Source organism: Dufourea novaeangliae, unplaced genomic scaffold (genome assembly GCF_001272555.1).
Source record: "Dufourea novaeangliae isolate 0120121106 unplaced genomic scaffold, ASM127255v1 scaffold347, whole genome shotgun sequence".
NCBI lineage: Eukaryota > Metazoa > Arthropoda > Insecta > Hymenoptera > Halictidae > Dufourea > Dufourea novaeangliae.
This window is the reverse complement of record NW_015374222.1, coordinates 39113-108682: the sequence shown is the minus strand read 5'-3', so window position 1 is coordinate 108682 and position 69570 is coordinate 39113. Positions and strand designations below refer to the sequence as shown.

General features: G+C 45.0%; 6 protein-coding genes across 17 annotated transcripts; 2 read left to right on the top strand and 4 right to left on the bottom strand.

Annotated features, from left to right (window-relative positions):
• Positions 1-21221: 21221 nt before the first annotated feature.
• Positions 21222-22147, top strand: LOC107192381 (peroxisome biogenesis factor 2). The gene has a single exon (XM_015581611.1). The coding sequence runs from the start codon at positions 21254-21256 to the stop codon at positions 22145-22147; it is 894 nt and encodes a 297-aa protein (XP_015437097.1). The 5' UTR covers positions 21222-21253.
• A 3199-nt stretch (positions 22148-25346) lies between these two features.
• On the bottom strand, positions 25347-40363 carry LOC107192386 (protein bicaudal C homolog 1). 4 transcript variants are annotated; one of them, XM_015581620.1, is made up of 15 exons: positions 40172-40363; positions 38671-38937; positions 37821-37864; positions 34425-34494; positions 30353-30432; positions 28715-28930; positions 28402-28641; positions 28100-28318; positions 27527-27827; positions 27067-27450; positions 26878-26979; positions 26555-26802; positions 26152-26443; positions 25917-26036; positions 25347-25721 (listed from the first exon to the last, which is right to left on the bottom strand). In XM_015581620.1, the coding sequence occupies exons 2-15, from the start codon at positions 38888-38890 to the stop codon at positions 25603-25605; spliced, it is 2655 nt and encodes an 884-aa protein (XP_015437106.1). In that variant the 5' UTR covers positions 38891-38937; positions 40172-40363; the 3' UTR covers positions 25347-25602. The 4 variants fall into 4 exon arrangements, with proteins under 4 accessions (XP_015437106.1, XP_015437105.1, XP_015437107.1 ...); XM_015581619.1 differs by lacking the exon at positions 40172-40363 and adding an exon at positions 39236-39405; XM_015581621.1 differs by lacking the exons at positions 25917-26036; positions 40172-40363 and adding an exon at positions 39236-39405.
• A 939-nt stretch (positions 40364-41302) lies between these two features.
• LOC107192389 (methyltransferase-like protein 14 homolog) lies at positions 41303-43726 on the top strand. 2 transcript variants are annotated; one of them, XM_015581630.1, is made up of 6 exons: positions 41303-41635; positions 41737-41913; positions 41993-42310; positions 42369-42751; positions 42846-43024; positions 43220-43726. In XM_015581630.1, the coding sequence occupies exons 1-6, from the start codon at positions 41579-41581 to the stop codon at positions 43390-43392; spliced, it is 1287 nt and encodes a 428-aa protein (XP_015437116.1). In that variant the 5' UTR covers positions 41303-41578; the 3' UTR covers positions 43393-43726. The 2 variants fall into 2 exon arrangements, with proteins under 2 accessions (XP_015437116.1, XP_015437117.1); XM_015581631.1 differs by having other exon boundaries at positions 42846-43136; positions 43220-43285.
• Positions 43727-44340: 614 nt separating this feature from the next.
• On the bottom strand, positions 44341-56304 carry LOC107192388 (phosphatidylinositol 3,4,5-trisphosphate 3-phosphatase and dual-specificity protein phosphatase PTEN). 6 transcript variants are annotated; one of them, XM_015581626.1, is made up of 10 exons: positions 56171-56304; positions 54509-54644; positions 53835-54051; positions 53640-53769; positions 53284-53562; positions 53058-53203; positions 52806-52969; positions 52446-52727; positions 52154-52340; positions 44341-44735 (listed from the first exon to the last, which is right to left on the bottom strand). In XM_015581626.1, the coding sequence occupies exons 1-10, from the start codon at positions 56215-56217 to the stop codon at positions 44716-44718; spliced, it is 1608 nt and encodes a 535-aa protein (XP_015437112.1). In that variant the 5' UTR covers positions 56218-56304; the 3' UTR covers positions 44341-44715. The 6 variants fall into 6 exon arrangements, with proteins under 6 accessions (XP_015437112.1, XP_015437109.1, XP_015437110.1 ...); XM_015581623.1 differs by lacking the exon at positions 44341-44735 and having other exon boundaries at positions 51942-52340; XM_015581624.1 differs by lacking the exon at positions 44341-44735 and having other exon boundaries at positions 51942-52340; positions 53835-54027.
• Positions 56305-57481: 1177 nt separating this feature from the next.
• On the bottom strand, positions 57482-60054 carry LOC107192382 (ATPase family AAA domain-containing protein 1-B). 3 transcript variants are annotated; one of them, XM_015581615.1, is made up of 7 exons: positions 59767-60047; positions 59391-59633; positions 59125-59326; positions 58838-59034; positions 58534-58712; positions 58347-58459; positions 57482-57510 (listed from the first exon to the last, which is right to left on the bottom strand). In XM_015581615.1, exons 1-7 carry the CDS (start codon positions 59920-59922, stop codon positions 57497-57499), a joined length of 1104 nt encoding a protein of 367 aa, XP_015437101.1. In that variant the 5' UTR covers positions 59923-60047; the 3' UTR covers positions 57482-57496. The 3 variants fall into 3 exon arrangements, with proteins under 3 accessions (XP_015437101.1, XP_015437100.1, XP_015437098.1); XM_015581614.1 differs by lacking the exon at positions 57482-57510 and having other exon boundaries at positions 58301-58459; positions 59767-59951; positions 60033-60054; XM_015581612.1 differs by lacking the exon at positions 57482-57510 and having other exon boundaries at positions 58301-58459.
• Positions 60055-60970: 916 nt separating this feature from the next.
• Positions 60971-62015, bottom strand: LOC107192384. Its single transcript, XM_015581617.1, has 3 exons — positions 61888-62015; positions 61428-61613; positions 60971-61272 (listed from the first exon to the last, which is right to left on the bottom strand). The coding sequence occupies exons 1-3, from the start codon at positions 61937-61939 to the stop codon at positions 61058-61060; spliced, it is 453 nt and encodes a 150-aa protein (XP_015437103.1). The 5' UTR covers positions 61940-62015; the 3' UTR covers positions 60971-61057.
• Between the last annotated feature and the right edge of the window lie 7555 nt (positions 62016-69570).

Here is a 69570-nt window from a genome sequence, read left to right as displayed (position 1 = left end):
GTCGCGTGAAACGCTACCAGCATTCTTCTGTGCTTTACTAACAATTAGACTGTAGGTATACGTACGCGTATGTATTCGATATTATGTATAAAAGAACCAAGAATAAAATTTCTTTGCACAATTCGTACACAACAGCTTCTGTCTCTGATCCCGTTTATCACATTTGCGAAACAATTTTTTTTATCGGGTCTGCCCAGTCTTTCGAACACCCGAGTTTCGAGGATTTTGTAATTACGATTTTCTTTTTCTGTTTTGTGTTTTCCAGTTAGGGGATGTTTGTCGAATTTGGATCTTCGCTTAAGTTGGGCTATTACTGTAATTTGTCATGTGTAAGCAATTTGCTGTGTATGATAGTGGTGATTCTATTAAATAACTTATTATATAAGAAACGAAGATTTTCTATCATACGGCATAAATTGCTTACACATGACAAGTTACATTATCCGACCTGGACGATGGTCAAAATTCGACAATCTTCCCCTGTATGTTACCCTAATTTTTATTATTTGTTCGATTTCTATTTTATATTAACGTATTTACATTTCTTTTTCTCTTCTATTCTAATAGGAATTATCCCGTGAGTTAAATAAACAAATAAACAGTTTACAATTCCTCGAATACCACGTCGCGTATCCAGCGAGACCTAATCGCGTCTTCTATTACAACGCCGCTGATTAGGATGTTGCTTCCAGGCTCGATCGGTTCGTCGTAACTCGACAGGAAGCAAACAGTAAACTGTTCATACATAATTTCTAATCGTCGTCCTCGAAATTCGAAAAACGGAAATATGCTACTCCATTGTCCTCACCTTCGCTACCACTTCCACCCCCACCCCCAGGACAATACTTCGCCCCCGTCGAAACCTGGAGAACAATTCACCGACAGCTTCCACCTCTTTTGTATTTTCTTCTGTGTCTGAACAGGCGTTGAAACATAGTTCTTGGATACCATTTCACTTTTCGCTTAGCATCACGGCGTGTATTCGGCAGCGAGAGCCGCTTGTCGACGCCACAGTGGAACACTTGTTTCGCGTATCGTTTGAAAACCGTTCCAGCTTCGCTAGGCCTCGCGTACTCGCTGAATGGAACACATCGAAAGCTTCAAAAGCCTAGACGGCCCAAGAACAGAAAGTACATACACCAGATACCAACGGGATGGCTCTCTGGTTTCTTGGAGAGTGGAAACGTGTGGCTGAAGTAAGGCGAACGAAAGTCACGGATACGCAAAGTGGGGTGATGGTGCGTTTCACTGAAACGCCCGTCGACACCGAATGGTAGTCTTGGATCTCGAAATAGGTCCTACATCGGGTTCTGGCAAAACTTTTAATTGCCGCTGTTGGTCGGATCCCGCGTTAATTAAGCCGAGAGTCGAGAGTTACGGTCGGCCGCGTTAAATTGCGTTTCAAGATTATTTCGAATTTCCTCGATGTTCACCCTTCGAGCCGGGAAAGGACCTCTGCGGTTTTCGGTTTCCCATCCGGACGACAAATCAACCGTGCCCACTGGTAACACGCGGCGCCCGTTACGGAACCGGTTAGTCGCGTTCACGGTTAAATTAACTCGACGAATGATTTAGCATTGCAAACTGTTTATTGTGATCGGCTTCGCATCGTTGAAATAACAAAAATGAAAGAAATGCGTCGCGTAAATACACTTCTTTTCATCTCACTCCAGTCGTGCAATCTTTTTTTTACATCGAATAAATAAATAAATTCGATAAATTGAACTTAACCCTTTGGCTTTATAACATCGAGTCAGACACGTGATGACGATTTCAAACTGAAATTCTGCGAATTGTGTTCTGTGAAATTGTTTCAAGTTAAATTCTGTTTTATTGGTATTAACATTTAAGATTTAGAGTAAATAATACACTTGAGCTAAGAATAAAATTCCTTTTGTATCTAGGAAATTATTAACGATAAAGTAATGCTTAAAAGTACAGCCGTCAACAAAATCGTAAGGCAAGAGTTTAATTGAGAACTGAAGAAAAATATCAGATTTTTATAATATAGATATCTGTATCGATCGCCATATTTTACATGCTAAGGAAAACACCCGAAGAACGGCAACTCCAGGGATTCCGATTGTGCAGCAAGAGCCAAATCGATCCGCGACACAAGACGTTTCTCCTTCGGTTCTGAATGATATCTGTGTGTACGTATGTTGTCCGTCCATCCGGTTGGCGCTCGATGACACTCGATTTCCCAGCGTTACTTCGTCCCCGCCAGTCCAAACGATACATTTTCGAGCGGTTGACATTAGAAGCCGTTCTATCGAGAAATACGTCACGTACACCTTGTCGCGATTGCGCCCGCGATCAACCCCGGAAATAACAAAGCTTTCTATTTCCCAAGCATCTTCGACGTTTCCTCGATTATTAGAACCACCCTGTGCATAAGACTCCATTCTCCGATGCACTTGCACGATATTTTCGACGCACTGAAGAACTACCTTCCTTCTGTTATCCTTATCAATCTCCGTGATCCTTATTGCACGTAATTACCGAAAAGCTTGCAACGAAATTCTGAAGCCAATAATATTTTTCCCAGGCGCGTATGACCATTAATTTATGAAATATTTAATGTTCAGTCCCAAGGAGCCTTCGAACACTCAGGATTTACTGTACACAGGTGTATACGAACCGGAAAAAAAAGAGTAGGTACGTTAAAGGAAATAGACGGAGGGAGGGGGGAATAAATAACAAGCATTCTCTCTGTGTGATTTTCTCTCGAAGGGACAGCGCAATTAATTTCGTTCGAAGCAGACGGTCGCGGCGATAACGGGCGGAACGAAATTCGGCCGGTATAACGAAGGGTGGGTCCGTCCGTACGAATCCTGTGGGTGCGCGTCCGCAAACAAAAGCCGGTTTAACGCGATTGTCCTCGGGGATACACAGAGGTCGAGTTCGACCAAGCTCGGGACCGATCTTCGATGCCGAGTAATTAATCGAATGAGCTTGGCCCGATGGAATCCAATTCGACGTCTACTTGACGTTGCTCCTTCCTTCCTTCCTTCCTTCCATCCACCCCGACCCTGTTTCGCGTTCCGGTGCTACGCCAACCCTCGTCGGAACCATCCTCCCACCCTTCTTTTCGCACGAACCATCGACTAACTAACCTTCGACCGAATTTACTGTACAATTACCCGTTTGGATAAACGATTGCCCAAGCAGTCGCCGAAATACACCACTCGTCGCGACAAAGAAACACGGTGGTTGTATTGAGCCTTGCTCGTCAATTCTAAATAAATAATAATAATATATAATTCAATAATGTACATAATAGCTTATCATGAAAATCTTACCACGTCATAAGTATTGTAATTATTCATTGTACTGGGCCTTGCCCGTCAATTCTAAATAAATAATAAGTAATAATAATTATTCCGTCTGCGCGCATAATAAGAGACGCACGCACGCGCACACACACCGCTAAGTTCCGCACGTCCCTGCCGATGCTCGATGAATATTCATTGGCCGAAATAGCAAGCGTGAGGCAAATTCATTGGAAGGGACACGCGACGTTACCGTTCTCCTACATTAATCGACGCTGCCTTAATTCTTCCGTTCGTCTCCGCGACACTTTCGTGAATTACCGCGCTCTAATTTCCTCGACGAAGGTTTATAGGAACAAGGAGATCCCTCGATTTCATCTTCTCGCGACGAATAACGATACCACTTCAACTCCCTTTCTTCGAACTGAATGTGCACAATGTACAGGGCTCGTAAACCGTTGAATATTGTTCGAGAATACACGAGATTCGTTTTTTTCTAATTCACTTTTTCTTTCTGTTACGTAATCACTCTTCTAGCCGGTTACAAAGCGTAAAAAGCATCGCGATTGTTCGAAAAGAGCGAAAGAGTCTCGTCGGTGACACGGAAAACTGGTGAAAAGAGATTTTACCGGGAGTCTTTGTGGAAAATTAATCGAAAAACAAAACGAGCGTCACGCGTCTACGTCGACCAATCGACTGACTGTATCCCATTTTCGTTCGTTCGTTAGCGATCGCTAATTATCGTGTTTGTATGGGAAGACAAAAACACGGTGGTGGTGCCTTCTATCAGAAATTTCTGTCGCAGTGCCGACTACGTGAAACGAATAACGCCGAAGATTTCCAACAATTCTCGACGATTCGTAATAATCGTAATACGAAATTACAGGACGAACACGCCAAAAGCATGCCGAACACTTTTGGCACTTCCGATATGTGTTCGAGACAGGGCACGGAAAAACCCAACTGCTGTGGTGACGCGACATATTCGGCCAGGAAGTGGGACAATAGTCCGAGTACATTTTACCGGAGAGATAAAGAAGAGCCTTTTAACCACCGATTTACCCAAAAACCTTCTGAAATGCATTCCGTTCTCGACAACCGGTCGCCCCCTGGTTCACGTTCTTTCCGTTGCTTAATTTCAACCGCTCTAAATCGCGGATCGTATCGACGCGATTTATTGCCACAATTTATTGCGATTTCAATCGTCCCCTCTATATTCTATCTCCCACCATTCGCTATTTTCTCTCCCTAACACTCGATACTTTTCCTAGCGAAACGACACAGGGCAATGAATTGCAAGGGGGGGGGGGGGGGGGGGGACGCAGCTGTGGTTCCTGTCGATACAGAAAGAAGCATCGTTTGATATAAACTAACGATACCTCGTTCGTCTTGCAAATGTATCCTCCATCAAACTATCAAGCTTCTCACCTGGGAATTACACACAGGGAACACGTAAACTGTCCCTCGCAACGAGCATACCATAGGGAGGCTAGCCAGGTGAGAATCGATTATTTCTTGCGTCGTTTTCTGTTCCGATTCGCAGAGAAAATGAACGATTTTAATTACCTTTTATACGGAGGGATATCATCGAAGAGTCGGTATGGTACACCGATACCCGAGCGACCACCGCGAGTCTGACAAACAAATCCAGTACAGTTACGTACCTGAAACAATACAAGTACGTTCCTCGGTTAGAAGAAGCGACGGATATCCAATCGCGCATTTAGAATATGAATTTCTTCGAAAACCGTATTTAAATACGGTGTAATTTACAATGTCGCGGGCGTCGTTGGATCGTTCGATCGACCGATCGATCGCGAGGAAGCAAAGTGCCGGGCGAGAGAAAAAGGTGGACCAGCGCTATATTCTTTTTTTTTTTATTTTATTTTTATTTTTTTAGACCATACGAAGTTGAGGCAAGTAAAACGAGAGGGAGCGACTTTACAAAAATTTCAGCATGGAAAGAGAAAGAAAATGAGGGTGAGGTACGGGGGTGGGGTACAGGGGATGGAATGGGGGTCCTAGAGAACGGTTCCACCATAAATCAAACGACCCTCTTCAATTTCGCGAAGGTAACGGTACGGCTACGCTCCTCCCCCGAGTCCAAGTGTTTCCCGGTTTTTTTTCACAGAACGGTCTTGGTCCTGCCCGGAGAGGGGGTTGGTTCCTAAATCGGTGCGCTGCAGCCCCGACGATGGATCGATAAAGGTGGCTGTCCCGAGCCAAGCAGACATTACCCGAATTCCGTGAATACCCCTTGGCTCTCCTCGAGTCGCGCTTCACTCTCGATTAAATTAACCGACGATTATGCGGGAATACGTTCTCCGATAAATGGAACGAGCCTGGAGATCGGCACGCGAGACGAGAACGACAACGATCGTATTCGCGGATAGCTGGAATAATAAAAAGTTTTTGCAAAGAGGAGGGGGATGCGATGATAAAGAACGCAGACTGGATGTACGTCTATCGCCGGTAATGCACGTGTACAAGCATACACTATAATCGTGCAAAACAGCTATCTGAGTGTAGCTGTGCAGATATCCCGTCCACTCGAATGCGCGCGACCGCGAGCTTTGGCCTCCGGTTATCTCGTTACGAATCTACCGACTATTTCCAGGGAACGAAGAGAATTAATGTTATAATACGAGGCCACCATTCACGGAAGCGTACGGCTTTATATTATTTCTATTCCACGCCCATTACTCGATTATACAGCGGTAATGTGGTCTCCGCGCTTTAGGAAATACATAGGTACAACAAATTGAAATATAACAACGCAGAATACTTCGTCTGATAGCATGTAAATCGGGTCGATCTATGCATCCTTTCAATCACGATTACAATTAGATAATGCAGACATTCGATATAAATAAGCTTGAAACCAGAAGAGTTCCAGAGGATCTCTGTTTTCTACGCAAAATTACTAACGGTCGAACAAACAATTTCGATACTCATGCCCGACCAGTTCGACATTCCCTACTTTTTAGACCTTCACCACACTCATCTAGATCTAACAATAGCCCACCGAATGAACAGAATTTATACGCAAGCGAACAATTATATCTGGAAGTAAAACGCACCAAATTGTAAGCTACTTATTCATATATACTCTTCACATATGTGTCTTTGTAGACCTGTCACTTGTGTAATGTTTGCATAATTCACCTGGCTTTTGTCCCGCGGAACTAATTATTATTATTATTGTATTCCTGTCACACGATTCCCACGAGAAAGTGAGAGCAAAGGCCGTCTACCGATTTTACAGTTCTCCGACTGGGGGCGGCATACGTGAAAACCGTTTAAATTACCCAGTTAATCCCATGTCATTGTCCAACGAGAGATCTTACGTTTGAATCATCGAACTATCTCTCTCTGTTCGTGCAGCCCCTCGTCACATAAATCAACATCGTCGACGCGTCTATTAATCTGGATTATACGTCGACGAAGTAAAGGTGCGTCGAGTCGTGAATCGATTCGTTCGCTAACGCGTGCACGATCTTCTTCGATCTATTCGCCCCTGTCGTCAAACCACTGTTCGGAACGCTGAAAAATCGATTCGTCTTTTCAGGTCGTAGACAACCGCGAACGGAAAACTCGATCGTGAAAGCCGATCTCTCGTCTACGTGCGGTGTGTCGCGTTATCGTGGAATTCTCGTCCTGGTTCGTTATCGATACACTATACGTGTATACGATGACCAGAAACACGCAAACCACACTTAAATCGATTCTACCAGTCGCGAAATTTGAGTTGGTTTCGCTTTCACAGGTGGTCGGTAGAACAATTCAGGACCAGCCACCTCGCACTGGTCGAACGCGACAAGATCGATACCGTCCGGTTCACCGAGTAAAAAATGCACGTTAATACTTCGCACGCCGAACCGATCAGGTTCGAAACGATTTATCGCGAATCTTTTTGTTCCGATAAAGGGGGACGTGTTTTTGGTTTCGAAATATTTCGCGACGACAGATCCTTCTATCACGAAGAATATCCATCGCAATCTTTACATGAATTCGTTGTTTTCTTTTATTTATTTATTATTTTATATATTCCATGGCGAACAATCTCTCCAGAGAGGAAATGGACGGTGGATTAAACCAAGCGACAAAACGGATTTACGATTACCTAAATAAACTTTGGATAAAGCTTCAGACTCTCGAATAAAAATAAAAAACAAATTTACACTTCAAACCACGGAGGACAGTTTCAGTCGAAAAAAGCCAGTGGTTCGATCCTGGCTAATGACATTTTAACGTTATCGATATTCACGCCAGAAACGAATACGAAGTGGAAACGGGCCATACAAGTGATTCAGTCGGGGATATCTCAATCCGTGCGTGATCCGTAAACTACGACGTGCATCGAGGCTCGTTCTAACATCACGGACTATAAAAGCTATCGCTCGAGGTAATAACTACCGCAAACTCTGTGCGTCGACATCCTTGCGAAACGTGGCAGACTGACGTGTCTCGTTCAGAATTATTTCTCCCAAACGAAAGAGAAACAATCGAATTCTGTGCAAAAGCGAACCCCCGGTCCCTTGTCACGCGGATTCATAGGTAACGATCGATGAGGTGCGCGAAAAGGCCGAAGGAAAAGCGTCCGCGAGAGGACGCGTAACAGTGAAATACGGGTCGCGGTTAGATTATTAAATTTAATACGGCCAATTACTCCGAGCGAACGCGTCAACCGCGAAAGCTAATAGTCGTCGGACGATGGAGTCGTAAGGACCTCGGAACGCACTCTATATATCCCGTGTACAGCCCCGCCGGTTCTAACGACGCCGTTAAATCAACCAGGCGAGTCATTATTAACCGCCGACAGATCTAACGGTCGAGCAGTAGACGAGGCTATGCACCGAGAATACGCGACGAACCAGCGAAAGTGCGTTCTCCGGATTCGCAGCTACGACAGTTACACTTAGTAATGCTTATTGCTCGACCGTCACCTATCATTTCACCTTCGGTCCATCCGCCTGTTTCTTTACGATGCGTACCAGAGTCACGGTGGAAAAAGGAAAAACCAGGGGGTTCTTGACGAAAAGCAGACAAGAAATTACCGTAACCGAGACGCGAACAACTCTGATGAAACGTATACCCCCGAGGGGGAGGCCAGGAGTGGGGTGGTCGTCGGAAAATCGATAGCCAAGTATGTGTGTTAGAATTATTTGAGGCGGGTGGCCCCGTTCCCGGCCCTCGCTCCCACAACACCAAGCTTTCCTCCAGTCGAAGCGCGTTCGAGCGACTTCGCTTGAAAAAGGGCATTCCGCGCAACTGGACAGAGAGCCAGGCGAAACCCCCGGCTCGATTAACCTCGGGGTTCGGATATCCCAACGCGGCAGAAATACCTTCGTGTCGCGTGCGTCTTTCCCTCGAACCTTGTACCGCGAAACGATCCACGGAGATTTTAAGGTTTTAACGGAGTCCGACGAATCGGTCTACGTGGGTACCTATACATAGGTGTATCTCGCTCTTTACGATTCGATTCACGTCGGAGAAAAAGAGGACAGAAAGGGACGGGACTCTGAGTATACGATTTAAATACTTAACCTTTGTGTGGGCAACATAAATGGTCACGGTTATTGAACAATCGGAGTACCCCAAACATCCTATTCTGACAGATCGGATACACATGATAATTATACTTTCGTACTATTCCGAAAATCTTTGTTTTCCTTTCCTATAATATACTAAGTACTGTTTTAGACAAGGTCATAAAACATTGTGAAACGAAATACAGAAATGGCTACCTGGGTACCCGGTTACCCACACAAGGGTTAAATCAGACCCCGACGCAACCGGATACCAACGATAAGACTTCCGAGGATATTCTAGCGGTGGAGGTTCGCGATTCAATCGGACCCTTTAACACTAGAACTACCAGCATTGAATGTATACTAAATTAAATTGTATAATACAATAATATATATATAGAATATATAAGACAATCTAGCATAATATACCCTAAAATAAAATCTGTAATAAATCAATAGCAAACATAAATTCCGTCAAAAGCACTATTGTAATTCCAGTAATGGGAAAATAGTAAATTTGTAATCCGTAATTTTGACGGATTTGGTAGTTCTAGTATTAAAGTGTGATATTTTCGCGTTGACTAACATCGTTTCACTAATCGCGCGAAGAAGGAAACGAAGCGAATTAGGTCGCTCGATCTCGGAAGCATCGACAAGTCAATTGAACGCGGTTAACGCACTCTGAATATTTCTGGCAACGGAACCACTCGTCGTCGTCCTACCTCGTAAATATCGATCCTAGTTTCCCTCGTAGAAGCGACATTCGTGTCGCGATTAGGAGGTAGCTGCAAGCGGCAACAGCAAACAACACAAACAGCAGCAACGACGACGTTGTCCGGCTAACGAAGAGAGAAAAGCCAAGGACGGAAATGGGGAAACACGCGGACGGCTGAACTTGAACCTCGGAGCTTTTCCTCTCTCTCTCTCTCTCCCCGACGACGACGCTTTCGACGTTTCGATCGAAACACGTGGTCGTCACACGGTCGCACACGACCGACACCTCCGGGATACCGAACACTTGTCGATCACCAGAGATAAACGGTGCACACGTAAGTATATACGGGTATCACAGGATCAACCACCCGCAGCACCAAACATTACACCGAAGAAAGGGGACGCACCTGTTCGCACCTGTTTACACCTGGTTACGCGGCTTCGCCCACTGGGTCACCGGATCGCGAATCGCCAAAGACCCCTTTCGGAAAGTATGCACTCGAAACGTCCCGTGTATCGAGAAAGCATATACTCGTTGTGTCTAGCCAAGGGAACCGATAAACCGGTTCACCGATCCCAAAAGGCTCTCCGCCACGTCCCGATGGAACTCCACGAACTACGACGATATCGATGAAGGATATTGAGAGAACAACGGTGTTTATAGAGGTTGGAGAAAGCAAGGAACGATGCACGCCGGTGGGAAGTGAAAAACAAACAAAAAATGACGGAGAAGAACGAGCCGAGTGGACGAAGCCGAGCGTCGCGAGACGCGTCGTAACGATTCGATCCGTAGCGCACCCCCGAGAAACAAACGAAAAGACACGACGCGCGTCGAGTGCCACGCACGACTGATCAACCACAGGGAAGTTCGGGGCTGGCGCTTGCGCGACCCGACCTTCCCCCACTAGTCACCCATCAATCGCTTTTCTCCTCTTTTCCTACCCATGCGCGCGTTACCTCCTCCACCTTTTCCCCTCCGACCCGCCGCCGGCACCCGACTACACGTTTCTTTCTCTTCAGCTCCCTACTCCGATCTCGTCCTCGCTCGCGGTCGACGCACCCCCACCATCCCGGCCAACCACCCCTCCGAGGAGACCAGATCGGACCATCTCCGGACGATTCGCGATACTCTACTGGCCGGCAGAATACTCGCTCGAACCGTCGCGTCAACTCCGTTTTACGAGCGTGCTCTTCTTCCTCTTTGACTGTTTATCTCGTTGATTTTCGATTCCGCGATTTTCCACCCCTTACAGCCGTACGTTGTCGTTCAACTCGAACGGGATGTCCACGAGCCACGCGTTTAAGACGCTCCGAAACGATTCTTTACGGAGTACGTTACGAAATCGCGGAAAGATATCCGTTGAACTCTCCTTAGTATGTATGTAGCCTTATCAATTGCACACGTGTTTCGTGGGATCGAACGCGTCTGTCTACTTTCATCAAGAAACATACTCCGAATGTCGATCGTTCCGAAATCGTCTATCCGTGATCGTGCGACGAACCGGGGCGTCTCGGTTAAAGCGTGTTTAACATTCCGAGATTACGATCGAAGCCCGAGAAAGAACCGATCCCCGGTTATAAGGAAAACCAACAACGAAATACCAAAACGAATACGTTACATGCATTCCTGTAGAATTACGCATTGATAAAAATACCCGAATAACCTATAGACAATTCGCGTACCAAGATCCTCTTTCTGGAAATCGGGTGTTGGCGCGTCGTCGGCGAAGATGAATTTTCGTTGTTCCGAAATGTAAATCGTTCGACGATCGAAAAACAGCTGATCGACCACCGTAACTATAGGACAGCAGAAACGGAATAATTAACGGTATAAAATTCCTTTTCGAGCACCAGAAGAGTCAGTCGAATGTCGATAAGGACCTGCTCGTTGTACAAACGATTCGAGCATGCTCTGCGCGAGAATCGGATGAAATAGGTTAAAAGCCTTGCCCCTCTCGAGCCAACCGAGAGACATCGAACGCCCACAACTTGTTCTCACGATCATTAAACCAAATGAAATTTCCTACTTTTACGAAAGGAAACTCGCTTCCTCGCTTCTCTGTTCGACTCTTTCTCCGTACTTTCGACTCGACCGAGGCGTTCCTTTTCCCGAGCCTCGAAATTTCTCGTTAGTCGGACGGCCGAGAATCAGCCGTGGTATAATTGGCACGTCCCCTGTTCGGGGGCCCGACGTTTTCGATGGAACACTAGCATACGCCCGTCGAATTAGCGAGTTAAACTCTCGTCAAACTGAAAATTACGCTCGACGTACGTGACAACGACGCACGCTCCTGTACAGCTACTCTCCCGTTATAATCCTCCCTTGCTACTGTTCAAATATTCGTCGCACCCGGACCATTAATGTGGACTGCCCCGACGTTTGAACGACGCTTCGCTATCTTAAGAAGTAAAATCTAAAGAAAACGTCGAGGCACATCGGAGACCTAGAACTCTTAACATCCCCGAGATTTGCCCGTTTAAAACGGAGAACCTTGACGGTTTACGCTCCGCGACAGGATCCACCTTCCACCCAGTGGAGGGTCGCGACGAGTTATTAGCAATTCGAGTCATGCATCAGGCATTTCGTTAATTAATAAACCCTCCGGAGACGTTCCAGCCTTAATCCCAGCTCGCGTACTCTCTCCGCGTAATGATTGAATCTCATTGCCACTTAATTATACTCGGTAAGATTCGTTATAAATTCGACACGGTTGGGATTGAGAAAAATTCTGCAGACGAACGAGTAGGACACATTTCACGAATTTATCCAAATACAATTCGAAAATAGGAGTAACCGTAGTGGTAAAAAAAAAATGGTAAACGAAGGGGGGAGGGTTGAAAAGAAACATAGGGAAATCGGAGGTCCGAGAGAGAAAGTAGAGGGAAGGGGTCGAAATCGATAAAGCAAGATGGCGGCATACAGTACCGCAGAGTACCGCAGCCTAGCTACCACGAGATTATCCTCCGCTGCTACTCCTACCTTTCTACCTAGTACTACCTACCTACCTACCTACCAACCTACCTACCTACTCGTCTACCTACCTACCTACCAACCTACCTACCTACCCTAGTCGTCTACCTACATATCCTACCTAACAACCTAGTAGCCGGTTACATATACACGTTGCTGGTATCGGCGTAATCACGAGATTAGCTATGCCGTGCCGTGTGTATGCACTCGCAACGTTACAACCTATACGACACGTGGTCGTAATTACACGAAACGGACACCGCGCGCTCACCACCGCCATTCCAGGCCCATCCGACGTCCGATCGACCGGTCATTCCGATCCGAATTACACGTACCCTGTACGATGGGGACAGTGCATGGTTAACGAGGCTTTTATCGTCTCGGAAACGATTCCGTTTCCAGATCTTGTCTGGCTATGTCGGGCAGTGATCGTGTTCGAGGCGTAAATTCGACTCGATGCTATTCGACCAATATTGTTAGCCCAATAGCAATAGTTGCCGGCGGGTATGAGACAAACCCCTCGTAGTTGTTTCGCGTCGCGTGCTCCAGTGGAGTTCTGTTTACCCACGCGTTTATTTTCAAGCGGAAATTGATCACGAACGAGTTTGGACGCCGAAATTCCAGCGGGATGTGCCCCAGATTAAAAAATTCATTTAAATTTTATTAAGTTTCGCAATTCTGTCAGCGCACTCTGCCTACGAAACCCAAGCCAAATGTGGAAACAGGTGACTATGGATTTGTAGACAGATTTCGTTACCATCTGCTGCCAATCTGCACGGAAATCGTTGTCTGTAAGATTCGCTGTCGTGTCTCGTACGTGGTAAGTAGTCGAACCACTGGACAGTTCCGCCCTCCCTGTTATTCGTCCCTTCTAGTTTCCAATCTTTTCCAGTATTTTTTTTTCATTCATCCGTGTTCAACCCCACATCTGAGTTCTCTCCTGACTTGTCCTTTTTCCCGACTCTCGCTCTGTTTCTTCTTTCTTTCTCGCTGTCGAGTCACTCGACTGTTCAATTTGCTCGACACATACTTTGCCAAAAGCGACTTTCCAATCGCGATGGAGCGTCGACGAGAGACAATATTCACGGAAAATATCTAAAATCAAACCTGTTCCACGCGTTCTCCCAGTCTGTCCTTTAATCGGCGCGGAACCGAAACACGTGATTATATTCCGACGGTATCTAAACGCAGCATTCGTTGCACCGAACGGGATACGGCGGAAAAGGTCGATGACATTTCCCTGTTGCCGAAGCATATTTTCTTTTGAGCGCAGCAAATCCGCCTCGGTCACGCGATAATACGCGGACATTAAAGGCGAGCTACTTCTTCCTCTTCGATCGAGGTGCTCGGCCTCTCGCGGTGATTCGTAGAAGAAACACTGTAGCGATATAAATGCAAGTAGGACGACATTCGAAGCGAGAAAAGAATAGAATGCAACGCACGAAGGTCGTATAGCCTGAAAATCCATAGTCTGCCGCGATTTTATTCGAACGATATGTCTAGTTGGAGGCATCGCCCGTTTTCCGACCATAATAGAAAAGGGTTAGAAGCACTCACCGATTCACGAAGCTACGAGGAGTTCCATATCCCTCGCCACTGATCTCTGCAATAAAAAAGTCAAGGCGAAACAATATAATTAACGAGATACTCGAGACGCAGAAGCAGTGAAATCATATAATAGTGGCAAGAGCAAGGAAAGAGGGGGTGGGGGTTGCATCGTTTTCGTACATGGAAGAAACGAGGAAGGGTACCCTGGACCGTCATCACCCTCCAGTAGATGTATATCGAGCGAAGGTTCCCGTTTGTTTCCTGACTGGCAGGATTTACCCCGGACTCGTTCCCTCCCCCGTACATCCCCCTACGATGCATCCCCAATGGAACGGGAGATGTTGTTTTCGCGAGCGCGGTTTTCTTCGGTCGTTAGAGCGGGGTTCCGACGAGCCATGTTCCATGGGGAGACAAGTGGTTCGAGAGGAGTCCTTTCCGGTGTATAGTCTCGTCGGTGGCCCTTCTCCAATGACAGCTCGATGCATCCCCTAATTGAAACCGACGTTCCTGTTCGCACTCCGAATCGTCTCTCGAACAGCGAAACATTTCTGTGCAATTTTTCGCCGTATCTTCGACGTATTAACCCCTTGTACTCGGAATTTCTAATTTTCCATACATTTTGTCCCTTCGGAGGGGTGAATCGAGTGCAAAGGGTTAAACTTCGCAACGGTTTGGTCCTTTAAAGCTTGGTATTTGATACAGAAAGATACATACGCAACGGGCTCGATCGGTCATTTGTCGGTTTTTCAGAGTCGCGTCAAAGTAATGACTTAGCTTAGCAAGTGTTGCACGGATACGCGCAGCAGTGATATACGATGAATAAAAAATTACACGCCGTTGCACCGTACCGTGTCACTGGACGATGCGCAATACGATTACACGATACGAGAATACGCAACAAATGGATATCGTCGGCTGAACAGAACGCGCATACGGTACTTCCTTGAAAATCTTATCTCCGCGACACGGAATTCTTTCCGTTGCGATTCATATTTCATGAACACGGAAAACTGTGCGATCGAACAAAGAATATCGTGGCTTTTTAAGGCATCGTTCACTGAGCGGGCAGATTTCGCGCGCAAACAACACCGAAGGTGAAGGCAGTTCCGATAACACAAGTCGCAATTAAGAGATGATAACAGTGCGAACAGTTTCCTACGGATAACACAACGAGTTGTATTACGCTCGATCTAAAACAGTGGAGAAGGGGAAGGGCCTCCCACCACTTGGTAAATTTATTTCAACTACTAATATAAATGTTAAATCGAATGTTAATTTCGCATGAATTTCAATAATTCCCAATACCAAGTGCAGCTTTGCCGGTGAAGCGTGTACATCCCTCGTGTTCGCGAATCGACGAAATACGTTCCAATCCCATTCATCGTGGCAGTGGGTTCGAGAAAAGGAGCGCACCCTTTCGCGGGGAGAGGCGTGAGCAGTGCTATCCAGTTCACAATAATTATTTAGATTGGCGCCCGCGTCAAGGACTCTCCTGTTATTCTCGAGTGCACGCGCAAACACAGCTGTGCGCGCGCGCGCGTCTTCGCAGGCGCACATGCTCGACCGAGGGAATACGTTGTATGTTCACGATTCACCGACAAAAGGGGGCGAATGAATACCGACGCAACCATGTATGTACTCGGATCGGTATCGTTAACGAACTATCGGAGGTCGAGCAAACGGGAGACACCGAACGTAATATACAGTAAATTCTCGATGAGTGTTTGCAGAGTTTTCGGCACTGAACATTAATACGTTCGCTACCAGTGACGCTTATATGATATTTCATAAATTAATGGCAATATGAAAAGCTGGAACGCATAATTATTGGCTTCGAAATTCCTGTACTAAACCTCGCTGAAAAGTCAGTGTTAGACCTGGGGACCTCTCCTCGTGAGCGTCGAAGTGCCTTCGAACACTCATCGAGGATTTACTGAAATCGTCTTCGTCGTTCGAGGGACAACTAGCTCGGTGTAGCCGAACGGGTTACACGACACTCTGCCGGCCGAAGGGAGAGTATGTACATATAAGAACGAAAGAGGAACGGAAGGAAGCTGCAGTTAATTTCCTGTCAGAGAGGATCCCAGGTAAACCTGGCTCGGCAAAGCGAATAAAAAAATCGATCGCGACAGAATCGAGGCGATTACGGGAGATCGGGGAAGAGGATACACTCTACGATTTCCGTGTCGTAACCACGTATCGATTACAAAGCGACGAAACCCTTCCAAAAGTGTCGCTCGACGCGGTTAAACGAGGTCCCGTTTCCGGGAAACCCGATTCAATTTTAACGAGAGAACTCCCATCACCAATCGAGACCGAGCGAATAAACGAGTCACGTGTCTCTTGGATAACTACGGGGATTCTTCGACGAAGGTATGCGATCGGTGAAGTTTTCCTTTCGACGTTGATCGCGACCGAAATACACACCCATCGTTTTCTCCGACAGGTTATTATTATTTCCATTCGATTACGATGGAGTGGAAATCGCAAAAGCTCCTCTGCCGAGAGGTTTAATTAGACACGCCGGCCATTTCGAACGCGACTCTTTCATCGGGATACGGCAAACTGTGATAGAAATTATCCTCGTGGCTCGTGGAAAGTTCGGTTTAATTACAGGATAAGTAAGGAAAGCGTGTACGTAACAGTCCAACCGAACTCGGTTCAGTCTCCTTCTGTAGAGCAGTTACGGGCATACGTTCTCGCACTTGGATGGACCACATCCAGGAAACGTTAATTAAACCGGTGGATCTCTCGAAAGTTTTGGTCAACTTGATTCAACGCGTATGACCGTTAGCCGCGTGAAGATCAACAGCTGTCACAGAATTTTTGCCGAATTTCATATTCGACAAAAGAGAAGCGTCGATGATGTTTCGGCTAATAAATCTCTGATGTCCCTAACACGAAACACGTGACGTATACGACGATCGAAATGACAAAGTTTCGCGACTCGGTCGAACAGAGACGTTCGAAGGCAACGAACCGCTATTTCCGTATGACCGATTGACTTCCCGAAGGGGCTCCGAAGAACATAAAAAAAGGGGAAGAATAAAAGTTAAAGACTGCGCGCGTTTAGCAAGAGACACGAACGGAAAAATGGATCGGAGTGGATAGAGAGAAAGAGGGGAGAAAACGCACAGATTCGACGGCCGGATCTAAGGGTGAATGCCGCTGGCAATAGCGAAGGTGGGTACGGAGGTGAAAGTAGCAACGATAACGGTAGCGGAGGGACGACCTGAAGGGTAAAGAGAAGAAGGTGGCTCGAGCAGGAACGAATAGGTGCGCGCGCCCTCGCGCACGTGTGACGAAAACGGAGCGAGCGAGAGGGCTCGAAACGGGGGGGATGACGTTGGTCGACGGGGGTGGAGAAGGAAGGGAAATCGCAACGACGATCAATACTTCGCCACGCCTCGCGCCACCACCTACCCTGCTGGTGCAAAACTTGACTTTCCCGTGGGTTTTGTCCGTCGGTCAAGAATAGTACCTAACCATTTTCGATGCTTTCCAGACGATACGACCGTTACTTTTATATACATCTTCCGAAGAAGACCCTCGCGTCACCTTCCTGGCACGGGCAGCTCGCATTCGATCAATCTTACGATTTCACTGAACGAAGCGGTTCGTCGAAGGGTTCGTCCCCGATACCATTCGACGGAACGATCCGATCGCGCGTTCGGTCGTTCGCCAACCAACGAACTTCTTGCTCGTTACGAAGGAATTGGAACTGCGTTTCGACGGTCGTGTACGCGATAAAGCGTCAGGAAGTAGCTTAGGTACGCGTGACCCCGTTCCGCGGGGTCACGATACGGAGAAATACGAAAACACGAGATGGCAGCACATTACGGTGATACAAAAAGTTCAAATATCGTTCACGTTTTTTCCTAGGATTTATACCTTTGCGGGGTTGCAATGGTAACACGGTGGAGCTAGTACTTCGGGAAGAAATCACGCTGTTAGTTCTGACGGTGCTTTTAATCCAGTAAAACAGCAATCTACTTTTCAAGCTTTTCCTTTGTTTAGATAGAATGCGCGATAAGAGTACGACACGCGTCCGAAAAATCCAAAGAACCGTTAATGTACGTCAGAGAGGTGAAACGTATCGCAAGGTTTAATATACGAATTTTGAGAATTGTGTATCTCTCGAATAAACCGCCAGGAATCCCCTCCCTGTCATTTCTTGGTCGACTGTATTAAGATAGCATGGCGTGCACGAACGTTTTTAGCAACCGATAACGAGAAAGCTGACATTGGACCACCTAATCTGTGGTTGCTTCAGCTGAATCTGCGTTTAAAAGTAAAACCAGCACTATCAAGGATGTGGGATTCGATTTTACGGGGCAAGCTTTCTTTTCAAGACACCAAAAAGAAAAAGCAACCCGTATTGAATTATCGAAACTCTTAACTGTATTGTGACGGCTAATCTTGCGACCGAAAATACCGGTGAACGGATGCAATCGCAACGTGGAGTACGTTTGCCGGGTAACAGGCGACAATAACGATGAAATTGCGCGAACGAATCTTCCATGACCATGGCACGGCTGGGCATGTAAATCTGGGATATCGTTGGATTACGATCGACACGATTCTTTCCTTGCCGATTCGTGACGGTGTTCCGCCGTGTGGTATCGGTGGTCGATCGAAACCAGGCCAGAAGGTTTTGCGCCGGGGCTAACGGCGACGAGTGTTTTCTCGAGACAACGGTGACCTGGGTAAGCGGTCGATCGTACAAGTCCATCCTAGGATCTTCGGAACCAACGTTCGAAGCGAAAAGGTACCTCACGAATCTGGGAATATGTTCTTTTGTAATAGGTTTTCGAAGCAGTCGGTATCGTTCGCGACCTGCCACTGCATTCGTTACCGCAGATTTTTACCGTGGTACTTCGATGCACGTCGAGAAACCGTGTTACGTCTGCGACCGTAAACCGGGAGAATACCAGTCTCTGTTCCAAAGCAAACTAGCCAGAAGGAAGGAAACACCAGAAAAAAGACACGACTGGTCGAAATTTTTGCTCGCCACGCCCTGTTTTCGTCGAAACCGAATACGGAAGGGTCGGTGTACGAAAATGGGTGCTTGAAACGCAAGAGACAGGGGGTTATGGGACGACGGCAACAGAAAGAATCCTTTTGCGAAAAAAAGCAAGGCTGCCTGTCCGTGGACATGGAGAAAATGAAACGAGACCGTGTAATGATTTTGAATCGCACTCGCGAAATATGTACGTGACCGGGTCGAACGACGATGACGAGAAACTCGAACGGAGTGGAAAGGCCCGGGGGGGAGATGCAAAGAATTCGTAGCCGCGGAAAGATTCCGATTCGTCGTGATCCGTGAGCAGAAACGAATAGGTTAATGACACGAGATGGTAAATGGAAAGGCCTCCGATATCGATCGCAACCGGCGAAGATTGAGAAGAGATACAAACGTACAGCGGCGACGGTGGAGGCCTATGTATCGATGCCGCTTGGTCGTCGTGTCGGCCGGGTCGTCGAAATAAAGGGTCCGTTTTCGAAGCGGACAGAGAAGAGAAACGAGCGGTGGTCGCGAACAAGTGGCCGACACGAAAATAACGCGTGCAACTGCCAACTCGACACTGGTTTTATGCGTTTTAAGGCAATGTATGCTAGGCGGGCGGCCGGAACACCATAAGAGGTTAGAGCTCGGCGAATCAAATCGGTTTCGTTAGATGATCCGAGGGAAAGTGTGCACGGGAAAGCCAACGTATAGACGAGAACGGGGGTGCCGCCGCGAATCGTACGACGATTCTCGTGAATAGGCAACGCGAGAAAAAGCGATACACAGAACAAGAAAGAGAAGATATACGGGTAGAGACCGAGAGGGAGAAGGAGAGGGAGAGAGAGAAAGAGACGGGAGGCGAAGAGAGACGAGAGCGAGCGAGCGAACGATCGGATCGGAGGTTAACCTGTCAGTTGGCGGATCGATTCACGGGCAAAACGATGGCATTATATAATTTCGAGTACTCACCTGGGATGGTGGATGCGTGGCGGCCGTGCACACGACGGTAGCGCGTATCGGCGAACGCGAATCGGCGGAATTCACTAGGTTCACCGTGTACCGCACCAAAAAAGAACCTCAAAATTTATCACGAAAACATGATCGGAGAACTTTGATGAAACGGGCAAGGAAGGAGCCCACTGTCGAAGCACCAACACTCGATGACGTCATTCCACCAGCGGCAACATGGAGCCCGAAACGCGATAGGACGCGGGCTCGAGAGAGTCTCGAGTCGGGTCTCGGTTCGCCTCGACAGCTGTCCCTCGAGCTAACCTCAAATCGGTGGTTCGTTCGCTCGCTCGGTGTGCCCCCGCGTATTCGTCGCCGCGCGAACCCTCTCGACTACGGACTGACAACGACCGACACCCGCCTACCGTCCGACACCTCTTGTCCTCTTGTTTGCCTTCTCTCGCGGCCCTGCGGGACTCTAATCCCCGCTCCTTTTTCCACGTGATTTCCGAGGGAACGCTAAAAGAGGGCAGTCGCGCGCGCGCGCCCCGCGACTGCGATTCCTTCACTGCGGGAATCCCGATATTCGAAATCGAAGCTGCGCGTCGCGATGCCTCCTCCGCTTCGTACAGAGGATAGCCTGTCGGTCGGACCCGAGTCAAGCCGAATCGAGAATCGTCTGCTCTCGGGACCGTTCGTATCGCCTCGTGTCGTGTCGCCAACGAAACGCCATAGTCGTTCCCCTAACCTCGCTTTCTCGTTCGGTTCTCCTTTGCTATCTCTTCTCTCGGAAAGATCCCGTTCGAGTACACAGCCGTTCTTCGAATCTTCGACGCGATATCGAACCGACCCGATGCGACTCGGACACTCGTCGCTCCTATCGTAACGTCGACTTTTCGTCCCGGATCGTCCGAACGAACCACGGTCTCGTTTCGGGTCGAACGCGATACGTCCACTAAACACGGGAGTACGCGCGTATCTCGCGTATCTCTGTACGCGTCCCGCGCGTACAGATACCAAGCAAAGGGATCGAATAAACGAGCAACAGAAGATTCGACACCGCGTTCATTCGTCGGCGCGTAATCGAAACGATCCGCGCGACGATGAAAGAATCCGATTCCTCGGATTGATTAATAGAAACCAAACAACGCGCCGCGTCGAGCTGCGCCGTCACAGGGTAGGCAACGCGCGCGCACCTTAAACGTCGCCGCGTCGCTTCGGCACACAAGGTGGACATTGTGTTCACGGCAAAGGAGGAGAAATGCCGTCGTCTCCTTACGTGTCACGGATCAACCAGATCGACGCAGCGCAATTGGACGATGAAATCTACAAAGTGCTCAGGAATCAGGTAAAAAGGATTACCGAGTATCAACCGGTGGAGAGGATCGATCGATGGCAGCCAGAAATCGACGCGCTACTAAAGTTTCTTGTATGGAACTTTTCGTTGCGCGGCGGAAAATCGACCTTTGGCCAACAACTGCTCAATTTGCATTACGGGAATATCAACCGTACGAAGTCCGTTCTCTACTTGATTCTGATCGTCGTCCCGGCGTATACGCGCGATAAACTCCTCGACGGTGCCGGGAATCGACGATTAAGTTCGCTCTTCGATCGTATCGCGAACGTCGCGAAGCTGCTCGAGTTTATCAATTTGTTGATCTTCCTGCATCGAGGAACGCAGCCCCGCCTCGTCGAGTATTTGCTGGGAATCCCGAGCCGTTCCACGACTACTCACAAACCGAGAAACATCGGATATTCGTACATGACCAGGGAACTACTCTGGCACGGCCTCATGGAACTGTTCACCACCGGTTTACCTATGATCAACTTCCATTATTTGAAGCACACCATTAAGAACCTTATCCCGCGGAGGAACCGTGGCAACGTACGAAGATCGTTTCCAACGATGAATTCGACGACCAAATGTGCCTACTGTAACGACACACCGATCATGCCGATGCACGCTGGTTGCGAGCACATTTTCTGTTATTATTGCTTGAATGCACACTTTGTAGCTACCAACGAATTCGAGTGTATGGTATGCGGCACGCAACTTCGCGTTCAAGACGCGAAGACGTACGAGGCAAGATCCGCTATGTCGTACTCGAAAGACGAGGCCGCCAAAATGATCGAAAGCGCGGGCCACGATTCGTAAATTGAACCGCGCGCAACTACTCTCGATGATTCTGTCGATGCAACTACAATTTCCATGTTTCTGTAGGATCGTGCATGTACATATATACATATACAATATATATATATATATATATATGTGTGTATATATATACCATTTTTTATTAAAAAATAGCAATACAAAATCTTTATTCGCTTGGATGCATCATTTCGATTTCCTCAACGTTCCTTTCGAAACAACCGATTATGGTTTAGGTATGATACATACGTTGCTTATCGGAATTGCTAGATTACCGTACAAAAATATCATGCCGCGTTATCGTAAAACGATTTTCCAATTTCGTACATCGAACGCGATGCGCGACGATTCACGCGTTGCTCGTTAATTCGTTTAACGGTTCAATGAGCGGGGAACGTCCCTCGATTTCTCAAACGAGAGTCGTCGATGATACGTACGAAACATCGGCGAATACGTTTAACAGACAAGAAAAAAAAATTCTTTTCATCCCGCTTTTTCGTCTTGAACGCGTAACCACACCCGTTTTCCCCAGTCGCTGGAATGTTTTCTCCTTCTATTCGATTCTGGCGTGTACACACCCCGCGAACGAATAGAAACGTTGCGTCGTTTCATCGTTTCGTTTTGGAAAGACTACGAAAATCAGCCGTCGCGCAGAATTGCGACCGTAACTATCCGGAACAGGTTACCTGAGATAATTATCGCCACCGTATCCCGTTATTATAATACTAAATTCGTTGACCGCGCGGTAAGACTTGGTTAACCCGACACTTACAGGCACTAGTGAAAGCTTCTTGAATCACATTATTTAAGTATACCTTACATTTCCTAAGTCGAAAGAAACTCGAGTACGCGTTACCGGAGTAAACACGGGATAAAATACCTATGTAATATGTTTTCGGAGCGAAACGGAACGTGATAGTATTCGGTTTTTTTGCCTCTCAGAAGGAGAATCGTGCGGTTCTACTTTCGGTATCGTCTCTCTCCCTCTCTCCCTTTCCTTTCGTTGGTACAAAATTGCATCACGGCCATTGCGAACAAGAAGGAGAAAGAGGGACGGTGTCGGCAATGAAAAACTGAAAATAGAGTGACTTATATCGTTTCGAATTCGCCCTTGATGCTTGAACTCATCATTGTCGCGTCTTTCAATATCATCGTTCGCATGCATTCTTCATGTTTTTCTTCTTTTCCTTTTTCTCGTAATTATAATTCTCGTAACAGCTACTTTATTCGCTAATTCGTGCAAAATTAATATATGTATATGCGTATATATATATATATATATTAGATAGGAACATCGAAGAACAGTGATATAATCTATCTAAATGAAAAAAACGAAATTCCGATCGATCACGCGAGAAAGTAGTGCCAGTGAACGAAACGAACCTGCGACGAGAGAAACCAGTCTCGCGACCATCGATCAGGATTTCACTCTGAAACAGCGATCGACACTGCAATTTAACGCTCTGCGACGTTCCATCGCGTATCGCCCAAAAAAAACAAAAAAACAATCACTTCTAGCCACGAGAGCACGCGGCAAATCACAAGTATGCCCTCCGTCCGATCGTTGCAACCATCGAACGAATCGCGAAGACACGTTCGAAGTGAGCGTCTTTCCTTTATAATATATGCGTATGTATTACTTTCATCGTGATACGATCACCGTTAAACGAACACGAGGAACAGGGACGACCGGACAGTCTTGTTAACAACACACACGCGTAGAAAACACATAGAGTATACTCATCTTTCTAACATCTCGATTGTTCTCGAGCACGCGACCGTGCTTCGCCAAGAAAAATAATTTATGCTTAAAAAGACTTCACAAAAGACTTAGTCAAGAACTTTCAGCGGTAAAATTGTTCGCTAGGCACTTTTCGGTAAGCTCGGCCGCGACGTTTTCCCGACTGCCATCGTACCGGATCGATGGAACAATTTCTATTCCTGACGACACACAAAGTAACGGCACGCCTGGAGTCGCGTTCACGGAATTCGTCTGTTCCCAAAATGTTGTCAGTTACAGCGAGCGGAGCGTGAGCTCGTTACCTAACGCATCTTGTTTCATTTATGCCCCCAAAAAAAAAAAAAAGAAAAAAAAAAGGTTTAAAATATCAATAATTTATACCGAGCGAGATATCTTAGCTTCGTAAAATTGCTACTGTGTAAATGGAACCGCGAACGCGTACGTGTACCGGTATACCGCAACAGAATCAATTTTCCTCGAGTATGTTTATCGAGTACGTGAATAAAATAGGATGGAGCGATCTCACGGAGGGGCGCGCGCTCGAAATAGTCGACCGTACAATGATCGATCGCGCGGCTACGTTTTTTCACGGATACTTTTTTGGACCTACGGAGGTTTCAATATGCAAACAGCGACGAATCCATCGAATCGCGCCGAACGGTCCCCGACAAAAGTATCGTCGAGCGTTCTCCTTACGCTCCGCGGGAGAAAAAGTTCTTGCAGTCTGTTTTTGCTCGATGTGCGTTCAACGTCCCTCGCGAGTGAATAATAAATACTTTGTTACTTTGTAAAACTCAAAAAGGCGGTGACGCCGGTAATATGGCTGGTGTTGCCTGAATCACTAGAGTGTCCTCGAGCCGTGGAGTTTCGCTCGGACGCGACGCGAGCATGCGTTCCCATCGCGTTTCGTCCATCGATGCCGGGCACAGAGGCCCCCCGACTGACCGCCAAATTTCGAGCTTAGTCGAGATTAAATATTTTAACTTGCCTAGGGTGGAAAGATCATTGAACGCACGAAACCATCCCTCGCCCATCGAGTGTTTTAAAGCCTCGCTTCTTCGATATACCACGTTACATTAATTCGACCAACCGTTATCACCGATTTACTTATTGTACGCCTTTTCGTTGCACCGCGCCCACGATCTCTTCGCCGTTACACAGAAACACAAGAAGTACAAAGCGACACGAACGCGATCGCTCCTGGAGCATCGGTTCACGCCCAAATTTCAATAAGGCGACCACGAAGAAACATCGATTGTGCCGAGTATCGCTCGACCAGAGAAAGACCATTTCTTTAGCAACATAGAAAAACAGTTAACGAAACGAAAGTAGTAACGAGCTTCTTAACCTAAGGCACCTTCCGACCGAACGTGAATCGAGGACTGCAGGGCGAAAAAAAAAATAAAAAAAAAAAAAAAAAAGAGTGGAAACGGTCCTCGACCACAAAAAAAGAATCGTCGAGCTATTCTTCCGGCGCCTAGAATCGGAAATTAACTTACTAATTATACTCTTCGTCCCGCCGTCTGTCGAATCGGCGGGAAAGCCCGCGTGATTCGATTTCGATTTACTACTCGTTCTCGTGTTCTCCGATCGAAAACACGATTTCTGCGCCCAAGCGCAGCACGAGGACTTTAAGTACCACAGCCCGAAATGGATCGTGTGTATATCCGTTTCGCGGGAATGTCGCGAGTCTCGCAACGGTATCGTCGTCTTCTCTTTACCACTTTGTGTCCAGATTGCGCTTCTCCATCGAAGTCGAAGTCGTCGACGCGGTTGCTTTGCGCTCCGCGCCCGGGGCCGCGCTGCCACAGAACGGACTGGTTCGTTTGTTCAATTCTGGAAGCGAGACACGAGCACGTGCGGATTAGAGAGAATGAAAACAACAAGAGTTTCCGGGACCACCACGGTTTCTTCGGTTAAAGGTGCGTCTCCATTATAGCAAAACCGAACATTTAGACATAATGGAGAACACAAAACAGTCCGATCGGCATAATAGAGACGCCCCTTAAGGCTACCGACGAGTCTACGTACCAGCGATCAACAGCATTATTTTGCGCCTCGCGCCCCAAGCGGTTATTCCGATTTCGCACAGATCCTTCTCCGTCAACGAGGGAAATGTGGCCATGTCCACTTCGTGCGACGTGAACAGGCCTGGCGAACAAAAAAGCAAGCAGCGTGTACATATAGCGGAAGCAGCGTTTGAACAACTAGATGAAAGCAAGCGTTCGATTGGGAAAGCGTCGTCTCACGTGGAGTTTTTACTTACGAATATATTTTTCCAATCCGACGCTGGTCAGCATGCTGGTCAAGTCGTTGTATCGATGAGACGTGATTTTGTTCAGATGCGAAGTTGGAGTGTGGTCCATGTAGTTCGAGCTGATGCCGATCTGTCCAACACGATCTTTGCCGGATACGATTCCGAAGTCAATGTCTCTGCTGAATACCGGTGTCGTTGGTTCTTTCCATAAATCGGACGGATGAGTAGTGGCAGCGGTGCTGGTGGTGATACCGTTGTTATTGCTGCTGATATTGCTGTTGCTGCCGATGTTGGTCAATTCCTGCGATGGAAATAAACGGTTACACCGTTTCTTTTGCATTGACCGAGAGAAGAGGGGGGAGGAAGAGGAGGACTGTCTCGATCGTCGTGCGAAGAATACCGTCAGTTTTACCTTGCTCAGGTCGGTCGTATTTATAGGAGGAATGGATTGACTTAGCCCGTAGCCGGACCAAGCGGATGTCGGTACACGATACTCGTTCGAACTCGGTTTCGACTGCATCGCTTTCGTGGCCAAGATTTTCTTCTGCTCGTACTCGAAAGGAGTAAGATTCTGTTGCACAACCATTTCCAACGTTTTCTTCTCGCAGCCGGGTGCTCGCCGATCGGTTACCGAAAATCCGGACAGCATGCCGGATAAATCTACGGAAATCGACGGATTAGCTTATGCAGAACCTATATATTGTTGCGACGGACATCGTTAGTTAGGACACTCACCTAAATTGGGACTAGTCTCGGCAGGATTGACCGGAGATGCATTCCGGGGACTGATGGCAGGACTGGACAGAGAACTGGACGCGCTGCTCAACGACGAATAAGCTGTAAACGCAAACGGAAATAAATAAAAATCCCTGGGGAAACCAACAAAGTCGCAGTTACTTCTGTTTGAGGACTACGGAAACTTACCGCTGCCCTCTTTTCGGTCGGCCAACGAACTACCGTTTAGCCCGTGAACGCCGTGAAAGCCGGGTGGCATGCTACCCCCGTGCATCTGACCGATACCGTTGAAACCGTGATTCTGCAGCCCATGGGCATGCGGTGGAATCGCGTTGTTGTGCATCATGTGTTGCGTGGTCAACAAATGATTGAGGTGCGGATACGGATAGGAGTGATGATGAAGCTGCAGCGGCGAAAACATGGACGGTATCGATGGTAAACCCCAGTGCGGCGATAGTCCCATCGGGTTCGGCGAATGGGGCACAGGTGACACGCAATACGGAGGATTCTGCGTGTTCACCGTCAGCATACTCGACAAATTCTCCGACAGACCCGCGACCAGATTGTTGGAACCTGCGTGAGTCGCGATCGTTTAAATCGATGGGTCGAATTTCCACGTAGGTACGAAAGGTAAAACGTTCGTGCTTACCGGTGCTGTTGGCGGAGTTACCCTGAAAAATATTGCCCGCGTTCGGGATATGATACGTAGCTGGTATCTCGGCGTGGACTCTGGGCTCGTCCAGGCCTAGAAGCTGTTTCCTCGCCTCGTAAATGTTACCGGCGTTTCGCTCGATCCCCTTGATGATCACGGAAAGCGTGCTCTGCTTTGGTTTATGCCGTATGTTTATGAACACGTCCAACGACTGCATCAGCTGAGAAATGTTCTCCGTGTCGACGGTGGACATGGAATCCTCGGGAAGATCGAACATCAGAACCAGCGGTAAGGAACCCTAATCGGAGAAATTGTTTTTACAGCTTGTTTGATTTATTTATCGCAGGATGCGTGGAGTCGGTTGTCGTCTGGTTTCGAATGATTCGCGAAAAGAATCATCGTTATCGTCGTTCGATAGTCACGGACCAGAGAACGAGAAGCAATAAATCGCCGAAAATTTATCAAGTCGACGAAAAAAGAACTGAGAAAACAGAACGAAAAAAGATAAAGGGGTCTTTCCGCCGATACGGGGCGATAAGAGTACCGAAACGGTTGAACAACATGACCTACCACTAACTGTTGCCGAGCCAAGTAGACATTGTGGATGCCACCTGTGATCGTCACGTTGCTTTTCTTCAAGCTGGGAATGTTTGGATCGCCCGCGTCTGGGAACATGATCTGCGTGGCTGTTCGTTGCATAATCATCTTCAGATTACTGCTCTGCTTCCCCAGCACGATACTGTGATGCTGCGGCGAGATCTCCATCGACATTTGTACTTGTATTTGACTCTGAAGGGAATAGAGACGCAAGGGGACAGGTGAGATAACATCAACGATCGAGCATAAACGTCAATTCGCACGATCGTACTCACAGCTAAGTTTTGGCACATCGAGTGAATCAGCAACACGGTTGCTTCTTTCACCTGCGACACCTCCCATTCGCAGCCCTTCACCACGACCAACGTGGCGTGCAATTTCGGCCGCGTGCGAAACATAACTTGAACGTTGTATTTCTCTTGGATCTTGACCACGTACGGCGATGTGGAGTCCGGAACGGACTGCGAGGCGCCCATGATCGGCAATTCGAACGAAAATATCAGCGGCGTTAAATTCTGCAAAGACGAGCGAAAATTTCATGATCGGTCCGTGGCATCGAATCGCCAAGATGAAAGACTCGATCCTTACCCTGACTCGAGCACGAGCCCGTTCGACGCCCTCCATTTCACCGGCGATCGAGACTTGATTGCTCTTTTCTTGGTGATTGCTCCGGTTACTGTCCGGAAAATGTATGTGACAACCGGTTTCCTCCATCACTCGTTTAATCGTCAGACCGCCCTTTCCAATGATATGCGAATGGTCCGTGTAACTAACGTCCAACTTCATGGTGACTCGGTTGCTTTGCTGCAATGGAAATTCCGTCATCGATACTTTCCTTACGTACAGCAAGTAACACGGAACGTACGACGGGGCTGTTTCACGGTACGTTGATTTTCGCGCTGAAATTTTTTCGAACAAACCGACGCATAAAAGCCGTCCGACAGCGTGCTGGTTAGGTGAACGGTAACACCGTTCGCGTTGTTTCGTTCTATCCATCTGAATCGGAGGAAAGCGAAACGCTTACGCTTCGCGGGTTTAGGTGGCGTTGTTTGCGTCAACTGGACTTCCGACCCGTAAACAGATGACCACTGGTGGATGACCATCGAGACCGTCCTTGCATAGATCCGGCCCGATAATCGTCCTTCGCCAGTGAATTCGATAACAGCTCGTAGTAGCGAGTTGCGTTTTACCTTGCAAGAGGTGGTGGGGGGGGGGGGGGAGAAAAAGAGAGGAAGGTGGAAGAATCGTGCGTGGTTAGCGGAGGAAGGTTACGTCGCGTCGGAGATAACGGTATACGCGAAAAGGAAGTATTGTATGTATGTATGTAGAAGGTAGCGAGCGATTCGAGGCGGACAGACCTGGCTGTTCGGTGGTTAAACGTCGAGAGAGCAGGTTCGTTTTTGTCTGTTCTCGTCGTGGCGCACCGCGTCTCGCTTTCTCGGCTGGGAATTCGCGAGACAACGTCCGCGCGCGTATAAATAGAATGGCTGCTTCTTCCTACGCGGTGTTCTTCTTCGACCCCTTTCCGGCTTGCTCCGGCGCGAGACTAGTCGGAGCGTCACGACGAACAGACCTCCGGGAGGTTTCAATTAGTCGTGAACGATTACGCGGCTACCGATCGTCCGGCGATTAAGCCGAAACGCGTGTGTAAATCTGAACACGACGCGGAAAGGTTCGTGGACACGGTGACGAAAGTTTTCCACGATCGGAAAAGTACGTATCGTGTCGTGGGAAACGGTGGGAACTTATCTCGTTCGTTATGGGTAACCCAAGATTATGTCGCGTATGAAAAAAAAAAAAAAATCAATATCACGATATCAATTAAACGAACACATTGTTACCAAAGAGGTTTCCCTGCGTACAACGGGCAAGCCTTCTTTTTTTTTTTTTTTTGCGCTGTTATCTCAACACGCGATGGATTATCTGCGATAACAAGCGAAGAAATGTTTGCCCGATCAATTCGGCGCGCACTGAAAGTCAAAAGCCGATCGGCGAGGTCACAGCTAATCTCGTACTCGCGAATGACGTAATGTTTCGGTAAAAAGGAACGGATCGCTGGTGACAGTGGTCGCGCGATCTCACAGCGCGGTGTATTTATATTACATTTTTCTTTTGGAATTCCGAGATTTTTCACGAAATACGTTTTTAGACGTGGAAAGTACCGGTGGATGCCCAGAGAAGAATAGAAAGGAAGAAGAGAAGAAACACGACAGATGAATGGCTTACCCTGGTGTCCAAAATTTCCATTATCTTCTCCTTAGCAGCTCTCACGTCATCGGGTCGACCCGCGACCTTTATATGCGGATCTGTAAAAAGACAGTCGAAAGAAATTATGCAACAACACCGCAATAAGTCACTTATTCTTGCGTGCAAGCATCGACGAGCACTGGATCGACGAGAGACGCCCGATCGTTCGTTCGTTCGCTCGTTCGCCCTCGGTCGAGAGGTTGTCCGGCGAGGAAATGGCTTTTAATATTCTCGAAGCGCGGTCTCGTCGAGCGTTTTTTCTTCCTGTATACGAAACGATCCAAAGTCGAGGACGATGACGCGTTGCCGGGTAAAACACGTCGCGACATATTCCTCGTCTACGGTCAGTCGATCGGAGGAACGCGTGAAACGTTCGCCCGGCATTCCAGCCAATCGACGAACCGAACGATCCGGTTAGTTTTCGAACGGACTCAAACGTTGTTCTCGCAACCAACCACATTCGTAATCGCCATTCTCGCGGTACAGTAAATCCTCGATGAGTGTCCGAAGGGTCCTTGGCACTGAACATTAAATATTTCATAGACTAATGGTCATATGTGGCTGAAACGAATATCATTAGCTTCGGAATTCCAAACTCTATCGCGGTATTAAACCTCATTAAAAAATCACCGTTACACCCGGGAACCTTTCCTTGTCAATGCCAAAGAGCCTTCTAATACTCATCGAGGATTTACTGTCTTCGATATTGTCGCGGGTAAAAGATCGCGGAAAATTTCAGCTGTCCGAATCGTGAAAATATTTGAATCGGATCGTTTCCGTGGAACGCGCCACACCTGTCGTTCTGGGAAACATATATCGGAGGTTCTGGGAACGGAATTTTTCCAAATGATCGATACCCGCGAATTCGGCTTAAAAATAAAGGGAACTGGTACGAAACTTGACCCGACCCGAATCGAATCGAATCGAATCGAATCGTATCGAAACGGTGACCCAGAAATAGATGGCGAACGACCTTCGCGATTCTAAGCCAAGCATTCTCTTAGTATCCATGTAAGTGTACACGTCGAATGAAATAACGACCGATTGCCTGGGATCGCGATCGATAGGTCGCCGGTAAACGAATCGAGGTGACGACGACACGACGGACAGAAACGAGCGACACACGATCGCTGACCATTTTCGCCCGTATAATTCCCTACATTACGTAACCCCCGATAAACTCCGCTTTCCGTGCGTGTTGTTCGCGCGAAAGTTGCTCGCCGCCGCGCCGGTGCCCTCGTCGTATCGCCAGGGAACACATACACGTACGTATGTATTTCGTTCACGCGGAAACCGAGCGCACGGTGTTTTCAAAGTCGCGAACCGAGCACTCGAAAGCCTCCGAGAACGTGTTAATACGTAGATGCAGTATCCGAGGACGTCATCCTGAGCTTTAACCCTAAAACTACGAGCGTTGAATGTACACTAAATTAAAGTGTATAATATAATAATATACGAATCATATAGTACAATTTAGTATAACATAGTATAAATATATAGTGAATTAAAGATCAACGTGAATACCACCAAAAGTACTATGATAATTGCAGTAATCGTAAATTACGATATCTGCAATCCGTCGTTTTGACGGGTCTCGTAGTTCTAGTATCAAACAGTTAATGAGATTAAATAATTGCTTGCCAAATGTGGACCTATTAAAGAGGAAGTATCATTTCATTATAAAAATTTTCCACGGTTTAAACGATTATAAATGACGAACTACTTGCTTTTTATCTTCCGTTCGAAACTCATTATCTAAATAATGAATTTGCCCATCTCAATCGAGAACTTATCGATCGGAGCTCGTGGTCGTCGTCATCGTGTCCCGTTGACAGGTGAACATACATCGATCGGCAACCGAATTCTACGTTCGCTCGACCTTTCGTGGGTCCCCGCGAGGCTCGCGAAGTCCCGTTCGTTTGCAAAAAGATAACGTCGCTCATTTTCGAAATTAAAAAAATGGGATAGCAGTTATTCCGGATGATATACTATTTCGCCCGTTGCTCGAGTTATCTCGACGTCCGACGCGTATCGCGGGTTGTCCCTATGCAAGCGCCGATAAAGCCCCGTTCACGCGTGTCGCGAACCGACTTTCGTAACTCGACGAATTTTTCCGTCGAACTTTCGGGCTGTTTCCCCGACGAGCCGTCGAATTCGAAAAGCGCTTTCTTCGCGACTCGACCGTCGAACGTCGCCGGTTTTCGATCCGAAAATCGATACGACCCGACGACTTTGTCTGTTTACTGATTCCTCGCTTCGATAATCGTAACGCGACTTTTATCGGCGACGATACATCGTAATCGGACGCGAATCGCGGTTGTTCGACGAAAACGGTTTCTTCCAGAAACGAATGAACCGAAAATAAAGTTCAGTATTAACGAACGAATTCGAAAGTAAGGTTCAATATTGACGAATGAACGGAAAATAAGGTTTTTAATTGTGAATTATCCGAACAGTGTATTTTCGTTGACTGTACGCTCCTTTTGCCTCGGTTTGGAAATACGGGAAATCGTTCGAACGGACTCAACATCGGCGGAGCAGGAGTAGCATAAGATCGTGATACGATCGGAAGGAAAGTCATCACAGAAAAACCGTTGCATAACATCACGATTGTCGAGACTAGATACAACCACCGCTCGGACCCCGCGCCTCGACCTTTTAAGGAGTCGAAAGTAGAATATTTCTATCGTCGTCGAATATCGCCAGTCCGCGAGCCAGCTTTCGTTCGAGCGGCTTGGAATGCGCGGAATCGATGAAACATTTTAATCTGCATTGTTTACCGATACTTCGCGATGGGATCGTGATTCATCGGAACCAGCAACGGGATTACCGAATACCGAAGAACCAGCTGGATGTCTCGAAGATAGTTTTTTCCACGTACGAAGGAGGAACAGGCGTTCTCCCACGAGGGAGGCGAAGCTTGTCGCAACAAACTTAGAAAATCGGTAGGAGGCGGACCACGCTGGGAACCTATTTATAACGCGGGGTTACGAGCAGTTGTGTCGCGAACGATCGACGACGATCCGTTCGGCCAAAGGACGCGGGAAAGGGGGGTTAGAGGAGAAAGAGGAGTAAGCAGTAAGCACGAGGTGGAGGAGGAACGCAACAGCTGTTCGGGTCACGGGGAACGGATGAATCACCGAAAAGTTTCCACACGGCGGCGAACGCGCGAAAAAAATTGCGAGGCGCCGAGGCGACGCGAGTGGAACAGGAAACCGACCGGAGAACAGTCGCAGTCGCGATTCTCGCGGTTACGCGAATCGTCTGGGATTTCTCGGCTCGACGACAGCGGACGTTGCTCGGGTTCTACGGGCAATGTCGGTCGCGTTTTATTTCACCGTCCGCGACACGCGCTGCTGCGCCAGAGCCAGGCATGCGAGTCTCGTTTCGTAATCACTTTCGATTAATGGGTGCGCTCTAATTAATCCCGTGGCTCGCGGTATATCCGTGCCCCGCTACGTGATTTTTCTTCGACTCGACCGAGTCTGGGACCCTGGTCCTGGGAGGTTTGGTAGCAGTTTGTAATCGGGGAACTGAAACAACGACCGAGGCAGCTAAAAGAAAATGCAACGGATTTGCAGAAATTGACACGCTTTTGCAGAATCGAAGATTACGACTGCGTCAGAAATGAGGAACGCGAGAATTTCGTGCGTACGAACCGTAAATAGACGTCGTAGCGGACTACGCGGATGCAGACGTCAGCGGTCGAGCAAAAGCGACGCAACCTAGGGATCGCGACGTAATCGACTGACGTGTATACGTAACGAGGTTCGATCGATAAACGACCAGAGAATACAGCGATACCACTCGCGAATAGAGGCGTTCTGGCTCGAGTTCGGATTTGTCCTCTCAAGGTCACGAAAGTCATCGAACCTCGAGACAGCTGGGGGACACGTCAGCGGAACGTTTCGTTCTCGTTTCCGGGTGGACGTTCGCCTCGCACGAAACTTTCGACACATCATCGAGATCCTTGGCGATCGAACGAACGGGGGGACACGCACAGTTTTGCGATTCCGAGTAGCGGCGAACGTGCGACCGCGGACGCACTTACCTTTCTTCGACTTTGCACCGATCTTGAGTCGGGCCGGCCACGTAACGAAGGTGTTCGTTTCCTCCATAACCTGCAACACAACAAAATGATCGTTTGAATCGCGCAGTTTTCAGTCGCGATCGGTCGTACAAGAAGATGATCGTGATTTTTAACAACGTTTACAACGCGAGTATATTACCACGGTCATTGTTGTCGATTTTTCGGATATCTCCGGTCGATTATACGGGTTCTCCTCGATATTCGCTGGCTGTTACGGCCGCGGTGAATGTACAAATAGTCTGGGTCGGTCGGAAACGAGGAAAAACGAAGAGGAATCGTATGCACGCGTCGGGTTCGCTACGCTTTGTTCGTGGTTAGCGATCGGATATCCTGGCTCCGTTGGAGAGAAGACTGGGGCATGATGGTCTTTCGATCTCTCGTCGGACTCGTTCGACGATTGGCTCGGTACACCAGGGCGGAAAAAAATCTCGTGTGCGAAGTGAGCTGGCTTCGTTGCGATTTACTTTCACCGAACGAAACTATCGTGATCCATGGAACATCCCGTTCGGCGCGTTATCCGTTTGTCTACGTCCTGGACCATGCGCGCCGATCGTGTCTACAGCGGGGAGATTTCCGTTTCGGGTTTTGTACCAACGAAAATTTATCCGTGATTCTTTCGTTAGTCTCCTTTCACTCGAAGCACTACCGTAGGCGGGCTGCGGAGTCCACGACCGACTTCGACCCGTTTTCTTCCGGATCAGGTCGCCCCGTATCACCCCGATACGAGACCGACAACTTTCGCGCACACTTTTCACACCCCTCCGTTCGTAATCGGCGCCCGTCTAGGTATATACCTATCAACCGTGTGCCGTTCGAACGAGCTTTGCTTTTCACGGTTCGAGATTCGTCGGAACGTGCTCTGTGTCGCGTCGCCTCGGCTCCCGTTTTTACCGTTCGCGTCGAGAACGCTGGCACGACTGACTGACTAACAGCGAATAATGTAACGGGACGGCTCGGTGAACCGCCTCCCACTCGACACCGTCATCGCCCGATCCGTCTGCTACGTTCCCTCCACCCTTTCTCCTCCCCGTTCACCACCGACGCGGCGACGCGACGGGTCGAGAAACGACCGAGACCACCGCTCCACACCGACGAATAACCCACGGTTAGACTGCTGCACACCCGGGGACACGAGAAACAGAGTTCTCCTCGCGCGTTTTCCCGACTCGACCCGACTCTACTCGACACGACCACGACCACGCTCGAGCTCCGATTCGAGACTGAGGGGGGCGATTTAAAGTCCTAGTCCGGGACGAACAGGTAGTTCCCTCGTTTCAAACTCACGCCGCTATCCCGAGCCACCAGCGGAACTTCCAATCCCCTTTGGACAGGTGCAGCCCGCAATTGTCCCGATTTAACCGAACCGATCGTGTCCTCGGTCCCCTTGTATGTATACCAATGAATATTCCATCCCGTGTATGACCCACGCCGCCCCACTGATCGATTCCAAGTAACAAAGTACTAGAGCAAAGAGGAAGCAGGGACCACTAACGTTTCTGAGTGGTTCAAGCACGGGCAATTTGTCGAGTTCCTCTCGGTCGATCGTGTCCACTCGAACCGGGTGTATATTCCCTAACCCTGGATTCTCTACCTGGAATCCTGGAAGCGATAGATTTTGCGTGGCAGGTACGGTCGTAAACGTTCGTGTAAGACGATTTCCCCGGGTAAATCCGGATACGATTCCGGTAAAAGGTGAATTGCACCGAACTACGGGAGAACTCGTCGATTGTTTCTGTTGAACTATTTATGTTTCCGTGTACATAATATGTACATAATATTATATTCTTTCGGCTTTCAAAGTCGCGGCGAATCAACCGCGAAACGAACGAAATCGTAACGAAAAGCAAGAGCAAATCCTCGGACAACGAAAATCATCGCAAGGTAGATTCTTCGTCGAAGTATTTCAACAGAAATCACGGCAGCTGTACAATAGACGAAAACGTTCGGTGCTTCCAGTTATCCGATCAACAAATCAACTTCTGGCCCAACCGAAGGTTCGAAGAAGTTTGCAGCATCGACCCACAGGATAAATCGAGCACGAGGTCCAGTGATTCTCGCTAAAATTACGTGTCGCGTGTAACCATGGTATTTCGGGAAGAACCGCAAACACCGATTCTCGCGACGCGTAACCAAATGCAAATATGTATTTCTTTCGGGGAGGAGGTTCGCATAGGTCATGTTGAAAAATGACGACGAATTACAATAAATCCTCGATGAGTATTCGAAGGCTCTTCGACACACTGGCAAGGAAAGATCCTCAGGTGTAACGCTGACATTTTAATTAGGTTTAGCACAGTGATTGGTTTGTAATTCTGAAGCCAATGATATTTGTTTCAGCCACGTATGACCATTAGCTTATGAAATATTTAATGTTCAGTGACGAGGACTCTTCGAAGACTCATCGAGGATTTACTGTAGTCAGCGTACCGCGCTCGATCGCGGGTAAGAACTCGACTCGCAACTCGGCATCGCGTAAAATCGGTATAGGAATCGAAAGCGGATCGGGGAGGCGCGCGGAGAACGGAATCACGTATGTACGTGGCGCGAACGGTTGCGAGTAAAGTCGATCTATAAATAATCGAGCGGAGTATTTCCAGGCCCCCTTTTACGCAACGTGTCAACGATAAGGATAAGCCTGCGCGAACGTTGCCTTCCAACTTGTTGGCGAACGGTTCGCTGCATTCGTTACGCGAACCAACCACGTAGTGTCGCGTTCCGAATACGATTTTCTTCGATCTCCGCTCGAATCCACGGTTATGTTCCCCCGTTTCGGAAGTCCGTTCTATTCGTGAGAATCGCACGGACGATAATGAAACGTTTCACAGGTGTGAACGTTCGAGGTGTGAAAGATTCGGCGAGAAGAAAAAGAGTAGCGAACGACTCGTTGAAAAGAATTATCGGTTATGTTCCAGCAGCGGGAGGGGAATACGTGCAAAAATAGCCTCGTTCGGGTTCGTGTAATCGCAAGGTCGCGACGCTGTACCGCGAAAACTTTCAAGTATACGAGATGCGACCCACGGGTTCGTCGGTTCGATTACGTTCGCGTTGCGTTTCGAAAAACGCGTCGAGTCACGGTTTACCGTGATCGTTTTGCCTTCCCCTTGAAACGACTCCCTCGATCGTTGACCCCGTTCCGTAAATCCACGCGACTCGAACCGTGTTTCGATCGATTATTATCGGGATATCTTACGGTCCCGATCGCAGGAAAGTGTCCGAGGATCTGTCCCCCACGGATCCTCGGAAGTGACACGTCGTTGAAACACCCGACGAATAATCGCACCGATCGGAGGGTGGTGAATTTCATTGTGGATCTCTATAGTACACTCGCGTGTGAACGAAGGTCGAAGAGCAACTTACGTTATGAAAAAACGCGTCCGCTGGCTTGGGCACGTCATTATCACCTGTAAACAGAGGAAAGTGTACGGTTAGGGTACAACGAACTCTCGACCCGTTTTTTCGATTTCTTTTTCAATACATTCCTTCGTTGGAGGATCGTACGGCGAGGTCAACGAAACGCGTTTACGGACGCGATATTAATTAAAGACGAAATCCACGAGACCTCGCGTTCATCTCGTTCGAATAGTTTCGAAAATTCGTCCGTTTTGTCGTTCGTAAACGCATTCGTCCATTCGCTTCGAATCGAAAATAATTACAATCATCGATCGATGCGCGAACAAACGCGGTTTTGATCGCCGGCAACCGTTTACAACCGCGTCCAACGTACGGTAACGGAACTCGTTCAAATTTTTCCGGTAGAATGTTGATACACGGCCCCAGCCGACTTACCACGAACGGAACGACATTTCCAATATGTATGTACTTGAATCTGATTCGTGCAATTTGCCCGATACTTGTGTGTATGTAGTTTCCCCGTTGCAAGACACCGAATAAACACTTCGCAGCCCGAAAATCGAAAGTCGAAGCGTAAATATGTACGTCGAAGTGTCTGGTTTGCCGATCAAAATAAACGTTAGGATCGCTGCGGCCGATGTACAATCGCGGGGCAGCATAGCTCGCCAGTTTGACAGTAGTCCCTCTAATTCCGTTTACAAACAGATAATCTATTTAAATCGTAACCCGACGCGTCTCGTGTCGGCTTTCGGAACAGTCTCGGAGTATAGACCCTTGTTCACGCGACGAGAGGTCGAATTCAGAGGGGAGGATTTCATGCAAATCTATTCTATGCGATGCCCGATCGAAAACTTACCTAACAACATCTGTTCCAATTTCCGGCGATCAACGCGAAATCTCTCCTGGTGTAGGTCGTCCGGATTACCGATGCCCAGCACCGCCGCGATGTCCCGAAGTTCCTCGCGGCTTTCGAAGCCCGATTTTCCGGACACACTGGTCGCTGCTGTGCCCTCCGACGTCTCGGACATCGTCTCCGTCGCTCTCCTCTCGTTTTGTATCACCTCGTCGGGTCTCATCTTGATTATCTCCGGCAGTCACTCTCAACGATATTCGAGTCGGTTACCTGAAAAACGAAAAATTAATCAAAACCAAAACGGACTGTTCGGGTGAGAATGGCAAAATCAAGGAACAGAGGACTTTGTCACGAGTCTGAGAAAAATCACGTGTTCACCGGAGGGGGAATCTAAAGATCCAAAAGTTTCGTTCGTTTCTGGTCGAAACGATAGGAATCTCGTTAAGTTCGTCCGGTCCGTATAAACATGTCGCGGAAACGCGCCAAGAACCGTGACAAACGGATTCGGTTGCATCGGAAATCGCGCCACGATTCGAACGGGGATGAAAAATGATGATTTTGTTCGTACCGTCGCGTTGTTCCGCGACTTTTGCTTTGGTGCTCTCCCGCTCTCTCTCTCTCGCCCTTTCTCTCTCTCTCTCTCTACTTTTTCCGGTGTTATTCGATGCGTATCCGTGTGCGTTGCCGCGACGCGACGCGACGTACGGAAGCGGCTGGACGAGACGGACGGTCGTTGGCAGGCAGCGAACGCGCACAGGGATGCCGGTGAGCGTAGCGCCGCGGCCGATTTCTCGGAATTCGAGCTGGATTTCGGCGAAGATATCCGCGAGACCGCGACCGTTCTCTGCCTTTCTCTCGCCTGTCTCTCGCTCGCATTCGCCCTCCTTCTCTCCTCCTCCTCCCCCTCATCGCCGCCCCCCTCACCGTCTCTCTCTTTCTTGTCCCCGTCTATCGCCTAAACCAACACCTTTGCCAGCGAAACAGCGAGCAAAAAATTGTTTTCGCCAACGCGCGCGTGTACACGCGAACGCGTACGTGACTAATGCCGTGTCAACTACTTACTTCGGCCGAACAAATAATGCATTCACGATCATCGGCCGTTCGAACATATTCTTCTGTTTTTTCGCTGTCCCGTTCAACCCCGAGCTCCCGGCCGGCCGGGAGGGAGTGGAGGGAACCCCACGCGAATTCAGTGAAACGAATTTTCTTCCGATACGATATCGTTGCGGTTCAAGCCCTGGCAAACTGTTCAAACGGCACACAACGACCGAACTTCTCGCAGGTCATTGCCTATATTATTAATGGATCTTTGTTCTAATATGCGTCGAGCTAGGCAGAGTAAAGCGAAGAACAGTACAAAAATTGTGACGTAGATAGGATAAATAGATGAACAGAGGCCTAGAATTTAAGGGTGTAAAAAAACTGTCTAGGCGAGAAAAATCGATTGCTAGCCGATCCCAGTCGAATTGCGAAGCAAAACAGTGGACACGCAGCGAGTACGAACCTTGGCGATTTTACGATCCCCACGGTGGAATCGCGACGGAAATCTCAGGCGACTCCTCGCGAATGAGCCGCGCGCGCGACGGTGGAAATTTCTGACGACTGTGAACGAAGACGAAAAACAAAGATGATGTCGACGAGGTGAACAAAGAGGAAGCGACGCGACGCCCGGCACGGTACTTTGCCACCTGTTTTCGGCAACTGTTACCTTGACACGGTCGCGAGATACTGATCCGACGCAAAACCAGGTCTTTTCGACGATGTCCTTTTCGCTTTCTTCGTCTTTCCGTAACCCGAGCGACGATTAGTACCGATTTCGACCGATTAACGCCGATAACTCGGTAAACGACTACCCGAGTTACCGAATAAGTCATCGCAACGTCTGTAATTCCGTATACCATCTGTCTGTAGCCCTTTTCCCGTCAAACGGGTCCCATCGTCGCCACACAGCTTCGACGGTCCAATGTTATTATACCTACGTGGCATAATCAATCATCCATCGAAGGTTCGTCGTGCTTTTTTTTTAAGCAACGATTAGACGGACGCTGCGTCGATTCGAAAGTCAATCGACGAAGAAGTTAACAGCATTCATGGAATATGTCGAGGAGCTTTTGGACTCGTTCGTGCTCCTAATCGTGTTCACCTCCTTCGGATCGTATAAGCCTTCCGCCTTATCTTGCTTGTTTTAAGTTGACCGAGCCGCGCTTTCACGCCGCGATCTTTTCTTTCGCGCCTCTCGAGGACTTTCCCTTTCGATCCATGATTCCCGTCCCTCTCTCCTGTCACTTCGACCTGTAACGATTTCAAAATATTGTAAACGGCCGGGTTAAGGATGACACACTCGGGGGCAACAACCGGATTCACGGTTTCTCGGTTTTCTTTCCATCGAATTCGGGATATTTGTGCAAGAACGCCGAGTTTTCACGATTTTTTATTCTGCTCTTTCTGTGCTAATAGATTAAAAGGAAGGAAGTAAACGTAGGAGTTTATTCGCGTTTCATTCGTAAGTACGTTCTATTTTTACTGACAAAAAAGTCAGCGAACTCGGCCAGTTTTGAAAGAACGCGGTATTGTTAATCTGTGAATTTAACGCGAGATGTCGACACCTTAGCGTAATTACAATCAGAGAAAAGAAGTCGGTGGGCGCGCGCGCGTACCTTGTTGGTTCGTTGGAAAAATAATAATTTATTCTATACGGTAGAAGCACAAACGTAGACTGGTTTATTGAAACCTGCGACATGAAAGAACAGTGCTGCCAGTTCGTAAATATGTTCTCGTTTCGAATCGCGACCATGTCCTGAAGCCGCTCCGTTCGCGGTCCGCGCCGTACTACGATTACAGAGAGCAAAAAAACCGCGCGACACATGAACATCTATCACCAATTTTGGGTAAACGAAATTATTCGCGGAAAATGCTTCAGACTCTTCGTGAACGTTCGCAAAAACGCAAGAAACTCTTAGCGCAAACGGTGAGATGAGTTGCATTACATTTTCGAGGTTATGATTTCGCAAACTGGTCGAATGGAACGATATATGTGTGAAAGTTTTCTTTTTTTTTTTTTTCTTCTAGCTAGGAGTTTCGAGCGTGGACGAGCTACGACAAATTTTGGGGACAGATGTCGATGACACGCAGAAAAAACGAGTAAGATCAGTGTCCGAAAGGTTAGTGAACGGAGCAAAAGATTCGAAAAGTGACACTGGTCCGACAGACGAGATCGTTTACAAGGATTCTTCGACGTTTCTGAAGGTACGGTGAACCGATAGAATTAGTTCAATAATTGTTCAACTACAGACACGTAATCCAACGGCTAATTGGCTGCACATAGGGCACACAGTCGTCGAATCCTCACAATGATTACTGTCAACATTTCATCGATACGGGTCAACGGCCACAGAACTTCATCAGAGACGTGGGCCTCGCGGACAGGTTCGAAGAATATCCGAAATTGCGGGAGTTGATCAAATTGAAGGACGACTTGATAGCGGAAACTGCTACTCCACCCATGTACCTGAAAACGGATTTGCTCTCTTACAATCTAAAGGAACTCAACTGCAAATTCGACGTGATACTGATCGAGCCCCCATTGGAGGAGTATCAGCGCACATGCGGTGCGACCAACGTTCAACTTTGGAATTGGGACCAGGTGAGAAAAGAGAGAAAAAAAAAAGGTTGGCCTGTTAAAAATGTTGTCCTCTTCGCAGATAATGGAACTGGATATCGGTGAGGTGGCAGCGAATCGAAGCTTCGTGTTCCTCTGGTGCGGCAGCAGCGATGGCTTGGACATGGGACGATTCTGTCTTCGCAAATGGGGTTTTAGGCGATGCGAGGATATTTGCTGGATTCGCACCAACATCAATAATCCGGGACACAGTAAAAACTTAGATAGCAAAGCCGTACTTCAAAGGACCAAAGAACATTGCTTGATGGGAATCAAGGGGACGGTCAGACGATCCACGGACGGAGACTTTATTCATGCCAACGTGGACATCGATCTAATCATATCGGAGGAGCCCGAATACGGTTCTATAGAGAAGCCTGTCGAAATATTTCACATAATTGAACACTTCTGTCTCGGCAGACGACGGTGAGATGCTAAAAACAAACCGAGTCAAAAGTAACCGTACAGTACGAGTCTCCTAGATGCAAACGCGACAAATGTACGATTTATCGTTCCGCAGATTACACTTGTTTGGTCGCGACAGCACAATTCGGCCCGGATGGCTCACTGTAGGACCAGAGTTAACCAACACAAATTTTAACTCGGATCTCTACACCAGCTATTTCACTAACAGTCAGATCACCACTGGATGCACCGAGCGAATCGAGGCCCTCAGACCAAAGTCTCCGCCGCCGAAAGGTAAGGTTACCGGACGGGGTAGAGGCGGATTCAGTCGAGGACGAGGCCGGGGAAGGTAAAGATTGACCTGTTCCGGTCGCGTATAACGCGTCCTGAGACAACGACGACCAAGGTGAAAAGAAATGTCTTGCTACGACTCTATTCTAGAAAGAACTTGTACTTTTCTTGTATTGTACGATATTTCTTATTTTACAGATTTTGACGCCTCGTGTCCAGGACACCGCCAGGCTATATATCGAGTATTCCAAGTCCTTAACCGACTCTGCGACTTTAACGTCGATCGAGACGCGAACGATTTCGCTACCAAATTGGGTACGATTCTGTGTCGAATATATTCACGACCGTCGGCTCTTTTGGACGACGCGTAAATCGAGACAACGTGTCCGACCGCGTGTAGTGAACTTGTCGCAAAATGTTGTATTTATATGTATTCGCATTCTTTTATATATATATATATATATATATATATATATATACATATATATACCATGGGCCGCATTTGCGAATAATGCAATACGACTCGTGTCTGTAATATTTTATAACGCAAACCGTACAAGGAGTTTCTAATAAAAACAGTCAAATTTAAGATCGTCGAAAAAGCGTACAACTTAATATGCGCGACGTGCTCCGAACGCGAGCGTACCATCGGAAAATACACCCGACCGGTCGCCTTCGGACGTACCGCGCATAATACTAAAAAAAATATCCTAACTAATCTCTCGATAACGATCGTACAAAACATCTTAAACATACATATTCTTAAAAAGCGAACGTAACTACTTCGAAACGCTTGAGATCCGGTCCTGTTACTTTGTACTTTATTCGTTGAGAAGATTGAAATTTTCATAAATAGATCTTACGATGATCGACTACATTTACAATTTACACATCCAGGATATGCGGGAAAACTTACAAACAAATTTATTGGTCCCAGTAAAGCTTCCGGTTGTATAGAATACCATCGATAAGTGATTTTCATCTTCCTCGTTGCTTCGACCCGCGAATCTTGGCGAAGTGGCACAATAAAGGGATACGATCGATCGTATCTCGATTCGATGTCCGCGTGAATTTGAAAAAAAAAAGAGACAAGAAGAAACCACCGATATCTTTCGCAGAGATAAAAAGAATACTGCTTTCGTTAAAACGTACAAAGCGGTCTAAGTTTAAAAAAAAAAAGAAGGTAAAGTTAACGTTAGATCGTGGTCAAGCACGACGCGATCACCGTTCTTGGTATAAAAATGTAACGATGCGTGTCACGCGTATCGAGTCTGAATAAATTAAAATCAATCGACAACAAAGTCACATCGATTGTCGTGAGCGAAAAGAGAAAGGTTTTGGGCGACGACGTGTTAGCGATCGTGTCCCTTTCTTCTCCTCCATCGTGCTTGAGTTTCACGCGATGAATCGGTATCGGTGCGCCGCGTCAACGAGGACAGATGTATCTTACAAACGATAAGAATAATTAAGGAGAGCAAAAATCAGACGCAAAAAGCATAAAATTCTTGCCGGTCGCAACTGAGGGGGAATGCGGTTATACACGTGTGGTACGTGCGTTGCGATGGACTGGCGGACGCCGGCTGAATTGGTTGGTTACCGATCGATATCGTCTACGTGCCCCGTCGGGTGGACACCCGTTTTCTGAAAGTAGTCTAGCTCGGATCGGTCCCCGCAGGATCAGTCTAGTTTCAAAGTCACAAATACGTCGACTCCCCTGTAAGCAGAGTCAGCGTCAGTCTCGGTGAAAATGTTCATCCGCAATTAGATAAAAAGGGAACACGCAACCGCGATCGCAAAAGGATCGAGAGAACGAGGGATCGGTGGTAATAGCTAAAAAAAACGAAAGGTAGCTGCGTTCGCCACGTGCGTGGGTGTTCGTATTAAACGAGTCCATACGTGATTCCTCGGATACCAAATGCGCGTCTACCTGCGATCGGCAACGTTCTCATCTTTCCTTCTCCACGTATTTTACGCAGTACCTTCGTCGTCGCGATTCATTTGGGATTACGAACGAAAACTCTTACACCTTAAGTACACGAAACATTAGGGAAAAATCATAGACAAAACGAGGGTTCAATAACCTCTATCGCGTGCAATCGCGGCAGTTTCATTATATCTAGTTGCGTTCTCCGATGCTCGTCGTTCAAACGGAAAAAAAGAAAAAGAAGACGGTAAGTTGGAGGGGGAAGAAATTTTGGATAGTTTGCTCGCATACAATATCACAGAGAAAATAATGCATCTTATTTATATTTTTTTTTTTTTTTTTTTTTTTTGAACATTCCGCATGAAACATATAAAAGTTAATCTTAAGAGGTGTTCACTTATAAAACGGTATTTCATGAGCTCCGTACGTGAAAAAAAGAAATACGTTCGGAAAGCGTGTACGTGTCGCGCGAAATAACAATATCGCACGTACGTAATGCTATTTATCGTTGAAGAATAAAGAAACGTGTATTAGTAAGTTTACCTTGCGTGTAGTTTTAGCGGGTAAAAAAGAATCGGGTATCGCAAACTGTTCGCCGGTGACACGACGCCAATTCGTTGACGCGTACCGATGCGATTAATAAAAACAGTTCGAACGAGGTAAATTTACTAATCCGTTTTGGGTAATTCGTAATTCGATTCTCGCCTGTCACCATCCTAGTGCGAAATTCTCGCCTCTCGCTCCGTTTCTTTCCACGCTACATATATATTTTTCAGTTGAAATTCCCAACCGATTTCTTTAAGTTCCTCCTTGTTTCTTGCCAATTTCTTTCCTTTCTTCTCTTCGCTGTTTTTCTTCTATTCTTTCACGATCGTACCTCGTTCCGACAACAAAACTATAGAACGTAGGAACACGCGCGTTATCCGAATGAAATTCGAATCGTGGGAATAAACGTTCCTCCTGACACACCGTCGATCATCTTTACGTAAACTGCATACTAACGCATTTATCGTACCGTAAACTAACTCTAATTAAATCCATATTCTTACGATAGTATGTTACGTTTACGAGCGATGAGGTACGTACGTTTGACAAGGTCGCTAGAGCGAACCAATTACCCGTTCGTCGCGTAGCTTCGAGTTGTCGGGATTTCGTTTTCAATTTCTGGATCACCCTGTTCCGAAGGTATTCAGGTGCGTATCGTAGCTAGAAATGACGTGTAGTGATGTGACCAGACGGGACGGGAAAATACATTTTCGTTGTCGCTCATTCGCCGCAGCCCCGGGGTAAAAAAAAACACACACACACACACACACATGCACACAGGAGAAAACGAATAGGCTACGTATGTCGAGTTTTTGAAACACTCTTTTTACCGGTCAATCATTAACGATATTTACCGCGCTGGGTCTCGACAAGATACATTGCTCATTAGAAAAAATAAGCTTTTGCTCTCTATTCCTTAGTCGAATGTGTTTGAACTAGAAAGAGGAACAGTGACACGATCGTCGTCGCTAAAAAGAGTCGGGCCTATTCTCGAAGCGACGCGATTCAAACGTTTCGGTTTCGTCGCCATCGTTTCTATTCCCTCGTAGACGATGATACACCATTTCCATCGTATTCGGCACTCGGTCGAAACGACGCAGCTTTTGTTCAGCTCGTCGTTAATCCGCTCGCTTTAACGACACATTACGCGCCGTTTACGCTAAACTTTACATTTATATGTTACACGGTTCCGTTTCGATATCCGAATCCGACGAGCATTCCTTCCGTAATCTCGTTTTTGCTAAATTCTAGGAACATCGCGCACACACCTCTTTTATAGTTTTTCGCGGCGTCTACGGATAGAATCGTGAGTTTTCGATCTAGTGCGTAAAAAACGTGAAAGAAACACTGGAAAACGACCACGGAACGAGAAGAAAAGCGAACAAGGTATTGCGGGCAATCATGTCGCGATGTAACGAGAAAAGTTTCTGCGAAAATTTCCGTCCGTCACGCGCGCGTTCGGAAAACACACAGACACGGAAATTCTTTCGAAAATCACACGAGTACCGGTCGGTGGGCCGCGTGAATTTTCTTGATGTTATCAGACGCAACTTTTCTTTTACAGCGATACATGTATTTCTTTTCGTTTGTCCGTCGATACCAACATTATTACTCTAAATATCATCGCTAACAGTTACCCGACAAATATTATCGACGCTACCGTTATCATTATCATTATTATTTATTATTACCGTTGCTGCTCTCGTCGTCGTCGTTACCGTTATCGTCATCGTCGGAAATCGTTACCGATTCACACGGTTCATTTAACGTTACGAAAATACTCTTTTCTCTTTTTACACACAGTACTGTTTACGCGTAATCTACGCGAAGATAGTTTTGCTTCAACGCCTGATCGGCGTACGCGATCACGTGAAAATATGGCAGACAATGGATGTCCTGTGAGATCGTGCGGTCGCGGAACTCGATCGATTTCTTCGAGTCGCGAGAAAAGACACGGGGGGCGGGGGCGTCTCCGATCCATCGGCAGGAAATTGAAGGAAAAAGACGTTCCATCGAGAACGTATTGTACGTGGCGGTGAGCTTAAGATATCGGCATGGTGAAGCAACGTACTCGAATGATTTTCGATCGATAGCCGACATCGGATTACACCGTGCGATACGGGGAGGAAAGGAAGAATAGGACGAATCGGTGCATACACACACACGCAGAAATACGATGTATCGGTGAGAAATCGAATACCCCGAAAAACTTCGGGAGGATTCGTTAGTTTCGGTTGTTCCACACGTTCGTTGATCGGCGAGGGGGCGTCGTTTCTCGCGACGAGATGTGGCAACGTTCTACCGCATCGGCGTTCAGCGAATACCGATCGAACGATTTAACGGGAAACACGATACAGTCGAGCTTGCAAGATTCCCGCGGCGATACGCGAACGGTACACCGAAGCAGAAAGATGGATTTCCTCGGATGACCTGGTGATGAAGAACTCACAAAACGTCTATCGTTCCTCCGTTCGAGAGAAGGCGGTATCGGCCGACCCGTTGGTCCATGTCCACTAGGGGGTGAACAGACAGAGACACACAGACACAATTTGGTCAGTTAATATCGTATACAGACATTTATTTCATAGCTCGACTCTCTACGTTTATGTACGATCCGGTGGAGGGCGAAGCGAAGTCTTGGCCGAATTAATTTGTCTCTTCTCCTTTTTCTCGCTATTCGTTTTTCGTGCATTCTTGATTCTCTGTTCGAGGCCAGTTCTGGCATTTTGTCCAATTCCGTTTCGTTCGTGTCCGCTCGAAACCGAACGTTTTACCACCTGAATTGTCGGTGGTAAAACCGCGACAGAACTGCTCGAACCACTCGTACCCCCCACCGTATGCAGTTTTACAAAGAGCTTCGAATACACCAACGACATACCTTGCGACATTACACTTTGCGCATGCAAAAGAACAGGAGATAAGAGAACGACGAAACCAACGCGTTTGATTGAAACGACAACGATAACGTAAACCAAAAGAAGAGTAGTTGAGTGGTTGCAATTTTCACGAAGCTAATAAGGGTACACAGAATCGTTTGTTCGGTGGCATCGGAGTACATTACGAACGAAACTAACGTTCGATGCAGCATCGCGGTACTATGTACAAAATTTCGTAGGAAATCAGGATATTCGATGGTCTTCCATGTTCACGTTTCAATGCGCGTATATTTATTTGCCCAAAAGCAGTGATAACCGAGGAGTGTTCGTATGCGTCAAACGGCAGATATATGTAAGCGTGTTCGACGATAAGACGCGAGTGAAATTAATACTCTACAAGAGAATCGGAAAATGTAATTAGAAAATATATACACTCCGAATGTACTACTTTACCACTGTAATGTGTGCGCACCCGCGTATAAATAAAACTATATGTTACAGGAATATATTCATAACATAAGATTACGTTTAAAAACCGCTAACACTTTATTAGCGACAATAATAATAATAATAATAATAATAATAAGAATCATAATAATATTATTAATAGTGATGACGATAATAATAAAAATGTCTCTGATAGTGGTACTGATGTAGCATTAAAACAGTAGTAGCACTTCTAATAGAAAAGATATTAAGAGTAGTACTAGCAGTAGTAGTATAGTAGTTGTGGTGGTGGTGTCGGTGGTAGTGATAGTAGTGGTGATGATAGTAATAGTAGAAGTGATAATAATAATCATAATCATAATAATAATAATAATAATAATAATAATAATAATAATAGCAGTAGAAGCAGTAATAATAGCGGTAATAATAAGTAATAAGAATAAATGTATAACAACGGTACACTTAATAATGAAAAGTATAATAGTATCACAAAATAATCGTTACACAATACACGATAAAGATGCTGTGTATCAATTTTACATGTTTCAGACGTTACAAAAACCTGCAAAACTACAATTATCAACTATTAACATGCAACGATACGAAAATCAGAATAATATTAAAACATGTACGGGCTTCGATATTCGTTCGATGTGGCTGAGGGTGCGATAAAAGATACGATCAACCTCGAAGTGCTTTTTCATTGTGAACTTAGACAGTGGTCAGACACTTCTAAAGCTTTCGTTCTTTGTACACTATATCGGTTAAAACGAAGAAAACTGTCACGCGTGTTCAAGTACGTTACGACCTAAAACGGTAAAAAGATTCAAGAAGGAGGCGCGAACACGCGATACAGTTTTCACCAAGTATCTGAAAGATAACCACAGTCTGAATTTCGAACATTACTCGAACTGTTTCAACGTTTTCTTATTGTATATACAAAGACTGTATCAACAGTTTTTATAGACGCATTCGCTAATCAATCCGAATTCAAAATCCTTCGTCGTTTTGAACTTGGTAAGTCGGTCGCGGGTTTCTTTTTTCGCCAAACGAAACCTAACGTAACGTCTGTTACATCCGTAATGATTTTTCAACGAAACACGCGAAACGCTTTAGCATCACTTTTCTAACGACTTCGCTGCTAACTTCCCCGTAGTACAGAAGCGTGTCAAAATGTAATTTTGTCGCTCCTTGGAACGCAAAAGTTACTCAAAGAAAACAACGAAACTTCAATTTCTGTTGTACGGTTAACCATTATTTCTGATTGAAGCTTTGCATTAAAATCGGGGGAAAGGCAGGAGTACTGCCGTTGAAAATTGTATCGATATCGATATTCATTGAAAAATTTCAACGGGAAACGTAGATCTCCGTAATGTATAACATGGTATAAAGGTGCGTTTAATTTTGTATCGCAATTTGTACAAAATTAAAATCCATGTCACACTTGTACAAAAGTCTAGAAATCATCGCACCCTTTAGACCATGTGATACATTAAAGGTATTTAATTTTCCTGTTATAAATTTTCTATAAACATATAAATACCTAAGTTTTACTTTTACACCGGTTAACCCAGTGTTTCCCCGCAAGGGATTCTAAATAATCTATTCGATCATTTTCACGGATAATACGGATCATCAGTTTCAACGATTGCACGAGGCACGGGTACGAACATCCAGGAAATGTCAGTTTTAAGACCGCTTCTTTAAAACTGAATTTTACCGAATCATTCGATGTTCCCGTGTATACTCGAAGGAAATTGCATGTGACTTTTTCGTTCTTACCAAGTATTCTGTTCACCAACAAGGAAAGAAATGAAACGATCTAATTTATGCTCGATCAAGTAACTACAAAAATTCAATAGATAGAATATAGTTCTATTTCGTCGTGATCATTTAAATTTAAATTATACGGTACGGTTCTTTATTCGTCACCGAGAAATAAAATCTTCGAAAATTGCACAGCCTGTTAATATTAAATGTATTTCCATTACAAAATCAAAATAATGAAATTTTCTGTACACGTGTACGGCACGTTACTAACTTCGTCTACGACTGTTCACGCAACGAAATCATCGCTTATTTCCAATCTTCGCTGCTGCTTTCCAATAAACAAAGAATGAATGATCACAAGAAGCAAGTCAATCGCAATATTCATGACTCGAGTTTGACTGCTCCTCATGATGCAATCACGTACGGAGGAGTACAAATCATCGTGTCACTTGTTCCCGTACTTATTACGCCAGTGAACTGTTTCTGCAAACTGGTTTTGTCCCACAATTTCCAAACAAATACTAGTTTCGTACATAGTACGTTATTATCATATATAAAATTGCGTTTACGCAAGACTCGATATACATCGATTTCAATGCTAATAATTCTCTTATCTAATATAAAATTCGACTATTCCGTAACGGACAATAATAATTAACAATCAACGAAGCGAAACACTTTGAAAATCGAAAGAGAGAAAAAAAACACGAATCATATAGACAAATTATATACCTAATGGGCGCCAAATGATTTCCCATAAAAATTAAAAGTAAATAAATAACTTGTGGCAAATATGCTACTAAAGAAACATGCAATGAATGTCTGAGTTTATAAACAGTTTCAAACTCGGACCACTGAATGGAATCTTCCATGCGATTTATGGTGTGTCGATGTGGAAAAATATCTGAGCTGTATCATCTTTCGAGTAAACGCCCGTCGAATTAAAATCAATCGATCGATACGAAAATCTTCTGTTAGACAGAAATATTATAAATCCTACGAGAATAGCTCTCACGCTATGAAACAATTTCAAAAGTTCGTTTGTCGAACGAATCTGTTTCGTTGAAAGAGAAAAGATATCGATTCGATCTACACGGTATACGTATAACGTTGTTCGTTGCTGAACAATAAAGGGTGAATGCATTTAAAGTGGTCGATCTCTTAGCATTTCATGCTGGCATACCAAAAAGCTGATAGTACGAACTGTTTATCATAAAATTGTAAAGCTTGAATGCCAGTTCAGAGAACTGAAGTAATTTTAAGTACAAAGATATACATATACACATACACATGTGCATGTGCACACACACAGACAGACACACACACACACACGTATATATGTACCATGTATTTTTCATTACGTATCTAAGGTAGCTGAACGTACGAGTGCCGAAGAACATTTGACGTTACTAGTGCTCTGTCGATGACTGCTTCTACTTTTTTCCCCTCGCGAGAGTAAACCTTTCGCAGTTTCTCTGAGACTAGCTCTTTGGTGAGTACTAACGTGTGTACGGCTACTGCTATGTGTAAGGGGATGGTGATTCATCACCAGAGATGCAGAGGACTCACCAGATTCCCCATCTTCATCTCCGGTTGTATCTCCGGTCGTATCGCATTCACTGCTCTCAGCTTCACTCGATTCACTAGGGGTTTCTTGCCCGCCCATTCCTATTTGTATAGCTTCTCCCGTTCTGTTTGTCGTCGGTGGCACAGTTTGCGATATACTACCGCCCACTTGGTGCATAAATAAGCTAACCTGCAACATTCAAATGAATCGAATGAAACATTTGCCCGCATACCGAGTACGACAAACGTACGATAATTTTCACGGGCAGCCTTTCCCTCGGTTATCGAAACTTACTTTAAAATTTGCACTATACGATTTGTGATGTTTATCCTTGTGTGCATCGTCCAAGCCCCATTTATCTATACTTAACACGAGTGTAGGTGGCATAGGTCCGAGGCTAGCCAGTGACCCTGCTCTGTGTGTCATATGCGACATTACCATTGGCAATTCCATAGTCGTGCCATCGCAACTCAATGCCCTTGTCGAACGATCGATTGGTAACTCTCCGTTATCGTACTCTGATGTTAAGTAGTCTCGCACAAAGAACGTATTAAACCAAAAATGAAACAATTTCTCCTAATAACAAAACAAACAACTAGGTTCGCCCTTATTCCATAACAATAATTTATATTATAGTTAAACTGAAACAAATACCTTTCGCTTCATTTTTGGTCTATTAAAAAAATCCACTCGTATGTCTCCTGTCAGGCCGACACTGTGTTTCAATGGGATACAGACGGTGCTTATTCCTTTTCGAACTTCCACTGTATCTGAACTAAATATCCTCTTTTTCGACTCAGATATTACACACTGCAAATCTAAAAAATACAAGGATGTATGTTATCATATCCTGTATCCAACTTATTTTTCTTTGATTAGGCTATGCATTCAATCATTTTCTCTTACATCCCTGACCTCCGTGAAAAATAGGCGCTGGATCTAGTTGTATCTTCCGCAACACCAACGTAACCGGTTGATAATTCAAGTTCTCCTGAACTAGAGTGGCATAATAATCAACGTACCTTCTCTGAGAAGGAATCGTTACCCCCTTTCTGTGTAATAAATAATCAAATGAAATTAAGATCTATATGTGAGATAACACTTATAAAAGATCGTTGCTGGAATTACTTACCTGTCGTGCGTCCTTTTAGTTCCATAAAAGCTAAGAGCATCTGTGGCTGTCGGAAATTGTCTGGTGTGAAGTAGGTAACAACAAACCATCACGCCTGTTCTACCTTTACCTGCTTTACAGTGAACTACGGCTACGTTTTCTTCGTGTTCGGAAAGCCATTGGTGTACATCTTCGCAAAAAGGTTTTATTTGATCCAGCATCGGCGGATTGTGATCGTCGAACGCATAAGTAGCTACCCGTTGATTAAACTTTTTAGAGTCGTACGACCTCTCCGAACAGCTGAAAAACATTTTGTCTTTTCATTTTATCTTAGGTACTTTTTAATGTGTAAACGTAACCCGAAACTTGAAACTTACAGATTGTAAATTTTATAATGGTCCTTATGCCTAAATTCCAGCAATTTAACAACATCATCTATGTGGTTTCTATAAACTCCTTCTAAATTTTCAGCGGGGAAACCCATCGCTATCAAGTTATCCCTGATGTCTGCCGTTAATAAATTGTAATTATAATTGTATCGCTAATATGGACAACTAAAGTAGAAAGGATACATGTGAGATCAAGATCAAAACCATCTTCTGTGAAACGTTTACGACGTTTGCTCACAAGACCCTTGATGCGGTTGGTCATCTTCATATTACTGATAGTATTGGCCATGCTCGAACGACTGTGTTTCAAATCTTCTGCCTCAACCCTAAAGAATTCAGTCTCCGCTTCTTCTTCACTACACCTTTCTTCTGCTTCCTGCTTTTCAAATAATTTTTTAGCCTGGATAGAACAAGGTGTTTGCAGCCAATTATTTAAATTCTCGTTTCGAGTCTTAGGCCATTTACGTATTGACGACTAGTCGCCGAGCGACCTGAAACCAGGCTATAAATGAACGAGGAAATTAACTGGGCGGCTCGAAAATTATCAGCATTGCGGAGACCGTCGAGGAGATTGCCATAATTGTTAAGTGCTGTAAATAATACTGTAACAAAAGAATATTGTTCGCTGTATTTTCCAAAAATGCAAAGATGAACGGCCGCCTAAAGGTTTTAAGAACGTGACTTCTAGGAATATCTGGATTGAGTGGGAGAGACCTGAGTTCCCATTCTTTTTCCGTGTTTTTGTAGTCGCCGGCGACTCGGTGCGTAAGCTCTGACATATTCTCATGCACATAGTAGTCGCTGGTGATTAGTCGTCAGTGCATAAAGAGCCTTAAACGTTGAATGATTTAGTATACCTGTGGCTTACGAGCCGAGGCGTCACAAGAGCCCAGTTCTGGTCCTCTTTGTTCCTCCAGACAAACATGGAGGGGTGTTACTGATGCTGAGATATGCTCTGAGATTTTATTATTTAGCCTGCTGCCTGTAGGTCTCCTGCAGGAAAAGCATATACCCATCAATTCCCAGAGCATGTGTGCCTTCTATAATCCATTTCATTGAGCTTTTCTTTTTGATAGTTTGATATTAGTATCACTAAGGCAATCACCAGTTCGAAGTAACTACTAATGAATAATTTGCACGAATGTAAACTTGATAATGTCTGAGAACACTGCACAATGTGGTATACGAACAAACACTGTACGTAAGCTTATGTTCGACAATTATTATAGACTTTCATACAAGTCTTGTCTAAAGAAAGGACAAATCACAAATGAACAATGATAGACTTAACATGTATCTCTGTAACGAATACCAATAAATACGTTGTACACTGATACTGGCAAGTGGTAAGAAAATCACAATCAAGGTGAAGGAGAAAAAAATGAAAATAAACTTACAGATTGATTTGAATGTAAATGTTACATGCGAAATTGTTAAAATCGTGTTTCCACAAATACTGCAAAGTCAATCGTTCTAACGTTCGGCAATAAAATTAAAATTAAAAGTGTACTAGAAGTATTTTCAATGTTTTATAAAGCTAGTACCATTCGGAGTCTCGGGACTTTCGATGCCATTAAAAACACGTATTGAAGTGGCGAGAAAAAATCGCAGTCGACACATAAAAGAAAAAAAAAAAGAAAAACAATAAACAGCAGTTTCCCTGATTCGCATTCACTTGGTTACGAATTCGTTATCGAAAGAACATTACTCGCAAAAAAACGCCGTGTAGAAGCGTCGACGGAAAGTTAGGTTAAGCACCGTTTGCAATACATCACAGAGGCCACTTAACACCACATTTTCATGCCAGTTCCACTGATGCACCGTTCGCGGCCTTCTCAATTAGCAGTTCACATGACGTTCGCGGAGAATTTGCTTGAGATTTCAAAGAAAACGTTCGAGACACCATATTACATTTGAAAAGTACAGAAGAAATCTTTCCTCGCGTGTAATGTGAAATTCAGAGCAGTGCTTTTGAAGCATGTTCAATTGCAATTCAACGGCACTCCCAGTTACGGTGAATTTCTAAAGAATAATAATAATATTCAGTAGAATTTCTCAGGAGATTCATAGAGTTCGTTTTGCTTAACTTCTTTGGATCGGCAAGTTTCATTTAATCAGTTGAGACGAAAAGTAAACTCGATAACAGACCTCCGTTCACAGTAAGATCACGTTCCCATGGTTCAATCTTGTCATAGCGTCAAAGCAATAACTCGAGCTTGATTCGTGTTCTATCGCGAGAGTACAGTGGTTTTCGGAGACGACCAGAAGTTTAGAGATGCATCAAAGCGATAGATATTCACATATACGCTCATGAAAGACAACAGCAATCCCTACGTTACTCTCTTGGTTTGACAACGCAGGTACAGAAGCGTAGCACGTTGGTATATCAGTATACGCATACGCGACACGCACACTCACCGACAATGCATAGAATCATGCACCGCAGGTGTTGCAGAGATCAGTCCACTCTGCGAATGAATGCCACGATGCTCTAGGCAGGATTTTACGGATGATCGTACCGGAATCCGGCTGCTGCCGTCGTTCTTCTTTTCGCGTTTGCTCGCATTTCTTCGTCGTATAGTCGATTGTATGAAACCGACCGGTAATAATAGCAAAAGTCACGCTTAATTAGCAAACGAAAGTATTCCTTGTAACATCCATTTCAAGCACAATTTACATCCGATATGAAATCGAAAGTCTTCCGTAGCCACCTTTGTCACTAGGAGCGCCATTCACAATGACGCGTTCGTGCCGCGCTCGATTGCGTTTCTTTTTGCTGCCGTTTCGTTAACACGTTTACCTTTGCCTCCCGAAAAATGTTCTTCACTCTTCTCGTCTATTCACGGTGTGCCTCCGACTTTACGGCCGTAGCTCACCGGTCAAAGGGAAGAAGAGGGGAAAGGTAGAGGCTCGCAGAGGCTTTGTCCTCCTAGAAGTTTCATTCCCGGAAACTTTCGCTGCTAATGAGACGCTCCGTCAGTATCCTTTTCTCTGCGCATGCGTCCCTTCTTTTTCCCCATATTTTTGTGCTCTTTCTTCCTATTTACCGATTGTTTACGCCGAATCACAAAGATTAAACTTGTTTCTCTACAAATTGTGTTTTTCGAATAATTCATCTTTTTGTTAACGATCTCTTCTTTTGCATATGTTTGTCCGTCGAAAATTTCGCTTCTTCCCTAGTCGTCCAATTCAAATTTAAAAGGACGGTATCTACTCACGCTATGTATGTACTATACTTATAATTACAAACAAATTCAAATTTTGACTAGAAATGATATGCTTCTGAGATGACCGCAAAATTTAATTATACGGTTACGGAAATACCTACTGCGATTTATTTACCAAATAATCTTCAGCAGTAAGTAGTTTCGAAGTAATCCCTTAATTTTTGTTGCATTAGGAGAACCACATAACACCTTATTGCAGTTAATAAAAATCTTTAACACTTTTACTGGACTATTTTGTATTCTATATACAAGATACTTTGTAAATAACATTGCGTAGCAAAGAACGTAATATTTTTATAGTACTCGGGATTATACATTTTCTATGTATACTTTGCAATTTGTAAGTAATGAATGTATTGCTTTACTTTTCGTGTTGTGTGTCTCTATTAACTAAACGTTGTAATTCTATGAGGTTTTCGAAATTATTTATACAACTAACAATTTCATCAGTTAAGTTTCATATTGGATTAGTGTAATTATTTAACTAATATAAACATTGAAGATCGTTTGCATTACTACTTACGATCGGTAATAAATTTGTATGCACAAATAATGCATGAAGCATCGATTTTGTCTGTGCAGATTGAAGTACCCTTGACTTTGCTGTGTTCGAATGAATTAATATGCCAAACCTTAAAAATAAATAGTTACTATTAAAAATTAAATTTTAAGTATTACTTGCTTAGATATGCTTAAAATACTAAAGATTTTTGTATTAATAACAATTGAAATTTACCTCTTATTTACGAAATACAATTACGATTTAGTTTGTTCATAAATATGAATGTTTATACGCATAGATATAACAGTGACATGATAGAATTTATACAGTAATAACCAAGATATATACTGATTCTATTTTAAGACACGTTACTTTTGAAGCATTTATTATATACACGCGCATCAACACACACAAAAGTATATTTAGGAAAAATGCGCATGTGACATGAGGCTTCCAGTACACCAAAAATAATCTTTAATAAAGTAAAAATAATTTAGTAAATTTCAGCGATGACACAAAAATACTGAAAGATTTTCTTTGTACTCAATTAATCTGTCGAGGTGTGGTTATTTTTTAAGGAACACTAGATTTTCTATTTTTTTTCGTAATACAATAAATCACGCATGCATGCACTGCATGCGACAAAACGTCTACGTATTTTGAAATTTTCTTGGCTTGGATAAGCATCCGCTGTAATTTCGTGTTACGTACACATTAGATACATTTTTCACGTGCAAAGATTCATTCGAAACTGCATATTATGCATCGACTGTGTAACTTTAATATGATTTGATTTCTTCGTGACTTGGCAGAATTATTGTTTTAAATGTAACCGTATGAAAGCCATATTAAAAAATTATATTTTCCTAGCCTTTTTTTTTTAGAAAATGTAAAAATTCAATGTTAACGGATGAACGGTACTATTTTTTTTTTAATCTAAATCTAATTTAACCGTGCCGAGTGTACCCGTATGTAATTTAGATGTTTTCATTTTTTTATATGATGTGACAAGATCTTCCATGGTAATAGGTCGTACAGTGTCATGATATTCTTCACCGTCGGTACTAGTACATGTTTCTCTGAAAAAATTGATTAAAAATGACTATCCAGTAAAGGTTCCATCATTCACAAATTATTAAAAGTGAATACTAACTGCGTATGAGTACGTAAGTAATCTCGGACACGATAAACAGATGCATTTCTACAAAGTTCTTGCAAATCAGAGCCAGAGAAACCTTCTGTCATTTTTGCCAGTCTTGGAATATCCACATTTTCGGCTATTGGCTCATGTTCCAATATCAATTTCAATACTTGCATTCGTTGTTGTTCATTCTGCAACATGGGCACAGTTACTGGATATAAGACACAAAAGAATAATCCAATTCTTTATAGGCATGAGTATGAAAACATTTTTTGTTAACAGTGAGTTAATGCAAATTTGTGTAAATTTTATTTACTGGTAAAGGAATATGGAAAGTAGCTGGCATACGCCTGAGTATTGCTCTGTCCAGATCCTGTGGCCTGTTAGTAGCACCCATTATTATTACTGTACAAGATGAGTCTGTAATTAATCCATCCCAAAGAGACATAAACTGTGCCTTCATCATGGCAGTTGCTTCATGGTCTTGTGAATTACGTACTCGTAAAAATGAGTCTGTGAAACCAAGGAGCCAAAATATCATAAAGTATTAGCAACACATGTATTAAAGAACAAGTTAAAATTTCTAATTTTGTTCCAACAAACCTATTTCATCAATGAAGATGATACATGGTTGAAGTTTTACAGCAAGAGAAAAAACTGCTGCAGTTAATTTTTGGCTTTCACCATACCATTTATCGGTTAAAATGCTTACATCTAAATTAATAAAGCAGGTCTTTGTTTCTTTAGCAGTAGCTTTGGCTATCATTGTCTTGCCACAACCTGGAGGTCCGTGCAATAATACTCCCTACAAATAAAATTTGTGTGAATAAAAGGAAATTACATCATAACATGCAATATTAAATATGTACCTTTGGTGCTTGGGTTAACTGAGAGTCTTCAAATAATTCTTTCCTTTGTATAGGTAGGATAACTGTTTCTTTAAGTTCTTGTATGACATGTTCAAGGCCTGCAATATTTTCCCATGAAACTCTAATGTCTTTAGGGTCCACAATGTGGTTGGCTATCATCATTTCATAATCTGTTAATTGATCCATGTCTACTGACCACAACAGGTTATCCGTTTTAGCTAATTTGCCTAATTGTTCACGTGCCTAAAATACATTTAATATCACATTCATTTTGAAATAGAATATAAAAAGTAAGGTTATTCTTTTAACTTGTGTACAGGTTGCAGAGGTTATGTAAGAAACAATTTTTTAATCTATAGATGGATAAGTTTTTCACCTTTTTCCTGGCTTTCTTTTTCGCATTATTTGTGGGATCGAGTTGATTCATGATCCATTTCATGCTAAAAAATCCAACTGCCGCAACAAAGGATACCCTTGCAACAAGCACGAATACCTCTGACCGTGTATAACCAACCCCATCCGCAACGTTCATCGTTTTATCAATATTTATTTGAACCTTGTCTATAGATAAATTCGTATTTTGTATTAAACCGTAACATACACGTCTTACAAATTTAACAAGCTACTTTGCTACACTCCAACCTTTAACTCGATGGCTTTCCGAGAAAAGAACAATCGCGGCATACGAAACCAAAGGAACACTGAAAGCATGCGCAGATCATCCGCAAACATGAACATATATAAATCTGTTAAAACAAGATTTCCCGCGATTATCGACATTACTAATACAATTCTTATTAAAATAATATAATACTTATGCCTGAAAATATTAGTACCACGTGTTAAGATCTATTTACTTACGTACATGAAGCAGACTATAATTCAAGTCCTTCAATTGTTTCACGCTCAGTTCTAGGCCATAATCCAAAGATCAGTTTACGCATATATTTACTCAGGATGGATACCATTTCTTTGCACGTAAATAATTTTATGATGTTCTTTTTGAACACGCGTATTATTTGACAGAAAAAATATTTCATTTGCATAAATATAGTAGACAAAGAAGAAAGTATTAAAGTACATATATACATCACCTATAAATATTCGAAAGCTAAACTTGACTTAAATATCCGCTAAAGTTTCCACAATCTTGCATGGTATATTGATCCCGTTAAATCTAAAATCGTTCTATCATTTGAGATCCATCCTTTTTTGTTTGTGAAATACTTCAATTATAAATCACGCAAGGATGTAGTAACACGCACTATTCACAATAGTATAATACAAAAAAAGTTGTTTATTTACAAATGTTATACTACAGTTATAAAACAATAGAAGTAGTTTCACCTCTCTAATATAACAAACGAATACATATAATGGACGGATAATATATAAAGTGGACGGATACTTAAACTTTATATCTTAAAATTACATCCTAACATATTTTCTTACACTTGTATCAGATCCTATTGTTTGTCCACCACAATTTGTTACTCTGAATATCTGTTTGGTAGAAAAAGATGCCATTGTTCTCACCAATGGATTATTTGTTATAAATATAATTTCATTAAATTTCGCTTATAATACGTCCTTCATTGACAAGTATAGCTTGCTCCTCCTACTTCGCGTGATAAGTTGTACGTTATGAATTGGTATAGTAACAATATTTATCTTAAAGAGTAGATGCACATTGCGATACTAAGAGGCAATGAAACTATCATCGACAATGACGGCAGTGTTGCTCCGTTACAAGAATCTTCTGAACAAGAACATTCTTCCCAGTACACCCCATTTTCATAAACGCCCCAGTTGCAAACGCCAGTAACTCCGGTACTGGCTACGGAAGAGCATCGGCGGATCACTTGTCGCCATCTACCGTCCCCTTTAACAATTATTCAACATAAATATACCGATCTCAACTGGTTAATTTCAGGTTTATGCTTTTAACGATATAAGAAACAATGCCACACGCGTTTCAAGTTAATGAAACGGAAGCGAAAAAAAATGAAACAAAATGTTTTACGAGACAAAACTTACAAATAAAGCCACGGGGACTTTGATGAGTTACTTTGACACAAAATGTACCAGGCATGTGAGACTCTTCACTGTTGCATTCAACGGCAATATTCTTTTCTTTGTTAAATTTTGCATATGCTCCGCATACATCTTCGCCTTTGGAGTCCGTGTCACTGCTGCATTGATAGCAGCGAATTGCATCGGTACCTAAAATTTAGTCCAACGAACTGTATAGTTTGCTCTACGATTGAATCGTTTTTATAACCTACAACTACACGGAACAACGTTTCCGTTGCTTGTATTTCTATAACGTGAACAAGTTTATCGCCGTGACATTCATTACGACTGCTGTAATAAGATTTTCTTTTTTGAAATTTAGTAAACACACATGCCCTGTTTATAAGATGGTGTTCTCAGAATTTCACATGTACAACTTTGCATTCGATTCGGACGACGACCAATTGTAAAAACTTTTACTTACCTATCACCGTAACCAATAACAAGAGGAAAACAATATCCGCGATTGCATTCATGACTATTCCGTCGATAAAAGTTTCAGTCAACACTACCACCACGCTTGTTCAGCTTTTATTATAACGTCATTCATAGGGCGTTGGTTGGCGTAAGTTTAGACTTCAAATTCCCCTACTCGTCCCTTCTTTTCTGGTGAGCGGTCTACCAGGATCGTACATACGAACAGACGAACCTGCGTCGTGGAAGTACACTTGCGTTATGTACTTTCTTTCTTAACAAGCTCGTTAAATTTATGGACAGATAGTCAACGGAATATTCTCTTAAAATTTTCGGTTAAAATTTTTCAGAAAAATAAAATTTATTTCTTTAAAACTGGTAGTGAAAGTATTCCAGTAGGTGTAAAAGTTGTAATGCTATGTTCGTCCATAGCAGACGTTGGTGGCTTAAAAGTTCCACCATATTTTAGATCTTTTAAGAACAGGGAACAGGAAAAAGAACAAACGAAGGACTCCGGCTTAGAGACGCATTTTTAAACTTCGTTACTCCCCGTAGACTACCGTCGCCGGTTCTTCTTTGTCGCGTCTTTCAAAGTATAAAAAGAGCATACCAGAATAAATGAATCTGATAAACTCTACGAAGACACGCGAACGTTTTTAGGATTCGTACAATTTTTATGAGGATATAAATTTATCATATGGGTAAGCTCGTTACGACGCCTATATAAAGGCGTGCAGCAAAAAAAAAACTACACGAATAATGAATAGAACTTTTTTTTCGACAAATCGACCGCGCAACTAGAAATTTATTTTCTTAATTGGTAGTTCATCGATTGTTTCGAAATTGAAGGGTGGTAAAGTTTGTGCAATACTTTCATCGAGACATATCACCGGCAGAAAAATCATTTGTATTCTGTACACGGCATGACAGATGAATACGAATCACAAGTACCTTCGAAGTAAAATTGGTAGAAATATTAATGGTGGCTTATAAATCAAGGCAGTCAACGTTTGACAGTTATTCAACAAAGAGTTTATTTTCAAAGCTAGTACGCTATTCTCTTTCCACCCTCCATACTCTCTTTCTCTCTCTCTCTCGCTTTTTCTCAGAGCAATGGGTATTAAATAGTAACTTTTGTTAAACTGTCATTTAATGGGAGATCGATTAAACAACAAAAATGATCGTCGTGTTTGGCTTTAAAGAGTTTGCATCGCGACTCGATGAATTTATTTATATAAATATATGTACGCTGTTCTGGGTACGTATACATATATGGAAATGGGTAGCAGTTACCTCTATATGTATATGTAGGTGCAACGACTCGATTTCGTCCGACGAAATAACTTACCGGATCACAAGATGTAAATATGTATATAGTGGTAGGGAGGGTGTACGCACATCAATTAAGCGATTTACATGGAATTCCTTGAATGCAGATTCTCAAAGAGGAAATTATGAGTTCGAAAAATCCGAAGTGAAAATCTTGCAATTTCTCGAGCGAACGGGAGTATCCGCGAAAACTGGCGTCGATAGAAGAATAATTTCGCGGGGCCATTTCGTAAATGGATCTCGAGGCGGAAAGATATAAGCATCGCGCGAGTTCCGGAGCATGTTTCACGGTCGACCGATCACCTCATAAATATTCGTAGGCTAAAGATCGGGTCGATAAATTCGCAAAGGTTCTTGGTTGGCAAGGTTTTAATGGAAACGCGGACGAGGGGGCTCGAGGCATCGGCATGGCGTGGTATGGCATCGCATCGCATCGCACGGCATCGGCATTGGCATCGGTATCGGCATCGGAATATCTGTGTAGGCGCGGAGTCAGCGATGCTTTCGTCGATGTCGTGACACGGGAACGCTTTTCCGACGACACGTAAATAAGAGTTCGGGGGAGGGCTAAAGCGGTTGGAAATAAAACTAGTTTAGATCGAGAGAAAAGTCGATGTGTATCGGGGAAAAACTGGCGTACGCAAAGGCTGTCGTTTCCGTTCTCGTCGATGCACTTTCCTTTTACATAGGCTCTTCTCCGAGCGAACACGGAAGTATTTTTAGTTATCGCGCGTACCAAACGTTCGCTGAAGCGCCTTGTATACGACGGGACTTTTAAAAGGAACGATCCGCGGAGCGAATCTGTGACGGAAAGGGGTAACGGGCGTATGTATAACGTTGCATGCTCAGAGTGTGATGAAAATAAGGAACGACATGCGCGATAAAAGAAAAAGGGATTTTCTGTAAAAGAGGATAAAAACAAAGACGAAGTTCGTCAGAGGTGGCGACGCTAGAAGAACAAGGGGGTGGGGGGTGGGAAGTAGTCTCGAGAGGAACAGACCTTCTCGCTTATTCCTAAGGTAGCCTCGGTGTATTTTTCGTTTCCGCACGAAACAGACCGAGCACGTATCTCGTTAGCGAATCATTAGCAACTCTTCTCGTACTGCAACTGCTGTCGCAGTGAACGCCTGCGACTCCATTTTATTCTTATCGTCGTTTCCTTCAGTTTTCTTCTTCTATCTCGGACCACTTTTCTTCACTTTGATTCTTTACCTCATCTACTGGATAATATCGTCGAGTAATTGTTGTATTTTCTTTTAATTAGATTCCATTAAATCTCATCGATTCTTATTTCGTATATATTTACACATTTTTTAGTTGAATTCTTTCTCCTGGTTCGAGAAGAATATCTATTCTGTTGAATCTCATAGTCAAAGGCGTGAAATGAAAATATATCGTGTTCCGTTGGTCACGTTCGTCTTTATCGTCGATATCCGATGATCGCCAGAAAGCTGCCCGCGGGGAACTTTTAGATATTTTCTCATGTTGGCCAAGCATAATGAAACGGCGCCGAGCGGTGGCAACGGCGGAACGCGACGATCCTTTTTGGGGAATAAAATTACTGCGGGTTCTCCCCCTTCTTTCGTCTTCTTTTCAAACCTCGAGAACCCCGTCTTTGCGGTCTTGGCTTTCGTTCCGCCATCGTTCTCGAACGCCTTTGGCAAAACGTGAATCGACTTCGCGGTAAACAACGAGACGATAACTCAGCGCTGACATTGGCACCGATACCTGGCGTTCTTATCGTATATACGCGACCCGCCGCAGGTGCTGTATTCTCGGCGCGTCCATTGATGCTCTCGTCCACGTATAGAAAACGAGGAGTCATTGAGAATCTTCACGGTAAATCGCGATCGTTTTACCAACACTTTTAAACGATGCCCTTTTATACATAATATGCTTCGTCGTCTTCTTGGGAGCATCTCATTGAAATTCAAAAGCTATCTGTGTCGGTATAACGTTGCATGTAAATATGTATTTGCAAAAGGTGTTTCCTCTACGTAGATGTTGATTCGAGAACGGGCGCGTGCTTACCATTCGATCGGGGGCTTGGGGTCCATTAGGAACGCAAAGGGAAACGTTTCGCGCGGCGAGCCGAGAAGACGAGCTTTCGATAAAGCCGTGGAAGAGAAATTCGAATTTATAGGGCCGACGATCAGGTTTCCGTAAATAGAATAAATTTACAAAGTTTCGGCATCGGGAACAGGTCGATTTTATTCGAGAAGACGCATAATACGATCGCGGCGGGAGCACGGGTACGCGAAAGTTCGAGGACGGATCGAATGAAATTTGAATAAAAATACCGTCTCCCCTCCGGATGGGTTCTCCCGGGAGGGAAAATAAAGCTCGACCTCTCAGCCCCCTCCGAGGGGTCAACCGACCGTCGATCCTGGATTGCGACGCCTTTTATAGTAGCCAGATTTCCGAATAGGCGGTACCGTGTTCCGAATCGCTATAGGAACAAGAAACTACCTCTATACGTAATGCTCTCTTTTCGACTCGCTATATCCTGAACATTGGGTTCGTGACCGTTGCTTTATTCGCCATTTTTATTCGTCGGACAATCAAATCCCTTTGCTTCCGATCGTCTCGATTATTGCGTGAAAACTGTCGAAAAATACGACAAAGTTTCGAAGGGAAGGATGTCGAATGGCAGGGGTGAATTTCGTATGATGTATGGTTATTTCGATTTTATTCAATCCTTTCGTATCGTACAAATATTTCATCGTACTCGGTATATTATACGCGCACTGGTCTTTATAACTGTCGATTGAAAATAACAAATTTTCGGAGCGACGAACACGCCAGACAATGGAACGATAAAGCAGAGGGAGCGAGAACAGGCTTACGGATACGAGGGCGGGTAGGCGAAGGCCTCTACGAGTCTCCGCCTCTTCGAGTAAGACGGAAGGAGGAAATTGGTTTTGCATTACAAAGCCGGTGATCCGTGATAATAGAGCGCCTCATTGGCACAAGTACGAGCACTTACCACCTATGAATCGTCCAATTATATTATTATTCGAAGAGAAATCCCCGACGTACTGGATGCCCCTAATGGGAGACATGAAGCGTACTGCGCCAAAATTCTAATATCATTTCTGTGATAGTGACTGTATACGTGATAACAGTGCTACTTGAGTTCAAGCAGGATCGACGCAGAGTACATAATGAGAAATTCGATGAAAGAGCGTGGGTATTTCCGTTTTTCTTAGAAAACGTTTGTCGATAAAGATTCGCGTTACTTGCGCGTGTTCTGCAATGGATTAAGCTTCACGGCATTGTACCACATACGCTTCGCTGCGGGTAGTTTGTTTCTTGTACATTATTTTGTAGATCATCTAGGTTGCCATTGATGGAAATTTTTAACATTAGTGGTTGATTTAAAGTTTTAATTAATATCAGATTTCATTCGACCCTTGTCGCGTGACTGGAACTGTCATTATTCTCCGTTTCTGATTTTTTCGAAAACTAGAAAACACTCATCCTGAACAAGGTTCAAGCAAATGTTCATACTCAAATAATATTATTTTCCGAACGTTCGAAGTTTTCGATATCAACGGAAACCGGTGTATTCGTTGAACCGCGGTGGGCACTGGCAGAATCATAATACACTCCGTACAAACAACGAGCAGCCATTGTTTAGTACCAGATCGAAACTTTCCGAAGCTTTCCCAGCTCCGTTTCCCTCTCGAAGAAAACCTTCGCGAGGATCGATAGGCAACGAACGAACGAAAAGTTTCAACACGAAGGCCGTGCCATTTTGTCCGACGAAACAATGAACGAAACTCGTCGAAACTGTGTCGATAAAAGCTATTCGTGGTTCGGTTACGCGGATCGAATCAATTTGCGAATCACTCGATCGATCACGCCCCAGGCGAATATTACGGTTTCTTCGGCCACGGGCACGAAAGAGAGTCGTTTCGAGGTGATCACGAGGTGGGAAGCCCATAAATACATTAGTCGCGCTAATTGACGAATCGTTAATCTCGCCGCGCGTTACATCCGGAATGGTAACGGATGTGGACAATAATGCCTCGGGAGGGCCACAAAATCGGCCCCGGACCACGCTCTATTCTCCCACGCTCGGAAATCGCATCAACCTACACGCGGAACGAGAGTTTCTGCTAAACCCCCTAGCCTACGGTTCGTGCAACGATGTATCAGGCAGCTCGCCAAACGGTAATGTTTCTCCGGTTTCCAGCCTCAACTGTAGCGTTACCCTTATTTATTTATCCTTTTTATACGTGTATTTTAGCGCCGTGCACGATGGGAAACAACGCTGCGCTGCTCCGTGCAGCTTTCGTTTCGCCGTTTTTTCCCGTCTTTGTAAGTAATTTACCACGGGACTTTGCATGCATTTCCCCTCTCCGGCATGCTTACACAGGGTTACGCTTGTAACGAGGGTGAACCTTTACAAATTTCCGAATGGCAGCGATGTTTCGGGTAAACGTGTATTTGTGTGTGTGTGGCTTCCTTCGATCCCTATTCTTCTCTAGTATTTTCAGTAGTAGACTCGACGTAATATCCGACGAACCGTTCGAGCGGATCTTACGAGCTCTATTTGATTCAGGCTGGGCGGTATTTCGAACGAAGAATACATAGTTCGTTCGATCGTATCGTCTTACCCGAGTGAAATGTATTTCTTCTTTTTTTTTTTTTTTTTTTTTTTTAACGACAGTTGATTTCGATTTAAAATACGAGCTTACAAGTCCGCTGAACGAAATCGTGATTTTTATCGGTACAGGGACGTGGTACGTATATGTATATCTGCTTGGTTTCTTTGTCACGGGCGTTCGTTCGATTCGAAAAACGGGACGATGGAACTAATCGGCGGGGTATTGGCGAACGATCTCGAGTAGGGTGTAACGAACGCTCGATTCTGTCCCACGTAAATACGGTCCGATAAAAGGATAACCGGTATTTCTCGATCTCGTTTGTCGCATTGCCGATAAGACGTTGAATGGTTCCCTGTTGGATCGACGAAATTCGTGTCGAGCATCGATACGGAATCAGCCTTACGGAAGATATTCTACCCGTCGTCGGATGCTGGCCAATTTTGTTTCGCTGACGTTGTCGATGCGACCGGTCCCCCAAACGGGAATGAGACTGTTAGACGTGCACGCATACCAACGCGATAGAAAGCGGGCGAAACCGATAAAAAACGAAAGGGGAACGATACCGAGCGTTATTATTCGCGTTGATACTGAATTCAAGGGATGATAGAGGAGGGTTTTTGTCTTTGTTGGTTGGGATCGATAAGATCTCGGTAACAACGGAATACAATTCGCCCGTCAAAAACTCCAAATCTTCTCGAAGTCGATGCGCAAGAGTATGGAGAACGAGTGCATATATACAGAGTCTCCCATCTTTTTCGGACACCCTGTATATACATACTTGGGCACTGTCGCCGCGAGACGACGACTGGAATAGATGGAATGCGCAAACCTCCGATTTCTGTCTCCTTCCTTCGTGGATCGCGTTCACTGTTGCGCGTCCTCGGTTCCTTCGACCATAGAATGCCAATAATAGCAGTCCCTCTACGATAAAAAGACGTATTTATGATAACGCGAATTAGTATTTTCGCGTTGAATATAAAGCTAGTGAAAACGCGCAAAAGAATGCGTTCGGCGAACTCGCGGATTAACAACGAGTAACATCGGAAACGGTATAGGGTAGAGTGCAGATTAACCGTAACAGCCCTTGACTTCGCTTAGTTACCGGCAACTTTGATCTATCATTCCGAATGGTAACGAAAGAGGTGAATGGCGAAGGGTGGTTCCGCGGGAACAGCCGCGAACTCGCTCCCAATTCGGTGTAGCTTTCTCTCTCTCTCTCTCTCTCTCGGGCTAACCGATATTCCGAAAGCCTGGTTGGTTTCCAGCCTTTTGAGATTCCATTACGGATTCCGCCGCGGGGGCAAGAATCAATATTTAAATTCGTAATGGATACGGCCGGCTGCAATTATGGAACGTGTGGCCGTGCCGTAATATAATGCTCGAATTCTCCTCCCTTTTTTCGCGGTTTTTCACGGTTCGACCGGAGGGTTGTTCGTGCAAACTGAACGCGTAACAGGAACGTAAGAAGTGGTTATACGCACAAACAGACAGCATCGATCAAAACAGGCTGAAGGAAGTAGTAACGAGGAGCATCACGCTTTCGTCAGCTGAGCGCCACTGGCGAGCGCGAGTTTGAGTCGGTCGGTCGAGGTAGAATTGTGCGTGGATCAATAAATCGCGCGTGGAATGGAACGGTTCGACGGAGACGCGAATCAGGGAGAATAAAGGGAGCTTTACGAAGCTTCTGGTGGGAATTTCGAAATAACATCGGGCTGATTTTACGCGACAGAAGCATCTCGGTTATCTCGAGG

Excerpts from the sequence above, each read along its gene's own strand:
- LOC107192381 (XM_015581611.1), top strand. The coding sequence starts at position 21,254 with ATGCCGTCGTCTCCTTACGTGTCACGGATCAACCAGATCGACGCAGCG.
- LOC107192386 (XM_015581620.1), bottom strand. The coding sequence starts at position 38,890 with ATGAGACCCGACGAGGTGATACAAAACGAGAGGAGAGCGACGGAGACG. Across the intron at positions 37,865-38,670 it reads ATTGGAACAGATGTTGTTAG|GTGATAATGACGTGCCCAAG; the intron begins GTAAGTTTTCGA and ends CTCTGTTTACAG. Across the intron at positions 28,319-28,401 it reads CGATGTGCCAAAACTTAGCT|AGTCAAATACAAGTACAAAT; the intron begins GTGAGTACGATC and ends TATTCCCTTCAG.
- LOC107192389 (XM_015581630.1), top strand. The coding sequence starts at position 41,579 with ATGCTTCAGACTCTTCGTGAACGTTCGCAAAAACGCAAGAAACTCTTA. Across the intron at positions 41,636-41,736 it reads AGAAACTCTTAGCGCAAACG|CTAGGAGTTTCGAGCGTGGA; the intron begins GTGAGATGAGTT and ends TTTTTCTTCTAG. Across the intron at positions 41,914-41,992 it reads ATTCTTCGACGTTTCTGAAG|GGCACACAGTCGTCGAATCC; the intron begins GTACGGTGAACC and ends GGCTGCACATAG.
- LOC107192388 (XM_015581623.1), bottom strand. The coding sequence starts at position 56,217 with ATGCGAGCAAACGCGAAAAGAAGAACGACGGCAGCAGCCGGATTCCG. Across the intron at positions 52,970-53,057 it reads TTTTCACGGAGGTCAGGGAT|ATTTGCAGTGTGTAATATCT; the intron begins GTAAGAGAAAAT and ends TGTATTTTTTAG. Across the intron at positions 52,341-52,445 it reads CGTATAGTGCAAATTTTAAA|GTTAGCTTATTTATGCACCA; the intron begins GTAAGTTTCGAT and ends TGAATGTTGCAG.
- LOC107192382 (XM_015581614.1), bottom strand. The coding sequence starts at position 59,922 with ATGAACGTTGCGGATGGGGTTGGTTATACACGGTCAGAGGTATTCGTG. Across the intron at positions 59,634-59,766 it reads AAAAGAAAGCCAGGAAAAAG|GCACGTGAACAATTAGGCAA; the intron begins GTGAAAAACTTA and ends AATGTATTTTAG. Across the intron at positions 59,327-59,390 it reads AGTTAACCCAAGCACCAAAG|GGAGTATTATTGCACGGACC; the intron begins GTACATATTTAA and ends TTTTATTTGTAG.
- LOC107192384 (XM_015581617.1), bottom strand. The coding sequence starts at position 61,939 with ATGAATGCAATCGCGGATATTGTTTTCCTCTTGTTATTGGTTACGGTG. Across the intron at positions 61,614-61,887 it reads GTTATTGGTTACGGTGATAG|GTACCGATGCAATTCGCTGC; the intron begins GTAAGTAAAAGT and ends ACTAAATTTTAG. Across the intron at positions 61,273-61,427 it reads AAGTCCCCGTGGCTTTATTT|GGGACGGTAGATGGCGACAA; the intron begins GTAAGTTTTGTC and ends TAATTGTTAAAG.